Raw genomic sequence first — 72,089 nt, 5'->3', positions numbered from 1 at the left:
TTAAACTTTTCATCCATGGAACTATATTTATATATATCCTCCCATGTTTCTTGGCTTATTAAATAACACATATATTGAATATTCGACTCTGAAAAGGATCTCTTTAAGGTTGTATAGTTTTTATTTTTAACTAATTTATCTATCAATGGTGCATATTATCTATTGCGGGCATAAACAAAGAAGAATTTCAAGTTCAGGTTGAAGCTGTTCTGTTTGATGGTTCACCAGGTCTAGACTCATGATAGATACACTTGTGGGGAAAAGACTTTATGTCTACTGTAATATATTACGGAACCGAGAATAATTCCTGTCCGTTATGAAGTTATTGAAAGTTTGGGGGAAAAAAGGACTGTCCGCGTCCGTATCTGAGAGTGTCCGTTAAAGGGAGGGTTTTGTTCATAAGAGAACATATAAATTTGCCGGGACAAAAAACTCTGTCCGTATTATAGAGGTGTCCGTTATTGAGAGGTGTCCGTTAAGGGAGGTTTCACTGTAATACTTTTGGTAAAGTGAATAGTTTCAAATATCTACGATCAATATTAAGAGAGGGAAATCATATTCACGAAGAAATTAAATGTCGACTTAAAGCAGGGAATTCGTGTTACTATTCGGTACAAAATCTCTTGTTGTCGCGAATTCTGTCGAGGAATTTGAAGCTTAAAATATACAAAACGATTATTATGCCTGTCGTTCTGTATGGCTGCGAAACATGGTCACTTATTCTGAGGGAAGAACATAGACTGAAAGTATTTGAGAACAAGATCCTGAGACGAATATTCGGACCCAAGAGGAACGGGAATGGGGAATGGCGGAAACTTCATAACGAGGAACTACACAATTTATATGATCTACCCAACATTGTTAGGGTCGTCAAGTCTAGGAGGCTTAGGTGGGCGGGTCATCTAGCTAGAATGGAAGAAAGTAGAAATGCTTTCAAAGTCTTGACTGGAAGACCAATCGGAAAACGACCATTAGGAAGACCTAGGCGCAGATGGGAGGACAATATTTAGATGGATCTCGCAGAAATTGGAATACAAAGTAGAAACTGGATGCAGTTAGTTAAGAATATAAGTCAGTGGAGAGCTTTTGTGAACGCGGCATTGAACCTCCGGGTTCCATAGGCCATATAGTTAGTTAGTTTTTTTAAAGTGTTATAAAAACTTCATGTCTAGAATTCGGTCCAGATACGTCGAACAGTATGGCCTCTATTTGAATACATGAAAAAGCGTGACGAACCGACAGACGAACAGATGGACAGACATCAAAATTACTTTTTCGATATGTGGGGGCGTGAAACTTGAATTCATTGAAATCTCGAATTCGATTTTTATTACTATTACTACAATTTCTTCTTTCGTCGCTCGAACGTGAAAACGAATAGGAATACAACGACACGTAAGGTGATAATTTGTAATTCCCAAAATTTAACGAGTTAAGTTTAATGTGTTGCCGTGCTAGCAAAAAAGCTTATGCCTGTTTGTTATATCATTTTAATATCAGTTTTTCACGCTACTATATAATGTAGAAATATGGTATGATTATCGTTCATATTCATGCTATCTTTTGGAAATATTCGTGTTCCGCATACATAGATCTGTATAATTTAGCTTCGTTCAACGAAAACATTCCTTACACAGACTTATGATTTCATTTTGAAATCGTGTTTTTGTCGTCGTTAGAATTTAGTAAATATAAACATAACACTCAAATTAGTTTTTGACTTTTACGGAAAACCAAATTTCTGTAAAAAAAAAAAAAAAAAAAGCCCAAAAGAAAAAAACTGCGGCTGACTTAATCCCCACCCTCCTTGTGCAGTGCATAATAAAACGCAAGTGTTATATAAATTATCCCCTACTCTCATTCGTTGCCGCTAGCGCAAATTATAAATAAATTTTTTAAAAAAATCATTCCTATAAATCAAAAAGGCCATCTAATCAAAGTAAATAATTTAAAAAAAAATAAAAATTAAAAATAAAGTAATTGTTTTTAAGTACTCAGGTTGTTAAATATATAATTTGCTTGTAGCTTACTTATTGTATATTATTTGTTTAATCATAATACATAATACTCATAATTTTAATCTCACGTTAAATTCTTAGCCGTAATCGCTCGTAACTTTACAGTGTATTATAAAGATTTATAAATTATTTGTTTTAATTTTTTTTTATTCATTATCTTTACGGCAAGCACTTTTCTCATCCCCAATATCTTTTCAGCGGCCGGTGAAAACGGGAACTGCTTATATATTTTATAATGACCTTTCGTGGGTGCTAAGAGCCACAAAGCCAAAGTTTAAAGCAAATGGTTAAAAAAATGTCGTCTGTTAGCAATCCAAAATAAATCGTCCTATTCCCAATAAACCCACAAAGGTCGCTCATAATTTCTTGCAATTGTGGATATGGAAAAAAGAGAGAGAGGGAGAAAGTCAATACTCTAAAAAGAAAAAAAACACAAGCGCACACACACACACAGACAAACGATAATTTGACATCAGCTTTTTCCTTTCTTCCTTTTTTCACGACAACAAGCATCATTCGATGTAACGTCATGTCGATATAACAAGGGGTAAACTTGGGAAGACTGTCAAGGTCGCGTATGTTATTTTTCCTGTTCTTGACACACAAATCCGAAGTGAGTTGTCTGCTGTTCAAGAACGGGCAGGTAACATACAAGACCATAAACTGAAAACAATAACTGTTTCCAATAGTACACGTATTCTAATACTGAATAAACACGTCGATTAATGGATACTATCAATAAGTTATTTCCTTATTATACTGTTTCGGTTCTTATTAACATCAAAGTTATACGCTTCCAATAATGTTTTGTTTAAAAAAAATGGGATGGGATAGGATGGGATTCGATGTGGTGTCAGAATAATAAAATATCCACGAGTCCGCCACTCTATCCACCTAACCACAGAGGCTACGTTGTGTTTGTTCTTTTTTCTTAAGAAATAATCTTCATAACCATGGTGCGTATCGCTTCGAACCTTAACTTAAGAGTTTTTCTGTTTAATTCTATATTTTCGTACGACATCGTAGTTACAGAAGCTAATTTATATTTGGCAGGCAATCTACACACTAGGTTTTAACCAATAAATGCAACATTTTAGTTCAGTATCCAGTTCCTTGATCCATCTCCTCGACTTCCCTACTGAATTCCCTCCGCAATCGTGCTGTACTACTGAAAAAATCCCTAGAAATCATCGTTGCCAGTATACACAAAACCGAGCATAATTTTGTTTTTTGTTTATATTTTTATTATTTTATTATATTTTTTGGAAATATCTCCTTAGATTGATTGCTCTCTATTATCTCCACATACTAATAACTCAATTTTACCCATAAACGTAAGGAAAAAGGAATAAATACGGAAAATCGTGAGTTACAGTATACGCGCAATTTTTTTTGCGCATGGGAGTACCTCACAGTCATTTTCATTATTTCATTCTTCATTATATATTCATATGATGTGAGAAAAAGAAAATAATAATAAAAAACTGAAGTAAACAAAGATCCAAATACAGGAAAAGAAACAAGAATACACAACGCCTTGTCACTCACTCACTGTAGCTAGATTGAAGAAACCTATCAGCAAGCCTGCTCCGTCTTTACCGGCTGCGTGTGCATCCACGCATAAGAAAACATTGCCGCCGACAAAACCGGAGCCGGAGCCGGAGCCGACACCGACATGTCGGCGGCTAGTCCGGCTGCATTTGCCGGAGCCGGGAGTTCCACCGGCTTTTTTGCCGGGTCGGAATGCGTTTGTAAGCTACCATTTGATTACATTGCCGCCGATTCCATCGCCGGCATTGTCGGAACCGGATCCGGCATTGTCGGAGACGTGTGCGAACGCTGTAAGTATAGAAACATCATTTAATATAAGTGACTCTTCAGTGCATTGTAAACACAAGTGCATAAGTTTTTATTATCAAAACACTCGTGGCCTGCGTACAAAACTAAATAACATATATAAAAACATATTAAGTAATAATTAACATATAGCACTAAGCGAGATGTGGCCTACAAATACCCACACTGATTCCGAAATTGTAGACGAAAGATATTTAATATTTAGATCTGACCGTAATTTAATTCTGTCTGGCAAAAAATCTGGCGGCGGTGTACTTCTAGCTGTAGAAAAGAACCTCCGTACATACGAAATTCCTTCCCCAGAATTAGGTGTGGACTCTGTCATAACTAAGATCGCTATTAATAATTACATTTCATTAACCCTGTGCTTAGTATATTTTCCCCCTGCCACTAAAGCCTCAGTGTATTTATCATTCATCGATTTTCTATGTGCTATTGTAAACCCAAATGACAACCTTCTCTTAATAGGTGACTGGAACTTACCGGAAATACAAGGCTCGAGTTTTGAATTTGACACTGCTACTGGTACCTACAATGACCTCTGTAATATTATGTGCTACTTCAACTAGAATAGTATTAATAACATCATCAACTTCTACGGCAAGACACTAGACTTAGTGCTTCCTAATATCTCTAATGCCACTGTTTCTCACGAACAACCCCTCTTGGTTCCAGAAGACCCTCACCATCCTTCCCTCTTAATAGAATTTAGACAGGCGCAACAGCCCAAATCTTCAACTTCTGAAATAAAGCCGCGTTATAATTTTTCCAAAATATTTTTTTGACTTGTATTATGAACTTTCGCGTGCTGACTGGAAACGGGTAAATGATTGTGCTAATGTTGACCTAGCGGTAGAAGAGTTCTATAACATTTTATACTCAATCTTTGATAAATGTGTTCCATCAAAAAGATATTCTCGTAACTATTCCATATGGTTCACTAGAAAAATAATTAAACTTGTAAAAGTAAGAAATACCACCACAAAAAAATGGAAACGTGGGGGAGTTTTTTCAGAATATCATCAGGAAATATTTTGTAGTATTAGAGCTTGCCTTAATAGAGAAATCAACGAAGCTTATAAAAACTATGTACACGACTATGAACAAAATATACTAGAAAATCGAAAAGCTTTCTGGTCGTATGTAAAAAACAAAACCAGAAAATCAGATCATAACACTCTTCGATTTGGAAACAATATTTTAAAAGATAACTTAGAAATTGCAAATGCTTTTAAACAGCACTTTCAAAAAATCGTCAGCAACTCATCACCTACCTATGACATACAAAATACTTCAAATCTTGAAACTTCTGAAATAATTGACAACCTAAATGTTCACCCCATACATCTGACCGAAGTAGAAAATGCAATTAAAAATCTCAAGCCTAGAAGCTCCCCTGGCCCGAACGATGTACCTCCATATGGAATAAAAGGATGCGCTGAAATCCTAAAATATCCACTACTAGCTATATTTAATAAATCGCTATTGTCATCCCTGTTCCCATCTAAGTGGAAATTTTCGAATATTTTACCAATACCAAAAAGCTACTGCGACAACCATAACGTTCAAAATTATCGGCCCATTGCCTTAATATCTGCCCCAGCCAAGATATTTGAATCTATCGTTTATCAAAGAATTTTTAACCATATTCCTCCTTTAATATCCTCATATCAGCATGATTTTCTGCCAAAGAGATCTACAACAACTAATCTCGTTGAATTCATACACTTCATTGCGGAACAAATTGACAGTAAAAATCAAGTTGATTCAATATATACGGATTTCAGTAAAGCTTTTAGTACACTGGATCATGATATTTTATTGCACAAGCTTGTTTCATTCAATTTCACTCTCAAAGCAAGACAATTCCTAATGTCATACCTCTTTCATTTCAGACAACATATAATTTATAAAAAACATAACAACTGCAAGTTTCATTGTAACGTCAGGGGTCCCTCAGGGTTCAAACCTTGGTACATTATTATTCTTAATTTTTATAAATGATCTCCCAAACGAACTACCAAATTGTACTAAATTATTATTTGCTGATGATGTAAAACTCTATCGTAGAATTTCGCAGCCCTCTGATGCTCTTGCACTACAAGAAGAGCTAAGCGCACTAGATACTTGGTGTATATCGCACAAAATTATTAACATTACATCTTAACATTAAAAAATGTAACGTTATTACATTCACTAAGAAAACTAATAATCTAAAATTTAATTACAGTATAAGCAACACTCTTGTACAAAAAAGTGGACACTAACTGATTTAGGGGTCACTATTAGCTCCAACTTTTCCTTCAATAAGCATATCAATCGCATTGTTAGTGAAGCCTACAGAAACTGAAACCATTATGTTCGTCGTGGTTTGGACTAACTTTCAGTCTCATATCTTATTTTATTTTATTTTATTTTATTTTATTTTATTTTATTTTATTTTATTTCATTTTTATTTTTATTTCCCAACTATTCCACGACGATCATGGTTCATGCCCATGCCTGCATCTCCGTCATGCAGGAGTTGGGAATGCAGCAGACGTAGATGCAGACAACGTAAGAAATATTTACTATACTACGAGTGTGATGAAATCATGCATTGGATTTAATACAAGTGATAAACTCAAGACTTAGATAGTGAATATATAATGTCACTCAATAAACACAGATATTACATGCACACTGATAAAAAAAAATAAATGACTTGACAACCTTTTACTTAATATCGACGAAGTAGGTGGCTTGGCATATAAACTAAACAACTCACGTCATTCTTCGGCTAGCTATTAATGTTGTCCCATTGATGTCCTGGGTTGAATCCCAAACGCAGCTTCCTTGAACGATGCTCCAAGCCGGCGCTACAAATACAGTCTCTAGTCCATGGTCCCGAACGAATCGTGCTCTGGAGTCTTGCTTATTATGATGTTTATTGTAACGAACAATAAACTCGACTTATTCTTCACATCAAAAACATTTCGCAGATAAAACTGTTATACACTTGCATCCAAAAAACACTTTGGGAATAAACTGTTTGTCACATACTTAACTAATTAAGTACATGTGTTCGTTCCATGGAGGTATAACTCATACACTTAACAATAAGATACGCGCAATATACAATTTCTTGCAACATGGACGCTGCTCTCGAGTAGGTGCTGGCTGCCTCGCCTAGCACACAGCAACGAGGAGGTAATCCTCACAAGGGGTGTCGAAACACACTGAGGCTTTGTCCAGTTGGCTATTGTGTATGAGTTCTTCGGGGCTGGAGTCCCCCGGTTATGACGTATAATGCTGAATTCAAGCTCTTTGGCTGAAGAGATGCGGATGCTTCGAATTAACCAACCAGAAATGAAAGATGACAACATGTAGCTGTGATTGCAAGTTTCCCGTTTTCCGGACTCAGAGAAGCGTTCACAAAGGGAGTCGTTGTTCTCACAGCGTATGTCCATATATAGCCATGAAATCGGACTGAGGCTCACCAACACAAACGAAAAGACATACCAAAGCTATAAGAGAAGAGTTTCTAGAATGTGCGTAAATATACGAGGCTTGGTTAATAAAGTTCGAAATTAACCCTTTGGGGATCCTATGGTACAATTTTGAACCATACGCGTTTTTCATGGTACATTGCGTTTTTTCTCTTTTATTTGAGCTTTTTCGTCCGGTTTTTTTTTGTTTGTTTTCCAAGTCCAGATGCCTTGTAGAAGACATTACGTATGGTCCAGACGTAGGAGGCTATGACGTCATAAATCAAAAATTTATTTTCTCATTTTCTGAGCTTATGTTCAATATTTTTTGGCGGGCTTATTTTTCCACGTAGAAGATTGAAATTTTGCACAAACATTCAGTCTACCGAGTAGTATTTACCAGATTTTTTGTTCCGATGTCGGTGCTAAAACAGGGGAGAACCAGAGGGGCAAAGGGGTGAAAAAAGGGATATTTTTACCCCCAAAATCCCGTTTCTCGTCATTTTCCCGCCTCACATACATGATGGGGACATGTGAGTCATACTGTCTGAAAGGCAGTTTTATTCTGAAGAGAATGACGGTGGAATTATTATTCTATGGTAATTAGGGACGTCTTAGTGAATTTTTTTTTCAAAATATACTTCTGTATAGGGTAACATGGGGAAATTTCTGAATTTTTTTCTGGCGGGCTTATTTTTGCACCTAGAAGATTGAAATTGTGCACAAACATTCAGTCCACCGAGTAGTATTTAAGAGATTTTTTTTCAGATTTCTGCGTTAAAACAGGAGGGGTTCAGAGGGGCTAAAAGTTGAAAAAAGGGAAATTTAGCCAAAAAATCCCTTTTTCCTGCAATTTCCCGCCTTAGATACATGATGGAGACATGTAAATGGTACCGCCTGAAAGGCAGTTCTGTTCAGAAGAGAATATGGGCGACACATGACCCTAGGGTAATTAGGGATGTCTCAGGATTTTTTTTCCTGAGACCATAGTGTTTTGTGGTAATTTGGGGCATGGTGGGAAATTTTGATAAAATTTCTCCCTCCCTTACTATTCAAGATAAAAACTTGAAATTTGGCACACACATTCAGTATACCAAGTACTATTTCTCAGATTTTTTTAGATGGCTACGTTGACACAGGGGGTGTCCAGGGGGGCCAAAGTTCGAGAAAAAAAATTCTCTCCGAAACTTTCACTTTGACATTTTTTCCCGCTTCTGGTATATGGTATGAGCATGCAAGCGATACCATTTGAAAGCGAGCTTTATTCTGAAGAGAATGAGGTATGAACCATGAGCCTAGGATAAATAGTGTCGATACAGTAGCTGCTTGACTGAAAGTCTAAAAAATAGCCCAAAAAGTCAGGATCCGGAAAGGGTTAAGTCTATTTTTCTCAATGTCCTTTTTAAATCCAAAAATGAGCTTTAGGTCGGTGATAAAACCTCGGCTTCGTAATCAGACTTGGCTTTGACTTTTCAAATACTAATGTTCTTAAAACCCTGTTCAATAGTTACGTAAGATCCAAACTTGAGTACTCTTCAATCATATGGCATCCCAACAGTCAGTAAAACAAAGCACGTCTTGAAGCGATTCAATCTCGTTTTGTGTGGTACTTAACTTATAAGGAAACCGTACTATATCCAAAATTCGAAAAATATACCGACCTCCTTCGTAAGCACGATATCTCTTCTCTCGAAGATAGACGTACCACCCAACTTTTGATTTTCTTAATGAAATTATTGCAAAATAATATAGACTCTTAGTATTTACTATCCCAGTTAGAATTACATGTTCCAGGTAAACGCACGCGCCCTAGAAATATTACTTTTCATTTATCGACTGCTAGAACAAATACGCTATACATGTCACCTATTAGGAGAATGTGTTATATTTTTAACTCCTATGCTGAGAGTAATTCTGAACTTGACATATTTACTATAAATGACCGTTCTCTAAGAATTATTGTGCAATCTTATTGAAGATTCATTAATTAAAATGGTCATATCTATAAATGTGTATTTGTAATTATATAAGTGAATTCATGCATGCTCTAACTATATACAAACTGACTAGGTCACTATCATTAGATAATATACCTGTTGTGATCTATATGTAACCATAAATAAATAAATAAATAATAAAATTATTATTAACTAACTAACTAACTCTATGGCCTATGGAACCCGGAGGTTCAGTGCCGCGTTCACAAAAGCTCTCCACTGACTTCTATCCTTAGCTAATTGCAACCAGTTTCTACCTTGTATTCCTATCTCTGCGAGATCCATCTTAATATTGTCCTCCCATCTGCGCCTAGGTCTTCCTAATGGTCGTTTTCCTATGGGTCTACCAGTCAAGACTTTGAAAGCGTTTCTACTTTCTTCCATTCTAGCTACATGACCTGCCCACCTAGACTTGACGACCCTAACAATGTTGGGTAAACCGTATAAACTATGTAGTTCCTCGTTATGAAGCTTCCGCCATTCCCCATTCTCGTTCTTCTTGGGTCCGAATATTCTTCTCAGGATCCTGTTCTCAAATACTTTCAGTCTATGTTCTTCCCTCAGAGTAAGCGACCACGTTTCACAACCATACAGAACAATAGGCATGATTATCGTTTTATATATTTTAAGCTTCAAATTCCTCGACAGAATTCGCGACGACAAGAGATTTTCAACCGAATAGTAACACGAATTCCCTGCTTTTAGTCGAATTATTATTATTATTATTATTATTATTATTATTATTATTATTATTATTATTATTATTATTATTATTATTATTATTATTATTATTATTATTATTATTACCACAATGGAAAGAAAAAGTAACATAGTCGAAGGTATTCATAGGAACAGAAAAGACATAGAGTATGTTAGATGTTTCTTAGGTTTACACATGAACGCAATAATATTATTACGTTTTTGGATTTACAGATAGAATTATTATTTTATGACAACAAGAAATAGAATATAAAGATTTGTTAGCTGATAACAGTAATGCATTTTGTTTCGCCCTTCTTCTAAGTAGAAAGGTGATGTGACATCTTAAATAGGATCATTCTCGTGACTAGCTATCCCTATTGGCAATTTGTGCAAAGCTACGAACAATTCCTTGGAACTCATTTTTGGTCCATACTACAGCAGTAAGGACGTGCTTAGGCCTTATCTGTTCATCAATTCTTGTCCAAACACGTTACTTTCCAGACAGTTACGAAGGTTGATACAGATGACGTAATTTTGTTTTATTGGCGTTTCACCTGTAAAGGAAGTTGTCTCAACTCTTACACCCAGACGGGTTCGATCCCAGCCCCCGCCAAGTAAACTTTGTGGTGGACAAACACCGTGTGCGTGGGTTTTCTCGGGGTTCTCCCGTTTCCTCCCACTTTCTTCATTCCACCATTTCATTCATTAATCATCATCATCGTCTCCTTTAGCCTAGCCGGAATAACCGTGGGACGTAAAACTCAAAGATTTCATTTCTTACACCCAGTAAAATTGAATATTTTTCATGTTACCATACAACAGAAATATCAGTTTTATAGATTGTAAAAGTTTACTGAATCGCCACACACGGAATCGAACTCGTGTCCTCAACATTACGAGACTAACGCTTAAGCCACTACTTTAAGACATCACTGTTCTGGGAGAAGGAAAAAAATGGAGCTTTAGTGGTTTCAGTAATTACACACTTTTACGATTCCAGTGTAATAATGCTGAAACTTTCTGATTTCAGTCATGATAAAATAGTAAAATATTATGCAGAAAGAATAGTCCAGAGAAGTCAACTTTAAATAGACAACTCATATGTATGGAGGCGTTGCCATATGCTCTCGCTTCGGGCACTGATTTTTCACGGCACTGTGTTGGACAAATACTTATATTTATTGGAATCTGGAGTTACAGGGCACTGGATTATTTTTAAGTTAATTAATTTAACGAACCTTCCTCAATAACTTGTTTCCTTTTTTTACGCGTTTTACTCACTTTTACAGTTTTTCCACTAACTCTATAAGAACAGGGACAAAAACACAGAAACATGGAGGACAGTAAAAATCACAAGCACTATTCGCGCGTTCTTCCCTTGCCTGAAGTAAAACAATAAAGTATGGTGAACATGCAATTTCTGGTCTTCCATTTTGTATGTAGTGTCAAATCCAGATTTGGTGTAGGTCAGTGGGTCGTGGGTCAACAGCATGTGACACACTGCGACCTTCATCCACCGTGATCCTGTGCGACCCACAACCCACCGTGACCCAACACTCACTATGACGCACTCTGACCCACCGACCCTCTCTGCTCACTGCATTGTAGACAGCATCTTCTGACACGACAAAACGCCAATGAACCACAAAATTACTCCCGCAAAATATGTTAAATCGCCTATATGTGTGATTTGATTACATTAAGGTGAGTCTAAAAACACTAAAAAGTACAAGAAAAGTACCCCGTAGGAGGCTCCAACCACCAACCTTATGATTACTGGGCGGGTGTTGTTCCGACTTCGCCACGGAGGCGATGAAGGATACGTTGCTTGTAATGGATAAATCGTTGAGATCGTTTTTAATTTGGTCAATCAGAGTGCTCTTTCAACTGTATATATGAGATGATAACTGTTTGGGATTAAGATAAAATGAGTTCGCCATGTAATTTTATAACAAAATCACGCGTGTCTATTTACTTTATTTCATAGTTCTCCCATACTCACTTTCTAATGGTCGACGACAGTTGCCATCTAAATTCAAACAATTATCGCACCCAAGATTTTTCACTTCATGATGTTGAGGGAGAGGGAAACAAGCGAAGAGCCGACCTTTTCGTTTAGGGAAGGAACAGAAACGTAATACTTTTAGGAATTATTCATTGACTATCTAGGATGTTAAAAAGGAGGTAACAAGGCGACTTTCATTTAATTACTGAGTAATATAAAATAAAATGTGCGTCTGTTTGCGTTGTGTTTCGTTATGTTTTGAACTTTATTTATTTATTTTGACTAGTAGCGGTTTTCAAATGTTTGACGTGACGTAAGTGAATGCATGCGTACGAGGATGTAGTTGGCGACACTAGTATGAGAAAGAGACGTCTAGAAGATGGCGGCTGTACTGGTTAAGGGCATGCTTCACTTTGAGGAAGAGCATATGTGATTATCCTGTTGTGGAAATAATGATTAAGGGGAAAAAGAAGACAGTATCCTTTCTTTTGGAGGAGCATGCTGTCGTTTTCTGAGGTAAGTTGTATTCGAAATGTTGTAGGGACGCGGCTTTTTGTAGGGAAAGAAAATGGAACATGTGCTTTTTATATAACTACGTGTAACTGAAGTTTTAAGAACTACGATTTTTATCTGTTTCTATATTGGTGCTTTGACGTCTTTTATGCTACTTAATGAGTGATCCTTTTGTGTGGATTGAGTGTTGAATATTATATTTAAAAATCATCACTTGGCCGGTAAGCAGTTGTATGCTGCTGAGTAGCTTATTCTAAGCATTAACTTTTACAGTGCTTTATATTTCTTGATTAAAAAATAATATAACCCTTGTACTTATTGTGTGCGCGTTTAAGCTTGGTACTCCCTCTCTTATTTTTATTCCATTCTTGAAATTTGCCCTTGTACTTAAGGTGTTTTTCTAGGAATGTGTTTTTTATATGGTATGCGAAGAATAATAATGTACCCTTGTAAGTAGTGTATGAGTGTGTGTGGGGGATTTGAAACATATATCGCTTGTCACGTGCACGTGGATGCTTCTTGCTGTTGCACTACGTATAAAAATGATATTATTTGATGTAGAAGTGGTACTGGAACACATAAGAAACGCAGATCACGGAGTATTCACACTTTATGTTGGAGTGTGAATAGAACATGATCTGGGTTTCTTGTGTGTTCTATTATCACTTCCACGTGAAATAAAATAATTTTATACGTAGTGCAACAGTAAGAAGTATTCACGCGCACAGAAGATGAGAAGGTCGTCTTGTAAACTATTACTGAAAGGAGTGTCAACTGGATTAAAACAGTCTTCCGGGAAGGGAAAGAGGTTGATTGTCGCGCATATTGGTAGTGATACTGGGTTTGTCGAAGGGGTAGAGCTTTTGTTTGTGTCAAGGTCAACATCTGATTACCACGAAGAAGTGAATGGCGAAACATTTCATAAGTGGTTTGAGTCTGTGCTGCCAAAATTAGAACCGCACACTGTAATTTGTCTTGATAATGCACCGTGCCATTGTGTTCGAAGTGAAAAAATTCCCAACACATGCAGAAAGCCTGAAATATTCAACTGGTTACAAGATAAAGATGTGGAAGTTACGTCTGATATGCTGCGTGTAGAGTTACTGCAACAGGTGAAATCTATACAGCATATATATAACAAATATGTTGTTGACGAAATGGCAGCAAGCCTTGGTCATACAGTGCTGCGGTTACCCCCCCCTATCATTGCAACTTGAATCCAATAGAAATAATCTGGAGTCAAATAAAGCGTTACGTGGCTATGAACAATAGATCATTTTAAACTGGACGAGGTCAAAGGTGTTTTTGAAACAGCTATGCCTCGTGTTACCGAATCTGACTGTGCAGCCGCAGTTCATCACGTAATTGAAAAGGAAGAAAAGAGACTGTGGGAGGTTGATTGTTTGACAGACGAAATGAGTGAAAGATTGCTTATATCGTTAAACGATGATTCAGCCAGTGATGATTCCGACATTAGTGATGTGTGTTCACTCGAGGAGAAGTGCCAATTTGCACTTTTTTTTTTAGAGAATACGTAGAATAAATATATAAACTATTTATTTTTTGTATGATTTTAGTTGCTATTTGTAATTTCAAATGTTATAGGATATGAGAAAGCATATCGAGAAACAAAGCTTCAGGAAAGAAAGAAAAATATGTTTAACCTGTATTCGTGCATTTATTTAATGGTTTAAGTAATAGATAAAAAAAAGTAGATTTTTAATGTGAGTAAATATACTTGCTGTTACATACAGCCTATCGTTTAATCTTGAAGTTGATAATATTGACGTACTGTGTACATGTAATTTCAACTATAATTATAGTATAACAATATTAAAAATTTGTGCTCGATCATCTTTGGAATACAGCAGAACTATTATCGGCTATTTTGCCTAATGTGAGGGTGTTGTGTGTTTCAGTTAAAAAAAAAAAAATCATCGTTTTAACAGTGAAGGATTACATGCACGCGCAGAAACAGAAATATTGCGGGAAACGTAGGAAGCATTTTCTCCTGCACCAATCACTGAATACTCGTGCACGGAGTGATACAACTCGAGTTACGCGGTTTGTTTTTGAAGGGTGCAAAGGTATGTGAAAAAGCGAATAGTCTGAAAGAATAAAAGAAAAATAAAAAAGTAAAATAAAAAATAATTAAAGAAAAGAACAAAAGGAAATGGAATTTGACCCGGTGTGAAAATGTTCTGTGAGTAAGTCTTACACTCTACTCACTCACCCACGGAGACTTTATTGAATGGTCTTTCTACTTTATACCATACATTAAGCTATTCCTGCCATAACACGTCGCACAAATGTTAAATGCACTTTTAATAAACAATAATATTTAATAAGCAAATAATTAACACTTAAATGCATTGTGACATAATCAACAACAAATATGCAGTATTGGAAATTGTTAATGAGAAGAAGAAGACGAAGAAGACTTTATCTACGATCTGAATTCAATGAATTTATTTATTTAACAAACATGGAGATAGACAGAGGAAAAACTGCTCTGCTTCAAAAGTCTCCTTTGCACTTAAAACATATTATATTTCCATCTGAATATGCTGTAAACATCTAAAATTACATCTTGCAGTATTTATTAATTCCGTATGTGCTAAGCATGTGAATAAATGAATAGAGCTGAAACCAACACCTTTTTTCTACACTAAATTCACATAGTATCATATTACTTCTAAGCTTCATTCGTGACTAAGAACAATGGAAAGAAGAAAGGGAAATATATCCTTTCTGTAAATGTCAGGATGGTTACGAAGAGAAAAGAGATGCGAAGCGGAAAGAGGTAAGGGACGCGTGACAAGAAACCTCAAAAATATTTCAGAGGAAGGATGTGTGGAGATGTCATAAGCAATAGAGCTCTACTTACTAGAAGACTAAAAAATTCACATCTATAAGAAAGTAAATTCGGCGTTTCTTACAACTCGCAGTGTTAGTATTATGTTTAATATACATTAAACGTTTTGATAATTTTTATATTTTAATTGAAACTTACGGAGTTACTTCCTGGACTCAGTCGACACTAATTTTTACGTAAATTAAATAGATAAATCTTATATGTAGAACAGTAAGGTCCTTTTACTTTTGAGTTAGATCTTATTGAAACAAACTAAACAAACTGAAGTTTCGTAATTTGACAATTGTAGAAACAGTTTTGAAAATACTTATCAAATTTATTTTCAGGTGAGACGTCAGAACATTTAATGTTAAAGAATGATGCAATGTATGTCAACATATTATTATTCATTACTGAATACGAAAATCACTAACAAACTTGATACCTGAATTCTGAGAGGAGGCACCGTTGTCCAGGACTGATACCTGATGTATACCGAACACCAAAAGTGCCTTGCCAGCGTGTCTCTCTGAGAATGTGACCAAGACTTTCGTATAGGAAGGACACTTTGCTTAGGAATCTTTGTTATAATTTTAATTTTTGCTAGAGAAGTAACAAACAAGCTTTTATAGTTAAGGCTTAGATTCCAGCATCAGTGGAATCTCATCTCTGAATTTCTCGATTTCATTTTAACAAAAGAAACACTGACCAAAGCTTAAAACCCACTGTATTTTAAATTATAATATGTAACGGTTTCGGATATCTAACATATCCTTCTTCAGACACTCTGGATGCTGGAATCTAAGCCTTAACTATAAAAGCTTGTTTGTTACTTCTCTGGTAAAAATTAAAATTATAACAAGGATTCCTACGCAAAATGTCCTTCCTATACGAAAGTCTTGGTCATTTTCTGAGAGACACACTGGCAAGGCACTTTTGTTGTTCAGTATACATCAGGTATCGGTCCTGGACAACGGTACCTCCTCTCAGAATTCAAGTATTAAGTTTGTTAGTGATTTTCATATTCAGTAATGAATAATAATATGTTGCCATACATTGCATCATTGTTTAACATTAAATGTTCTGACATCTCACCTTAAAATAAATAATTGATATGTATTTTCAAAACTGTTTCTACAATTGTCAAATTACGTAACTTCAGTTTGTCTAGTTTGTTTCAATAAGATCTAAATCAAAAGTAGAAAGACCTTACCGCTCTACATATAAGATTTATCTATTTAATTTGCGTAAAAATTAGTGTCGACTGAGTCCAGGAAGTAATTCTGGAGAGTGTCTGAAGAAGGATATGTTAGATATCCGAAACAGTTACATATTATAATTTAAAATAAGTGGATTTTAAGCTTTGGTCAGTGTTTCTTTTGTTAAAATAATCAATCCAAAACCATGGATAGTCTTGCTCTCGATTTCATGTCTGATATATTAAGTTAAACAACATAATATATATCACTGGCAGAATAAATCAACGATGTTTTGTAAACCTCCTCTGGAACCTATTTGCAGAACATTCATCTCCAAAAATGAGGTAGATAGAAGAGACATAGAGATATAACGTCTTTAAGATCTGTTTCAATCACTAAACAACTATCGGTTTAAAAGTTCACAGAAGGAAATTGAGATCTAAGACGCTGAACTTTCAAAAACGTCGTAGAAGGGCGCAAATACGATTAACACTGCCAATATAAGAATGTAAATTATCCCTCTTTTCTTTCATTTACTACAATTATGTTAGCATCCTAATGTCTCCATACAAAAATACAAGGTAAAGGGAACGAAGAGGCAAACATCCATTCAAGACTAAATCAGTAAAACTTTTGTTTCCCTACTAGGATTTGTATCCAACAATTCACCACCAAGCATAATACAATTCCTTTACTATGATTCAAAAATTAATACTCCTGAAACCCGTTGAGCTGTCTTCTCAGATATAGATTTCAAGGTATGGAAACGACTGTTCGTTAAGCGTTGAGTTTTTCTAACATTGAATACTGCTTATTTCCACCGGTTATAGACATTAACCTTAAAATCTCATTACTAGGCTTCGGATTTTTAAGTCCCAAAAAATTCAAATTAGGATTTTAAAAAGTGCATTTTAGGATTTTATAGGTTTTTAAAAACACCGTTTAGGATTTTTAGCGTTATATTACTGAAAACGGAATATTACTACACTTTAAACACTTTGTTAGCTATTTCATACTTAAATGGTAACCTTAATTTAGTAAGCTTTATACTAACCAGTCTTCTGCGTAATAAAAATAATAAAACTCTTCTTACCTTGGACTTTTTTTTGATAGCTGAAATATAGTTTAACATATGTATGGGCTGTCGTACTATAGTAGTAGTAGTTTTTTTTTTTTTTTTTTTTGTAAGTTTTCTTATATTTGAAATTTTATACAGCACCACAAATATCACTTCACTTTTCTAACGATACACTGAGGAAATACGAATGTTCAAATATTGTTTTTCCGGCACTTTCATGTTTTCTATAGCGTAAAAAGTGGTCATTTCACTCTCTGTAATGGCACTGAACAACAAAAAATTTGGCAAGATTTTCTGTTGTGAACTTTTTCCTGTCGTCTGACAAAATTCTCTTGAATGCAGAAAAACTGCGTTCCACATAACACGATGTAAGAGGCGCATATTTCATACTGGCTAATTCTCGGGATTCCATAGCAAATTTTCTTGGACATTGTTTCCACGAAGAATTTGGCCCACTAGTTGTATGTGTGAAATCAGGACTGCGTTTCAAAACCGCCTCCAACTTGTCCGCAATTTTTGTTCCAACTTCCCCAGGTACTTTTTTCTCTTTCACTTCTTGAAGAATTTGAAGAGCTTCTGTTAGTGGAAGAGACTTCTCCAATTCAGTGATGGCTTGAGGCAGATGAGAAAAGTTGACTTTAATGTAACTTAGTTGTTGTACAGCAAACTGTGACTTCAGTGCTTTTTTCGCAGACGTGATTGAAGCGGCTTCAATCTCGTCGAGCGAATCGATGACCTGAACAATGCTTTCAAAATTATCTGCATAGTACAGTGCTGCTGAGAGCCACGTTCCCCAACGGGACACAACGGGCTGTGGTGGCAGTGGTGTGTTTGGAAGCATATCCTTGAAGGTAGCCACTCTGTTAGGAGCTTTCAAGAAAAACCTTCTTTACAGATGAAACTATGTCGTAGACGATTGGGTGTAATTCTCGAATGATTTCTGCTACACGATGGAGTCCGTGTGCTAAACAGGTGACGTGCAACATGCGAGGATGGAAAGCCTTCAAGCATTCACCCATTTTCAACATATACGCTGCACTGTCTGTAACCAACAATCTCAGTCTATTTTTTTCTTCATTTGGGCAAAGCAATTGTAAAGCTTCCTCAACAGCGATGGCCAACGTCGAATGGTTTGTTTTGGGCAGTTCCTTACATAGAATAACATGAGGAGTCCCGGCTCTTCACAGTCAAGTTTTCCCACGATAACACTTGCAATGTATCTGCCGCAGCTATCCGTTGTTTCATCCACACTTAGCCATAAGAGGTTGTCACCAATGTCCTCTCGAATTTCTTCAGTTGTCTTTTCGTATTGACTCGTGAGGAATTTGTATGTTTGTAGGGGAAGAGGAAAAATAGAGCAAACAAACCACAGAAGGCTGAACGTTTTTTGTTTGAGAAAGAAATTTCTACTAATCATGTTCCTATTGCGGTGTTTATGTCATATTAGAAAACCACGTATTTTGTGTGCTATGATATCATAATTGAAAGTATTGGTTTGTTTGATGTTATTGAACCATTCAATACCCAGGATTTTGACGGAATTAACTGCCGTGTAGTACGCACTGTATTGATGATGGTATTGTGGATTAATACAGAGGAGCTTTGTTTTTTGTTTATTTAATCTTGCTCCTGAAATGCTTTGATACGCGTCTAAAAGACTCTGAATATTTTCAAGGGTGGAAATACTGTTCACATAGAAGTGTACTTCATCTAAGTAACTCGCGACTAAAATAGAGGCGTGGTAAATCTTGATGCCATTGAGTTTGGTCTGCGTATATTAGAGGTGCGATTGAGAGACTAAATAGAATACTGGACATGGTGTCACGTTGAAGAATTCCAGTACACAAAGGGATAACGGAGATAAAACCACCATTAAGTTTCAATTTCGTAATTGTGCTTTGATACACTCCTTGAAGCATGGACAGAAAAGTGCCATTAAATCCAAATTTGTATAGGACTTTAAAGAGATAGTCGTGTGATACCCTGTCAAAAGCTTGTGCAAAATCAGTGGATAGAATGGCCACAGGAGTGGGGGCGGCAGTCACATGATAGGCTATAAAATCTCTAACGTTAGCTAAAGCTTCATAAAGTAACACATGGTGTCCATGACCGTATTGACAGGAACTAAGCAACTCTCCCATATAATGGTTCATACGAAGCGCTAGACATCGCGTTAAGATTATTAAATCGGCACATAAAAGACTGATCGGGCATTAATTATCAATAGACGTAGAGTTAGGCTTTTTAGGTATTAAAACAGTAATACCCGTAGAGAGAGATTCTCCTAAAGTAAAATTTTCTCGATATTCATTGAAGAGACCCGTGAGAAAGGGGGCAAGAATATCAATGAAACTAAGATAAAATTCTAAAGGAAGAAAGTCAATTCCAGTAGATTTGCCACGTTTTCCTAATCTAATGGAAGTCTCAACTTCATCGATGGTAAAGGGACTGTTTAGATGCTCGTGAGCATTAACATATAGGATTGAAGGGATATATTCTAAAAGAGATTTATCCACATTCGTTACCTGAGGTGCTGAGTACAGTTTTTTATACTGCTGAACAAATTGGGGAAGTACCTGCAAACCTTCATAAATTTGGCCATCCTTGCCCCTAATGGATGAAATCAACTTTTGTTTGCCTCTGTGTCGTTCTTTTTGAATTTGTACAATGCTAGCCTGTTCCATGTCATCAGCCGGGGCAATTTTGCTGCGAACAAAAAAACTCGCATTCGTTGTTTATGCAACGACAATAGATGGGCTTTGATTTCTTGTATTTGAGGCCTGACCAGGCGGCCTCACAATTGTTATTGCATGTATTCCTTGAGTAGGCGCGCGTAATAGTTGTATTGAGTATTATATGCTTGGTTCCTTTGGATACAATATTGCTTACTTATGGATCGAAATCTAGGTTTAACTCGCTTGTCCCAAAAATACATAAGTTTGTCCTGATAGCGTGATATTAATGGATACAACATTTTCCATTCCTCCCGAATTAAATGCTGATATTCAGGGTCCATAAGTATAGAAGTGTTAAAATACCAAAGAAGACTACTTCTCAAAAATTTTGACACTGGTAGGGTTATTGTCATAATAAGAGCATAGTGATCGCTAAAACAGACAGGTTCGAGAGTAACATCTCGTACTTGTGCGATTAGTGAGCGACTTACGTAAAGACGGTCCAAGCGACTGGATGATTTTGACGTTTGAAATGAGTGACCTGGGTCAGTGGGTCGAAAGTGACGCCACACATCAACTAGATTATATGTGTCTACTATTCGCCGGATTTCAGGAGAGAAATTAAAGTTGGGAGTCTGGTCAATAGGTTGTAAAACGGAATTATAATCTCCACCTAAAATACAAGGGTTGGCACCATTAAATAAGCCTATACATGATCAGTGTTGAATAAATCCTGTCTCTCTCGCTTTTTGTGAAACCCAGATGGCACGAAAATGTTGCATAATTTGATGCGTTCAAGCATTCTAACGGAGATTCGTTCATTTGGGTGATCATTAACGGCCTTAAACTCTAGATCATTACGGGGAGCGCGGTGGCTCAGTGGTTCACCTTCGGTGCTTGGAGTCCCTGATTCGATCCCAGCTCGCGCCGTGTGGACTTTGTGGTGGACAAACATCGTGCTCGTGGGTTTTCTCGGGGTTCTCCCGTTTCTTCCCACTTTCGTCATTTCACCATTTCACTCATCTCTCATCATAACCGTCTCCTTTAGCCTAACCGGGATAACCGTGGGACGTAAAACTTAAAGACTTCATTTCATTTTCTAGATCATTACGATAGATGATAGCTGTACCTAGCCCACTCTCCGTAAAACGAGAATAGCATGTATGATATGAAAGATAACTATACTCTTGAAGGGCTACTTCTTGAGCGAACAACACATCAATATCTCCTTTGTAGATAAAGTCTCTTAATGCTTCTTCTTCAACAGGAGATGTAAATCCATTTAAGTTAATGGTGGCAAAACTAAAACTATACATAAAGATAAACATAAACAAAAATAGAGTGTAGCGAAATGTTAAACACTGCATACATGGCTCAAATATAGACCACAATATAACAAGGAAGATAATCAAAAGTCGTCCCAAACGGGGGTACCAGCTTTCAACTTTTTTAAAGTGGCCCGGGTTCGGGCACCTGAAACTTGGGTAACATCGGAAGTACGGTCTCCCTTAGAATTTTTTGAAACTCCACTAACATTTGTCTTTAGTTTGGAAAGTTTACGTTTTTCGTATACATGGGCACTGAGATCAGATTCACTAGCAGAGTCACTGGTAAGGGGTAGTAAATTCCCGTCAAGAGTGATGTTTGAGTCTGCTACCAAGTGCACGTCAGATTGATGATCATGGTCCACGGGAGCAGCCGGAACAACTTTTAGATCCTGAACTGACGGTTGGTCACCTACCTGAGCAAGTTGTCCTTCCTGGATAATTTCCTGGACCTTGGGATCAGAATTACTTGAGGGTACTGTAGTAGGTTTCAAAGGAGCAAGAACTTCTGGGTCAGTAGAACGAACTTCTTCCATAGCTGGGTCGGGGCGAATGTCAGGATCGAGGGATGTTTCAACTGCTGGAACATCTGGACCAGGGCGAGCAGAAGTAAGCAGAGGAAATTCCGTGTAGTCATCAGTAAGCAAAGCAACTTTTTCGTGTGGAAGATTATGAGGTATACGGAGCGGTGGCGGTTGGAATCTTCTAACTTGCGGGTTAACTTTAAATTGCGGAACTTTTTTGTGGGGGCACTCTTGAACAAAATGGTTCTGTGAATTGCACAACTCGCAAGTTTGGATTTGTCCTGAGTAACCACAAAATAGCCTTAAACCACGCACTGTAATAAATGAAGGAACATTGTTTAACCTTCATTTTAATTAATTTACGTCCAGTACGGGTGACATACACATGGTTCGCAGAATACTGTTCGTCTATGATTGACTGTATTTCACCATAATGAGAAAAAACTCGAGTTAACTGTTGGTTACTAAGTTCCACGGGGCACAAAGATACTTTAACGACGGTAAAGCTGCTGTCAGCAAGATCAATAGGAAGTAAATGTTCCTTGTCACTATCGGTGTATTTGACTTCACCATTAGCTGAAGCGAGAATTCGTTCACACAGCATCTTGTTGACTAGTTTAATATACAGTTGTTTCCTTATGTAGTCTAGTTCAATACTATGTATTTGATCTATTGTTAATTTGAATGTGTTTCGTATCCATTCATGGATAAAAATTGAAGTAGGCTTTTGACTTACTTGATCAAAATTAATACGTAAGGTATTCTCACGCATACAACTCATGTTGAATTTTCCGTCGAAACACGACCACAAAAATCACTAACACAAACTTAAATATCTCACTGAGAATTAACACAGTACACAAACTAATTTCGCAACTTGTCCTGGTTACAACACAAACAGTCAGCGAGCGAGAGACGATGTTACTAGCAAGAAGTCTCACGAACGTATCCACTTTAAGACATCACTCTTCTGGGAGAAGGAAAAAATTGAACTGTAGTGAATTCAATAATTACACTTTTACGATTCCAGTGTAAAATGCTGAAACTTTCTGATTTCAGTCATGATAAAATAGTAAAGTATTATGCAGAAAGAATAGTCCAGAAAAGTCAACTTTAAATTGACAACTCATATGTACGGAGGCGCTGCCATATGCTCTCGCCTCGTGCACTGATTTTTTACGGCACTGTATTGGGCAGATACTTATATTGATTGGAATCTGGTGTTTGAGGGCACTGGATTATTGTTTTCAAGTTAATTAATTTAGGGAACCTTTCTCAGTACCTTGTTACCTATTTCTACGCGTTTTACGCATTTTTACAGTTTTTCCACTAACACTTTAAGAAGAGGGACAAAAACTCATAAACATTGAGGACAGTAAAAATCACAAACACTATTCGCGCGTTCTTCCCTTGCCTGAAGTAAAACAATAAAATATGGAGAATATGCAATTTTTGATCTTCTATCTTCTGTGTGTTGTAAAATATGTAAAACCAAACCAAACAAAGAACAATACTACTACACAAAACGCTCAACATGTTAGCTTTCATGACATAACTATTGCATGATCCGAATAACTCGAGTATATCCACAAACCATCATTTGTCATATATTACCGAAATACGTCATGATTTTCTGACAACGTGATATTTGAAATGTTGTTAATCTGCAAAGTTCATTGATCTCAGCACTTATTCACTTATTCTTTTATGATCATCACAACCTTTATAGTCCATGGGCCAATTTGGTGATAACTCCTCCCCTAGGGAACTTTTGCCACTATATTAGAAATGTTCCTTAGGGTTCTTAGAATCAAAAAATAGTTGTTTGTCAACATATAAGTGCAACACCTGTGTCCTAGGGCCCTTAAGCCTTTAGCACTCGTGTATATTTACAGACATCGATGGGATCTCTTTAAATGACAGACCGTTACTGCAACACTGGAATAAGTCATACCTCCATCGATTTGTAAGACGGTAGACTTTCAGTTTAGGTTATGAACGAGACATTTTTGTCTACAAAGGAAAACTAATTAAGGGATATTTAAGAAAATATCCCCTAAAAACGTCCCTTCTCGCGATTGTTTTAGTTATCATGTGACAACACTGCAAACTACATGAATAATAAGATGTATTTATATGTCCCATTTTATGTTAAACTTATATTGAAAATTTCATCTTGATCCATCAAATAACAGCAAAGGAAATTTGTTTTTTTATAGTTTTCACAGAGTTCATAATAATAGATTTTCATGAAAGTACGAGTATGACTTTATGTCAATGTTCTGACCGTCAGTACAACACTGGAACAAGTTATACCTCGATCGTTTTGGAAGAGTGTATGCTTTCAATTTACGTAACGAACGAGACATTTCTGCGTACAAAGGAAAAATAATTGATGGATATTTAAGAAATTTTCCCTAAAAAGTTCTTTCTCCGATTCTTTTAGTTTTTACGTGGCAACACTGCTAACTAGGTGAATAATAAAATGTACTTAGATGTTCTGTTTTATGTTAAACTTAAACTGAAAATTTCGTCTTGATCCATCAAACAGCAACAGAGGAGATATTATTTTATAGTCTTCACATGGTTTATAATAATGGATTTTAATGGAAAGATGAGTACGACTTTGTGTGAATGTATAGTTATTACGTGGCAACACTGCTAACTAGGTGAATAATAAAATGTATTTCTGTGTCCTATTCTACGTTCAACTCAAACTGAAACTTTCGTCTTGATCCATCAAATAGCAGCAGAGAAAATAAGTATTTTATAGTCTTCACAATTTTCATAATAATTGATGTTTACCGGAGTATGACTATGACTTTGTGTCAATGTTCCGTTTTATTTTTCTATAGAAAACAAGTTATACAAATTATTTTAGTTTATTTTCTCATTCGTTATATTATGACAGATTCCCAATACCGAGAAATCCCCCAGGAAGGTTTTATGATTTGTTCGTCCATGGTATAATAGAAATAATTTCAAAGCAATAATTTTACTGTTGTGCGGTTACATTGTGTTCCTTTGAAAATACTTGTTGTTCTGCTATTCTACAATGAATACACTTCCAAACATGTCTGCTGATATCTGAAGTTATCAAACAACTCTCGAAGTTATTGCGTAGGGCATGTATTCCTATTAGATGTGCACACAGATATTCGCACTTAATACAGTATGTAATATGTAGTTTTTTAATTGCCGTAATATTAAATAATTTGTTATATTCTTTGTGTTCTTGACTGTCTGTAAGTTGATAATAATAGCACATTCGCCCTGAAATCCACGTGTTCTCAGTTATTCTGGAAAAGAATGACAAACAAAAAGAAGCCAGTCAGACAGACGACAATTGCAACAAGAAAAAGGATTACTGTTGTGAAAAATCGAAAATTCTGTGTAATACACAACGCATAAAACGAAACTGAAACGACAAATTTCATAAAAAACAAACAAACAAACTTCCATAAGAACTTTCAGGCCAAAGTACTACGGCAAGAGACTGACACTGCAAAACAGCACCGCTTACCATCAAATTGCATCCAAATTCCTACAGAATACGACATAAACAAACACGGTCTATACCTGGTATTACCAAAGTTTCATAAAATTACCACGATTGCTAAGTCAGTCTGTTGAATCATGTGTTGCGGAAAATTGTACACTCTTAGTGGATAATTCATCATATTTGGAGCGTACTGCTATATGGCAGTATGTAGCAGACATCCTGCTTAGCGAGGAGCAGTGCGTATCTTGCCAGAAATATAGCTAAAATTGGGATCTCGATAAAAGGAAAAGAGTGTTTCATGGGAAGCTCTAGTGACATGTGTCACTATAACAGCTGAACGTGTAATTAAAGGAACACCTATTCGAAAGGAAGACGAATCACTACTGTTACACATTCAAGAAGCGGATTTCATAGCAGCAGAAATGAGGTACCACAACTTGTACCAGATCGTCGAACTGAAATTGTTCATGGAAGAAACATACCTAAAGATAAATTCATTGAGAGCACAGTCTGTGCACATATGTCAGTAAGTGTTTTAGTTATTGAAGCAGCTTTATTGTTACTACGAGCTTTTATTATTCACCAAGGACAAGCGTCACATCTTTCGTGGCTTACCACGGTAAAATTGCATATACCATGAGCTTAGACTTACATCATCTTCTTTTTTTAGTTTATATCTATCCTTTTAGCTGCTATAATATAGGCCTAAGTCTTCGAAAAACCCGTGTCTCGAAATTTTTAATGCAAGATGTTTGTTCAGCTGCTTCAGGTGTACCATGGTTGATGTCAAAGAAGGTGCTCCTAGGTATAACCGTCAGATATCTCACAAACAAAACAGAATTAATAACTCGACTCAACCATACGTGCCATTCATCTTCATATTCACAAATATTTAGATTGTAAAGAACAATGTATGACTGTGTCGCCGAAAGCGATGACCTCCAGCCATCAGTCATAAAAGATTTATCTGTGTTCTTCCCCTTTTGATGTGATAATTTCCGAGGATTTGCATATCACTTCCACTTAAAAAAGTAAATATAAACTACACGAGAGATTAAGTAAATCTGAACTTAGGTATATGCAAAATTTTTATATACAAAAAAGTTTTAACTTTTTCTTTCTAACCAATTTTCACACCTTTTTCTTAAAAAGCATCATCTCCAACAAAATTTCCGCCAGCTCAAGACAGGTCTAACAATTTAAAGCTTCCCTCACCTCCCGGAACAAAATCAAGGAATCGAGCATTCCCTGTAAAAGCCTTCACCCCTGTAAATAATTTACTTCCACAAGTAATTCTTTAAGTGTTGTAAAAATTTTCTTCAAGTTTCAATATCGTAGTATGTAGGATAGGTTGGTCGCTTTATAGTATGATTTAGTAAAGAAATAAAGAAAGGCTTATTTCGGTTCAGGACAGAAGGTCCAACTGTTTAAACCTGAGGGGGATGCATAATAAATGTAAAAGCAACAATGTTGTTGGTAATGCAGACATCCTGGGGGAAAAAACAGCATACACGTCGAACAAAATGACGAATTATTGTGTTTATTTGATATGACAGCATGTCATATGTTAATGGCAGGTGTATTAATGTATGTAAATATTTATATTAATGTGTTGTGTGGTAACAAACATTTCTATCACCAAGAAACAATGTAAATAAGTGTAAATCTCAGTTATAGCAACCCCTCATGCAGCTGAACCGACTAAAAGTAATCCCGCTAGGCGGCAGCACTCGTAAAGTAAACGTAAGGGGTTAACTCGAGTGCAATGTATGCACATTTTGTTTAAAAACCAATTTAATTATTTAATAGTGATATTTTTGTGTAATAACATATACTGAACGAAAGCTTCACATTTCCACTAAATAGTGCAAAGGTCGGATTACAAATAGTGTTAATCAGTTTCATGTAATTAACATGAAAACATGGCAAACTGTAAATTAAGGTCAAAAGGTACAATGACCTGTGGATGAAACCATCTGGTATCGCAATTCAACCCCGGCATAAGATTCGCGGTAGGTAAAAAGCAAGCCCAGACTTTTAACAAGAAGAGGGGTTTGTTAAAAGAGAATAGGCGGGAGGAATGTGGATAATTCGTGGCTTGTCATCGGAAGAGGAAGTACTCTCTACGCGTTCTTCGAGATTTCGTGTCTTGTCTTCGGCGAAGAAACGGTCTTCACGTGCGATTAGCATATTTAGTATGCATCGTTAGTTTTATTAACGAACTTTAAATGTTGGTGCTTTTTCGCTTATATCAGTGAGATGTGCTAGCAGCAATGATATAGATATTGCTAGGGACATGATATACTTGTCATGCTTTAGAATTCTCAGCGTTTGAACAATATAAACTTTCGTCGTTAATTCTGTAAAAGTTGATCATAGCAACTGTGTACATAGGTACAGAACAGTGATTTTCGTTACGTTTTGAAATGAGCAGAAAATTTCGAGCTTTGTCGCGGAAGTTATTTTCGAGTCAATGTCATCTTTCCTTTGCTATTAGGGTGATGAAATTTAATAGTCGCAACATAGCCACTTAACAGGCTGGATCGCGCTAGTTTAGGCGAAACGAGTGGGGTCTAGAACTGACTTCACTTCGGGCACCAGTCACTGGGAATTGTCAATTGTTCCCTGAGCTGACAAGTTGTAGACGAAGCAAGAGTGCAACAGAAAATGTATTGTTCCATTGGGAGGAGGAACAAGGCCCTCCATCGACCGACGTCCCACTAAATGGGAAGATAATGAGGCCAACATTAGAAGAAGACATGGGACCCATAGGAGACACCCAGGACTAGGACCAAGATATGCATCGTAACGTGCACGAACTCTCTTTATAAAAATAAATTAGGCCTAAAACTAATACAAACATTTCGGCAAAACAATCTGAAAATTCTAAATTTAAACGTATTTTTTTCTTTCTCGTTGTAAATTCAGCGTATAGTAAAATATAACACATGTGATTACACCGTATTAAATTTGTTCATCCAATGAATCTGTGCTCATCAATCTCCACAGGAAGTCCATTAAGGTATGTAAAAAGTGTGCCATTATTATGTATTCTTTTCAGCTATCCTGGAGTTGTCAGAGTTCGATACAATGCGGTTAACCCACTCCCATATGTTGTTGCGTGAGTGGGAGATAGTATTAACTCTTTATACCTAAAGTAAAACACGTAAACGTAAAACTTAAAGTCTTATCTTTGCTGGAAATCCTTAGGTAATTTAAATTCACTTTGTTCAACATAATTTATTTATCAGTAAAAATAAAGTTTGCTCTACCGACATTTAAATCAGCTTTACCGACTGTGCTAGTAAATTTGCATATAATTAAAAACATTTATTTTGCATTCAGTATTAACATTCATTAACATATTTAAATTTATTTAAATTTTCATTTTAATTACATATAATTAGCTTCTGCTCGTGCCCACCTTGCCTCTCTCCATTTACACCATCAATGTAGAGATCGCGATATTGGAGGTAGGCGAAGCTGCCGTTCCTTCTTGCCTTAATAATATGCTGATTTAGTTTTTTGCGATCCTCGCGAACTTTGAAAGAGAAATCCTCTTCAATATATATATATTTGTGCCTCGAAGTTTGTTTCTGTTTCTTAGGAGAGTCTCTTTGTTTTTGTCCGAGAAGAATTTGCAGACAATTGGCCTCGCATTGACATTTCTCTTCCTTCCGGCACGGTGCACACGTTGTAAGTCATCATCGCTTAATGAGATATTTAATCGATCGTTTATTGTGTCCCTGACTTTTTTCTCAGTTTCCTCCCAAATTTCATCATCTTTTTCCGAAATGCCAAAAAGTAGTAAGTTCTGTCGTCGCGATCGACCCTCAAGATCATCAAGTTTATATCCTAGGCACCTTGTATAATCTTGAAGATACCTTAATTCTCGCTTCACAAGTTCAAGATCACTTTCAGCACTACTTACCCTGTTCACTAGTGAGTTCATTGTTGCACTAATTTGCTTCACTTGTTTCACCAGTACCTCTTAGAGGTGACGAGGTTGTTCAAAATTTCTTTTATCTCGGCAATTTCCCTTTTCCACTTTTTTGAGATTGCGGACGAACGGGGTTGGGTTCGACCCCTCCTATGATTAATAATGCAAGTATCACTTAGTCGTAAGATAAGAACGCCCGTGATGCTTTCAATTTCGGAAAGTTTAAGATCGGAAGTTTTCTCGTGGCACTACAAAACAGGCCAATTCTAGATCTCCACTGCTCAGTTGAGATTCCCATTGCGCGGGTCACTGAACTTACGAGCCTCACGAAAATACGTCTGCACTCGACAACTGACAATTGTCTTATCATGTAGTTAGTCTGTATATACATTGTTGGTATTATCGTACAGTTAGTCATTATATACTATGTGCAGTTTATACTTTGTTAATATCAGGTATACACTCAAGATCAACTCATTTTAAGGAGTCAAGAAATGTAAGGCTGGATGCCACCAGCAATTTCGCCCCTTAGGGTCATTTTCAAGATCAAACATGCAATTATCGGAAAATTATCATTCTAAGTTATTTTAATTTATAAATAGTTAATGAAATGTCTGTGTAAACGTCAGCAGGGGCTCCCATTTACTCACGAACTGAGTATAGCTTCCAGTTGAAATGGGTTGAACGAGCAAATCCTTAGGGGTTCTTTTCCCTTCGGGAAAGGGATCCCCTTTCATTAATAGTTCAATATTTTCTCCGTTTATTCAGTCACTTGAAGAACCATGAGTTAGTAGATAGTAGGGCCATTTGGACCCAGATTTAATTTGTCCCTCCTTTTCGATCTACAGAGCCGATTTAATATGATAAAATCTGGATATTGTTTATTTCATGTATCATTAAATTGGGTGGTAGTGCTGATTAGCATGTATAGTAACATGTATTAATATGTGTTTTGTAGTTTATGTGAAATATAGCTTGTGTGTGAGTAATGTAGTATTTGATGATAGTAGTAGTAGTGAGTGATTGAAAAGCATAATATAATTAAGTATAGACAGTATATTGATTATTATTTAATTCTTCATCTCCGGTTCGTCATAATAAATGCCTTAAGTCATATCGAAAATTAATAGTTATTCCGTATTGTGATGTACAGAGTGCAAGAAGTATTTAAGAGTGCACGGATTGTTTATAAACTCCTAGCGCCACAGTGTCCGATTTCCGTATCATCCGCTGCTCGTATTTCGGTTACTCCAATGTCTTAGTGATTTAGGTTTGACTAAATTGACCCTTCTTTTACGATTAACAATAAGTAAATATTATTTCTGGTTCATATAAACGAATATCTAGTTACATTGATTCTAGATCTAACGTTCCTGAAAACCACAATGTTCTATGTAGTCTAGTAATTGAAATCTGAACGAAAATAAACTTTGCGGAGTTGTTTATGAAGAAGTTAGCCTATATAATGCTATTTTACCGTTGCCAGACTGCAATATCAATTTCTTTCCTATCCATTGCTAATGAGAATAAATGGCATTGTTGTTATCAGAATAAACGTGTTTTAAAAAAATATCGTTGATAATATTGCTTTTTGTTGAATATATATGAAACTCTTAAACTGTGAAGTGGAATATAGTTGAGTTCTATAGTAAGTAGTACCGGGTTCGTGTATGGATTAGTATGCGATTATTTACTGTAGTGGCGTATAAGTTGTGAGTATGGGATATGACTGCTTCGAACAGTCTTCGATATATTTAAAGTATAGGGTGTCCAATAGTGAATTTACGTCATAGAGTGTTATGAAGATAAATAAGATATATGTAGATATTAAAATATGTAGATATAGATATTAAAATGAATGTGAATAAATAACAGGACATCTCTAGATGTATATGCTTAATATATTTGTTGTCACAAGTGAAAGTATAGAGTGTTTATGTATAATAATAAATATTTCGAGTGCTGACCCTTACACTAGAACTTCGCACGAGCATGTTTGTGTGTGTGAGTAATTAACGGACTATAATCGCACTTTGTAGTTTGGTGCTAAATACACATTGAGAATCTAGTCTGACAGGTTGGATAGCATCATATAGCAAACAATTTGAGAAATTTTACAATTGATCACAGAATATAATAGCCGTCTGAAAATTGGTGCCGTTGAAATACATGCATTTGGTTTGACATTACCGTGCAATTTTATTATTTTTTTTTTTCACGTCGCCCATTCTCACTAAATTACCCTTGTTCGTAGAGGTGACGGAATGGATAGAGCCAAACAATTTCGTAAATAAATTACAGTAAACTCGGATACTTTCGTACCCAGATGTCTACCTTCTCTCCCCTTCAAATATTTTTTTATTTTCTTCCTTAGTTTTAAATTAGGTAGCATTGAAATTAATTGCCACCTCAAGACGTGGCGTTTTTGCGAATGTGCGAGCCACAGGTAAGATTTGCAAATAAATTACCAGTACAAGATTTTAATTTACTTATTTTTTTTTTTAATTTTAGCTAATCCCCAGTTAGGATTTCTCTATCTTATCGACTTTACTCTAGTTTCCCATACTGTCCTCGGAATTCTCAGCTTCTGAGGGGTCGGATAATTTTTATTTTATTTTAGAAATCCTAAATTAGAGAGACTACACCAAACTTCCGGCTGGACCAGCCGTAATCTGAGTGAATTGGTACCGGAAACGGTTAATAGTCTATCATTCCACAGGACTTATTCCTTGTGAGATGGTTGCCTAGAAGGCACGGACTGGTACTTAGGAACTCAGAGACCCCGTTAAGCTACGTAATTTAGAAAGCCGCTTTTCGGTATATATAAGCATATTTGGCTATGGATTGTTCTATGTCTTAATTCAACCACTTACCTTTGTAGTTTTAGTGTCCTAACTTATTTTCCTTTGGCGCACCGCTGTCTTTCTCCTTAAGCTATCTCTCTAATGTCTTTTTCAAGATTTTTAAATTTTTAACCTCCCCAAAGTTTTGAACTTTACAAATATTAACTGATTAACATATACCCTTGAACCTGACTTACCAATTGAGGCATCGTGAGACGTGATTCGTGGAGGTATTCATTGTAGTAAGGGACTGGCTTTCCATCACGGATTGATTTGCTGTAATAGCGAACAATGGTCCGGTCTACCATCAAATTTTTGCCTACGTTTCTTTCGTTATTATCCGTTTAATATCTTCCGCTGAACGATCGGCTATTTCTGCATTTAATTTCATTCAGCTTTATAAATGGTAATGTTGTAGTAGTTTGAGCCCAAAAGTAGAAGTAAAACTTTAGATTCGTATATATATATATATATATATATATATATATATATATATATATATATATATATATATATATATATATATATATATATATAATATAACCTCGTTAACACGAACTCGCTTAAGCCGAACACTCGGTTAGGACGAACAAAATTTCGGTCCCGGCATCGCTGAACGTTATCTTGTAGGAAGTTTTATCGGTTAACACGAATTTCGGTTAGCACGAATTACGAACTAATTTTTAGTCCCTTGAGTCAGTAAATGTTTTCATTTAACACGTACTTTCAATCCATAGTTTTTATCCAGATCATGTTTTTTATTTTAGATTTCACTCCAGATGAATTTTTGTCATACAGTATTTATACAGACGAAAATTGCCTTGTAAATAAGAGAAAAACTAGAAACGGGTATCTTTCCTCTCTTATGACGTGTTGATTCTGTCCTCTGTCAAGCGCTGAACATGCAGGTGCTTGGCAGACGAGGTGGTGACAGCTCGAGACAAAACGTCTTCTCTCCCCTGTAACTCCAAACTGGTGACAGCAGTCATAAATACCTTTCCGTTACTAGCGGTACCCAACCTGCTAGCGGAGTTGTCAATTTTATAACTTGACCTTGATTTTCTGCGTGGAAACTTTTTTTAAATCTTCGAAGATAGGATAATAAGCTTACTGTAGTGTTTTAACTTTTCAGAGGACGATACCGAGATCGAAACTAGTCTCGATCTCGATCTTAACTCGAATTTGAGACCGAGCCGTGCTTTTCGAAATCGAAATGAGACCGAAACTCTCAGTCTCGTCTCGATACAATTCTGTGGATGGTATCAAGACGGAGAGTAGTCTTGGTCTCGTCTCGAATTTGGAACCGAGACGAGACCGAGACTACTCAGTCACGTCTCGATACCGTATCTGAGTGTTCTCTATGACATACGTAATATACTGTAGTGGTATGTATAGTCTGTATACTGTAGTGTATGTATGGAGAAAATGTATTCGAATAATAAAATTTGGGTACCCGGTTAACGAATTTTTTAACATGAACTCCTGATTTTTCAGTCCCTTGGAATTCGTGCCAACCGGGGTTTACTGTATATATATATATATATACATCTGCTAATGATTATGACACCAAACACTATTCGAAGCTTTCTTGAACCCACGGGAAAACGTGAAGTATATTAATATTTATTTGCATATATCGTTATTGTAGACTGTTCCCATAATGCCCACCGACTTCGATTTTACAAAATTTGAGAAATAAATTTCACATTTTATTTTGTGGTCACTTTGAAGGCATTTTGTTATACTACCATTAAGAAACCCGTGTACATCATAGTACGAATCAATCATTATGGAACAATTTGATGTGTTAGACGCAGCAGTGGTACCAATCTTTGAAAGTTTCATTTACAACTTTTTTCTTTTTCTTTTTTAATTGATTTTGTGAGTAATAGTTCATTCAGTATAAAGGTACAAAAAGATTTTCTCTCTCTCTCTCTGTCTGTGTATGTGTGTGTTTCTAGTTTCAGGCGTAAACGAGTGGATACTACCAGGTATACTTTCGTGTGTACATATGCTAGTGTGTGTGTGTGGCAGGGGTATATGAAGTATTAATTGGGATCGCGTAGTGGAGCTTATCGATATTAGTACGTACATATGAGCGGCCGTTACTTTATACGATAACTTTGGGCGAATGCGAATTTTTTTAATTCTGCTTTTTGCAATAAATAAGTAGAGTGATTCCTCTTGAGGGGAGTTCCTTAATGGAGGTGATTCGCCAACTGAAAGTGGTAGAAATGGGTCATTTCCGATTTTAACGTTGATAACTATAGAGCTTACAAAATTTGGACGATTACTGTGTTTGGATTTCATCATAATCTTTGAGTCTACGTCTCACATAACCTCGATGCAGAAAAGGAATCCTAAACTTAAATAATTAACTAACTCGAAACCCATGAGAGTACAAAACTCAAGGTTTCGGCAGAAAACTAGCACAAAAATTTGGAATAGAAAAAGTATAAAGTATCCAGTTGGAGGGGGAGGGAAAGGATGGGAAGAGGGACATAAGACCATAAAACAAATTCTTGAAATGGCAGTCATTGATGATTATAGAGGTGGCTCTTGGGCCTAGAGCTTCGAAATTCCCTCTATGGCATTTCCCAAACGTGCACAGAGTTACTATAATTTTCACAGTACTATATTCAGCCATCGTTTATTCAATTCCCCCGCCCTTCAAAATCTGAATTGAACATTGCCTCCTATGGTGCTCAATACAAATTACATGTATTTTTGCAGTGCTGCTTTTCACGTCCATTTAGACAGCCCCCAACCATTGAAGACTCAATCAAAAATGGTCACAATCGTTTGTACATCGTTTGTACAGAAATGTGCAAGCGAAATTTTCGTTTGTACACAATTAGGGGCGCCGCCAGAACGAAAAAAAGTGGGGCCTGTTCAAATGGTAGCCCCCCCCCCAACCATGTCAAATTCAACAACAAATCGTCGCAATCGTTTGTACATCGTTTGTACAGAAATGTGCAGGCGAAAGTTTCATTTGTACACAGTTAGGGGCGCCGCCAGAAGGAAAAAAGTGGGAGCTGTCCAAATGGTAGCTCCCCACCATGTAAAATTAAATCACAAATCGTCGCAATCGTTTGTACATCGTTTGTACAGAAATGTGCAGGCTAAATTTTCGTTTGTACACATTTAGGGGCGCCACCAGGACGAAAACAAAATGGGGTGCGGTCCAAATGGTAGCCCACCACCTTGTCCAGTTCAATCACAAGTCATCGCAATCGTTTCTACATTGTGTGCTCAGAAATGTACAGGGCAAATTTTAGTATGTTCACAATTAGGGGCGCCGCTAGAACGTAAACAAAGTCTACGTCTAAGTGGTAGCCCCCACTATGTCCAACTCAATCACAAATTGTCATAATCGTTTGTACATCGTTTGTACAGATATGTACGAGCAAAAGTTTTGTTTGTACACAATTAGGGGCGCCGCCAGAACGAAAAGAAAGTGGGAGAGCTGTCTAAATGGAAGCCCCCCACCACGTCCAATTCAATCACAAATTGTCGCAATCGTATGTACAGAAATGTGCAGGGGAAAGTTTTGTTTGTACACAATTAGGGGCGCCGCCAGAACGAAAACAAAGTTGGGGAGTTCTCTAAATGGTAGACCCCACGATGTCCAATTCAATCACAAATTGTAGCAATCATTTGTACATCGTTTGTACAGAATTGTGCAGGGCAAAGTTTCGTTTGTACACAATTAGGGGCGCCGCCAGAACGTAAACAAAGTGGGGGATGTGTACGTGGTAGCCCCCACCATGTCCAATTCAATTACAAATTGTCGTAATCGTTTGTACATTGTTTGTACAGAAATGTGCAGGACAAATTTTGGTTTGTACACAATTAAGGGCGCCGCCAGAACGAAAACAATGTGGGGGACGGTCTAAGTGGTAGAAACATTTAAAAAACAGTGCCACATACTATGGATATTTTTCTAACAAGACTTTGTACACACTATTGTGTCGATTGGCATGTTCACACTATCGTGTGATTCACTACATTCATCTTATTCTAACGATGATGGAATTATTTTTTTTGTTTTTATTTTATATTTTTTCTTACAATCATTATTGCTGAATTAGTTTATCAATCCTCGACTCTTATTATTAAATTTATTCATTTTTTCTTACGTGAGCTGAATCCTTAGGAGAAAAATGCACTTTTTTCTTTCTAACTTGCGCAGAAACCGTTATTCTCATCTCGTACAGGAAATTGATAAGTGGAAGATATAACAAATTCACAAAATAGACTGTTAAAGGGAAAATTATAACACAGTATCTTGTTGTATTTGAAACTCTTCATGAAACTCATTTTGCACAATCTATAGAATGCATGGTAAAGTATTTTGTTGCATTCAGCATTCTGATTTACGAGTAGGTTTGCTAAATGGCCGGTATTTCACCGGCCTGGCCGGGAATATTGGTGTGATTTTGATTAAGGCCGGTGATAGGTACAAACTTCTTATTAGCTCCCTTCTGACCCGTATTTTGGAATCTGCAATCCAGAATATAACATTGAACATCGAAATTTTTCAACAGTGCCTTTACAAACACATATTTCCGTTGTATTATACATTTATCGATATTTTTCTAATCTATGGCAGTTTTTTTTTATTTATTTAACATAAGAAATTTGATAACACTTAGATTCTATTGTAAAAGAATTTTATACATTTATTGAGAGTAGAAAATGACTTTATAAAGCAATTTCCTTTGTTTGAAGTGTACGTTTATAGAGTAAATTTCATTTTATGAATCAATAATTGTTACGTAAAGATTAATATCCAGTATTACTCATCTGTTTTGATAATTTTAAAGAAGTGGCAATTGCTGGTAAGTACAATAACGATCAATACAGTCTTCAGTTTCTCATTTGTAGAGAGAATTTTGAGGGTGTACCGGTAATTTTGTTTTCCTGAGTTGGCTACCTATTTACGAGATTTTGTTTCAACTCTGCTTCGTAGTGGTTCCGTACTGACACTCCGCATGCAAATAAGTATATAAGGCTACGATACGTCCCGGTTTCTTAAAATTTGTCCCGGTGTGCAGAAATTTTCCTTCTTGTTGTGTTTTTTTTATTAATTACATACCAAAAGTTCTGAAAAGATAATAACATCGACTTACTTCTTTTGCTTTCGATTCCGACAATACTATAGGAACAATTTTATTCTAATCTTTATTATTATTCCAATCGCTGCTTCCCTGGATATAACATGCAATTTTTAAATCCTACTAACTGGGACTCTTATCACCAAAAGTAAGAATGTATACCCCAAGGTGGCAACAAATTCTTGTAACGTTGTAGACCAGCCCCGAAAACTTTGTTGTTTCTGATTCAGAAAAAAAATTATGCAAATTGTTTTCTTTTAGTTCGCATTTTAGGTTAACAAAAATAAATCAGTCCATTGAAATATGGAAACAACTTCATAAATCTGGATTTTTTCTTTATAGACATGTAGAGCATGTGAGGTGGTATGTGAAATAATACTGAAAATATAATTTTTGCGTAAATATTGTATGTTCACTGATTGCGTTTATATTGTATAACAGCTTCTAGCTTCTACAATAAATTTTAGCACTGTTGATTAACTATGGACTATATTAATACATTATTTTAAGTTGTGTAATTAGTGCGATGCCGTAGTAAAATTCGAAAGATAAAATTAATATAAAATTCAATATTTACTACTAATTTGTAAGATGTCCCGTTCTTTGTGTTTTCAAAAAATATGGTAGCCTTAAAGTATGCTAAACCATACAAAATAAATTGTACTGTAAATTTTACCCCTCTGATAGTGCTCTCAAACGGGTCGGGTTACGGGTCGGGTCGGATCGGGTCAGCTCAGGTCGGGTTGTCACATTCTTCACTTATTTTGAAATACTATAAGGAGCTTTGTTGTAGAATTCAATTCGAAGTTGGTGAATGAATGATAATCGTGACTCATTGTAGCTGAAATAGTAATAAAATTTTAATTTAACCGTATATTAACTAATTTGCATGGTAATTGTAATTAATATTACGACTGACGTTTTTCCTTTCTGCGTTTTTATGTCAAGTTAAATGTCACATTAAGTGAAATTGAAAGGAAATATCTAGTTAACGTCTCACGTTATGCACCAACGCTAAGAGAGACAGTGATGATGAGAAATAATTGAAGTGGTTGAATGAAGAAAGTGGGAGGAAATGGGAGAACACCGAGAAAAACCGTGCACACGGTGTTTGTCCACCAGAAAACTTACTTGGTACAAGCTGGAATCAATACCCATGGACCTTCGGTCAAACATCTGCCTTTGGGCAGGACACATTATATTATTATTATTATTATTATTATTATTATTATTATTATTATTATTATTATTATTATTATTATTATTATTATTACTTTAAGAGTGACCAAGAAAGTTCCCCGCCTTTTCACCAACACCTTCGAACATTGATATGTAACCTAAGACGTACCTGAAATATCAAAAATAGTCTCCATCAGCATCGACGATCTTCTGCCAACGTTCTGGAAGGGTATGGATTCCATCGCAGTCGAACTTGGTGGGATGTGAAGTGAAGAAGGTATCAAGGGCATATTGAACCTCTACTAGTGATTTGAACTGGCGTTCTCTAAGGTGATTGTCCAGGGAATGGAACAGGTGATAATCGGACGGCACAATGTCCGTGGAGTATGGCGGATCCAATAGTGTTTCGCATCCAAAGCGTGGAATGGTGTCCTGGGTCATCTTAGCCACGTGGGGCTTAGCGTTGTCTTGTAACAGGAGGACCCCTTTGCTATTCAGTAGTGCTGCATCCAGAAATGACAGTACACAGTTGCATTGATGCTCTGACCAGCTGCTAGCAGTTCCCGATGGACGATGATGCGAGCAGTCCACAAAATGCACAGGAGAACCTTATTCTGGTGTAGTGCTGGCTTGGGCTGTTTTTGAACCGGTTCATGGGATGCTAACCAAAGATGACGGCGCCGTGGAGCTTCGTACAGGACCCACTTCCCATTACATGTCAACACCCCATGCTCTTTCCTCAAACGAGACACCAAAGAAACACGGGTGTCTGCTCGCGTTGCTTTCTGGCCCCAAGTCAAATCATGTAGGACCCATCAACCCACCTTGCAGTGCTTCCCAAGTTGATTGTGGTGGTGCCGAATGGTTTCTCGCACCACACTGAACCACTCTCTCACTACTCTCTCTTCTACAACACTGAATTGTAGTACCAGTTCCTTACACGTCTGTCTTCGCCTCAATTGCTGCTTGAAGATCTTTATTTTCAACATCTGTTTGTCTTCCGGCACGTGGTGCGTCTTCGAGTGTTTCGTCACCGCCCTTAATCCGTCCTACCGCTGCACTCTCCGCGTAGTCCCGACACCCTCTTCAAAGACCTTTCATATCTTACGCCCGCAGAGCAGCGTTTTACCACAATTTGAACTCGTACAGCAAACAAGCCCTTCTGACGCTCTGTGAAAGTCCCATGTTCACTCTGTCCTTACGCACGTTCACGGTGTATCTGAACAGCCACAACCAGGTAATATGTTGGATATACTTACTAGTGTTGCTCACGAGACCAGGTTTGGGGCATTCTCGTCTCGAAAATGTGTCGTGAAGGTAGTCTCGTCTCGAAAAGCACATCCCAGACAGCATGCTTGCTTGCCGCAAGCTTGCCTGTCGCTTTTATTTGATTTTATTTCGCTCTCGCTTATACACAAAAGCTTATTTTTGTTTAGCGCAAGCTATAGTACAGACAACCCAAGCTTCGCTTGCGAGACGTTTTTCTTGAATTGAAGTAAAAAGCCAGCGCGCGTTCGACTTTCATTTGTTCTCAAACACCACGTGACGCTGACCTCTTAATGTTTGGCGCCTTGCTTGGTAGTGTTCGCGTTGTTAGCGTCTTTTTTGTATTCACGTTGATTAAAGGGAAAATAGTAGTCGTTCATTTTATATTTGTTAATCGCAATTTGGCACCTTCAGTATTTGAAGATAAATTATTAAGAAGGAGGAGTTGCAAATAGAAGGAGGTAAGTCAGAATTTTTCCTTAGTAAAATATGAACTTCCTCATTTTATGCTTGCCATTTTATGTTGTCTGAATTTCAATTGCCGGTGTATGTTACTGTCGTACATTAGTACAATAATATAAATGCAACATAAATATATCTATATTTAATGGCAAATATATATATATATATATATATATATATATATATATATATATATATATAGTGCACTAGATGCACCACACAAATAATATTCATTCTTTGATATACAGTGACTCACATTAATATTCGGACACCATAGATATTACACATAATTTGCTTGCTATACATGTAAAAAAATAATAAATGGGAAACCAACGGAAAACAAGCAAAAAGGCAATGGTTTAGTCGAACAAATATGTTATCAGTTAATTAAATTATGCAAATTAAGTCCACTTCATGAGCACGCAATTGTAATAAACTGTATTTTGGACGCCACTTTAATATTCGGACAGTTGTTTTAACGTTTGTTTATCGATAGCGAGCGAGACAGTGGAAGAGTTCCAGTTGCAGTTTAAGTTGTCCCGAGACAGGACATGTGTATCTACTTAGTTTACGAGTGATTAGTGTGACCGAGAGAAAGCATAAAAGGAAAATGGGGCACAAGGGACCAAGTACAACGTTTAAGCAAAGACAGTTAGTAATTTTTCACCGTGCGAAAGGTCTATCGTACAAGGAAATTGCAGATCTACTCAATATTTGTAAAAGCACCATTTTGACATTGTACAAAGATTTAATAGAGATTTTGAATCGAGTCAGTGCCTCAAAAGGGCCGACCTGTGAAACTGAATGATGGAGAGAAAAGCAAATTGATTCAGAAAGTGAAGCAAATTCCGGAATAGGTGCGCTGAAATGAACAGTAGAGCTGTATGAAGACACAGGGAAGACGGTGCATCCTGAAACTGTGCGGCAAGTGTTGTGAAGTGAAGGGTTTAATGGGAAAATAGCTAGAAAAAAGCCTTTTATTAGTAAAATTAACAAAGATAAAAGAGTTAAGTTCGTTAAAGTTCATATTGAGAAGCCCCCAACTTGGTGGAATGGCGTGTTATTCACGGACGAATCACAATTCAATCTCCATGAGTCCGATGCCAAGATAATTGTGTGGCAGAAGCCAAATACAAAGTTAGATCCTGCAAATCTTCAACTTAAGGTAAAGCATGGAGGAGGAAGTGTGATGGTATGGGGGTGTATTTTTGCATCGAGAGTGCGAGAATTGGTGTTTGTTGAAGGGATTATGAGAAAGAAGGTTTATTTGAATATTCTCCGGCAAAATCTCCACCAAAGTGCTGAAAAATTAGGAATTATGGGTATGTTTAAATTTTACCAGGATAATGACCCGAAGTGTAAAGCACATGTGGTGCGCAAATGGTTGCTGTATAATTGTCCGAAAGTGCTTGAAACACCACCGCAGAGTCTCGACCTTATCCCTAGAGAGCATATCTGGGATGAGCTACAGCATAAGGTCAAACGGGTACAAGTAACGTCACGAGACGATTGGAAAAGGGTTCTCCGTGCAGCATGGGATGACATATCGCCCCATTCTACCAACAAACTTGTTGGAAACATGTCCAACCCTTTACAGGAAGTCAGGAAACGTCGTGGGTCTCTCACTAAGTACTAGCGAAGCGTTTGTGAGCAAGCAACAACACACACAAAACATCTATGTATTAGGTGTCCGAATATTAAAGTGGCGTTGCAAATACACAGTGTCATCAGTATCTGTAAGTTCTTTCTGCTTCTTTCGTTCAAGACACCATATTTGTACTTCTTTTCTTTCTATAAGTATATGAATATCTAAATACCTAATTTTTTCACTCACACGGCTCTCATTTATTTCATAATCCTTCCTACTTTTAACAAAATGCAAGTGTCCGAATATTAATGTGAGTCACTGTATATGAATTTATACAAATGCAAACTCACACTTTAATTAAAATTTGTTTGTTCAAATGCTTTATTTACCTTAACTATGAGTGTGTACACATGGCAAGGAAGGATTGATTAAATTGGAAGTATACTTATCTCCAAAGTCTGGGCTATATTTTTGGTTCAATGAATCTGTTAATAAAATTTATCGTACATATTAAGAATAATGGGGTCTACAGTAATCTTATAAATAAAACATGTCTTGTATTTTTGGCTTACAATTTGCTTGTTAAAAATAAATAAATCCCTGAGACATTCTGCAGGCTTAATTTTCCTGTACATGTCCAATTATTTGCGTACAGATTGATAAGATGCGTGGAAGCTGATGTACCAGAAAAAGTATTGTTCTGCGAAGAACACACACTAAGCTGTGATAAATGGCCAGTGCAAGCAAACATTGCATCATTTCACGTCAGGACATAGCATAACTGGTGGGCCCGCATGGGAGTATCCATAAAGAGAGGCGCGTTAGCAACATGGGTGCGCGTAAATGGATTAAATTTCGATACACCCGTGGATCACTTTATACGTTCATCTTAACGCATAGCAACAAGGGGAACTGGGTTTGAAGTATTTTGTAACAATGTGTCATTGCATACGACACATACTGTGCAAATGTGTTAACACGTGCGAAAATCTCTTGCCTACATTCACACTTTATGGGTGCATACTGGAATGCATCAAATTCAACTTTTAGCACAAAATCATATCTTACAGCCTTAGCAAGTATTTGTGACTCGCGGAAACTGGGTGCTATCCTATTGTACATAGTCATAAATTTATGGAAGAAATATGTTTTAATTTGAAGAGAGCATTTCGTTAGTAATCGGAAAAAGGAAGTACCTTACCCTTGACCAATATTTCATTTGAAAACATTACTGAAATGTCCACTTGTGTTGGTTAATTACAAAGTACAGGAGGGACTCTCTGGAAAACGCTATACTTCCCTCACCTGACTCATAAAATGGAATCCTCCAAAAGAGATTTGTTAAATGGTTGTTAATATTTCGTGAAGGTAATAGTGCGTCCTTAAAGCAGAATAGTACGTGAATGGGTGACGGGTAGTGAAATTCCCCCTTCAGAAAGTCTTGTTATGGAAGTAAGGGTGCATTTGATGCCCATAAATGTTATTTCATCAATGTAATGGCAGAGCGATTTGAAGAGTGACCATAAAGTATGGTAGTATGTGAATGGTTGAGGAAGTGATGTAACTTCCCCGTTATAAATGACTGTAAAATATTAAGAAAGCGTTTTCTTGTGAGAGCAGAAAACAATATACCGGTATGTATATTTAAAAAATCCTTACGCAATAGGATACTACGGGAAACTACACTATCCTCTTTTATGGATGTGCACGTATGTTTGGCATAGGTCGGCTTTCGGGGATCTAAATTTTTTTGGTAGAACTTATTACTATTTTCTTAAACATGCCTAATTTTTGTTAAGTTAGTTTAGCTTTCGCCAAAAATACTACTAAATCAAATGTTTTATACAATATTGCCGAGCAAACGAAGGCTTGTTAGAGGCCCGCAGGACACGTTGTTTTCGTCCATTATAACTAATTGCGTATACTTCCTGCAATATAAATTTATTTACGTTGTCTGCTAAGTTCGCAGTCAAAGAGAAATGCTAGGCCCTTATGCTTCAGAAGTACTACTTTCAGTAAGGTATTTCTGAGGAAATACTGACTGTACAGGCAAGGGTGTCCATGTTGTGGTTTCCAAGGAGGGGGGGAGGGGCAAGTATAACCAACGTTTCAAATATAGTTTCAAATTTTGCCGTAACTAATGTAAAAATTCTATTGGGTTTTCGATATTCCCAAGTACAATTTCCTCTTAGAGGGGGCGAGCGCCCCACCTTGCCCCCCTGATGGGCGCCCTTGTGTACAGGTAAGGTACTTACTTTTCTTTTGATCACTACTGCCTTAATAATGGCAGAGGACCGTTATGCGACATGGGTTTCCAACTCTGTCTGTGTTCTCCTATGTGATTTCATGTTTGATTAGCGAAAATTTTATTGATGTATTTCTCAAGAAATATCGAACTCATAGGTTCAGTGTCCAGATATTTGGGTTCCTTATGAAGTGAGCTTTCCAAATTATATTACATATTTTGTTCCGTAAATTTTACAAATTCATGCACCCATAAATGTGAATGCAGCAACACTTGTGGTAGGTGGTTATTACAACCTAGAATTGCATTCAATTTTTGTCTGGGCAAGATTTGTATAAGGCAGGCGCGTTGGCAAAGGTGAGTATCCGTATAATCGAAAAATTGTTTGTTTCAACATTCAATACTAGTAGATCCACAGATCAGGGGCCTTATGCAGAGTCGTTTTGGCGTCTGATTAGCGTCATACTAAAGGCCTGGCTGCTGCAGGAAATATATGTTGGTCGAACTCTTTAGTATGGCACTAATCTCGCGTCAAAACGACTCTGCATAAGGCTTCAGGTGTCTCACGTGAATTAAAATGTAAGCGCCGTTGCCATTGCCTGTCCATGTAAATGCTTCCCGACATCTACCACCGTCTTCATTTTCTGGTCTTCCATTATCTGATTGAGCCAATTCTTTCGTTAGTATAAAGAACAAATGCTAAACGTTTGAATTTGCAATGCTGTTTTCATTTAATCAAACGTCATTGATTAGAATCAATCGTCTATATGTTATATAAATTTATACGAAAACTTATCGTATATTTAATTTATAAAAACAAAGGCACTACGTATTGGCGACCGAGAATATTTCGGTGCCCCGTTGAACTTCTTTAAATGTGGTTTCAACAGTCAAATAATGCTGTACGAACTATTATTTCATACTTCAGAAACATTATCGCTTGAGTGCTATTTTTAAAAGTTTGTCTTATGGCTATGCTCCAAGACTAAATGAAACTCTGGTGATAACACTTTTCGCTAGCACGTGAGCCTAGGTATACGGGATTCCGGGTTCCATTCCCCGCAGGAAAGCCTTAAAAATTTGAACGATTATGGTTGTTTGGATTCCACTTTAAACTATAGATCTTTGTCCTATTGCTGATGAAAAGGAACGCTCAACTTCAATAACCAAACGGCGATTGTAATGAAGGGAATAGAGGATTAAGAAATGAAAATAATATGTGAGCATAGGAAATTACTGAAAAATGCAAGTAGATCATGATTCTTCAGCGTGATTGTTCATTACACGATACCCGCGTGACGAGAGTTATGATTGGACCAGGGACCTGACGCACCACAGATGAGCGCTCTACCACTGAGCTATAGTGTCTTCCGGAATATTTAAGTTTATTCGGACTATGCATTTCTTTTATGTTTGCTGCTCTTGCCATTATTGAACAAAAACTTCACAGCTGTTATAGTTTTTACCTCTTCAGTGATCATAATTCAGCATAGGAATAGCTTTCATTGCAAAATATTCAAGTTATGTCCACTTTTGTTAATGATTATCACCAGCATAATAAAAGATGTACACCTTGTTCAAAAAGGGTGAGCTGATTCTTTGTGGTTGTTTTGAACTGAAAATTCTCTTAAGTTCAACTTTGGGCTTCTTCAGACACAGTGATTCCAACTCGGAGCGAACCTTCTTATTTGACAAAAAGTTGTGCAGATGTGTTTTTCTTCTTTTAAGTGTAATAAGTAGGGACAGAAGTAGATGACCTAAAATATATAGATATATGACATAAAAAATATGGAAAAATGACCTAAAAATTGTGAAAAATGACTATTAGATTTGTAAAAGAAAACGCCAAATATACCAAACGATGGGCATCATGTCTACGATTTTTTAAAAAATGAAGTTTCTCCCGTTCAAATACATAAGTTTGATTTTAAATGAAACGTGATCCTCTTTGTGGTCTTTACTAAAGTTTATTTTTAACTATTCAGCCGTTTTTCTATGTTACGGTTACGAGAGGACAATGTGTTCCTTCGTTTCTGAAAATTCCCGCGTGGATTTTCTCAGGGTTCTGCCATTTCTTTCATTTAAGCATATCATCCATCCATACACCTAGCAAGTGAACGTCCCGGGACGCGAAAAAATCAATAAGAAATAGGGGAACGCTGATCACTATCTTGCTGAGGTGGTGTATGCCATAGCCCCCTACTTCGAGCACTGACGACGAGCAAAGTAATATATAGTATAGAATAAAATCTTAAAACAGTTGAGAGTATTAAAACTTTGTTCTTTTTTAATTTTACAGGTGAAGATGTTGGCTACAATTGGAGGGCTTGATGTGAAATCTCTTGTAATCAACATTTTGAGAAGACTGATTGCTGACTCTTTTGCGGTGCAATTTTCCTTTTCTGGGAGAGTATCTTCCAGCAATACTGTTAAAAGGCCCTTCTCTTGTACAATTCTGTGCAAGACAATATATGGTAAATATTTTCTCATTGAGGTTTCATGTAGTCGAGTAGTTTGTCTTTGTTGTATGCGATTCTGGACTCATTTCTGGTGAAATGTATTTTTCGGTATTAGCCCAACATCATGAGGTAGTTAGATAGCTATCTGAATTAAGGGGTAGCGGCTTGACGTCCAGAAAACCACAAAGAATGGAGCTAGGAGTATATGCACTAACAACGTATAACCACTTGAGCATGTTCTTTGGCCTAGCGTCCATCCGTTCAAATGCTATGAATTTACTTTCTTCAAATTTATTGTTTTTATCGTGTTAGTGTAGTTTGTTATATTATATTCGCAAAACATAATAAAGACGTGAAGTTTTAATCCAAAATAGTTTATTCACAAAACATAATGGAGACGTGTAGTTTCCATCCTAAGTAGAGTTTATTATATTCACAAAACAATGAAAATGTGTAGTTTCTATACCAGATAGAGTTTATTATATTCACGAAACTTAATGTAGACATGCAGTTTCCATCCCAAATAGACTTTCTCTGATTAATACATTTCATACAGTTGTAATATTGTACTGTTGTAGTATTTTTAATTTCTCTAGAATTACATTGGAAATGCGGTTCCTGCAATTGTAATTTTATCGGATTATGTTTTTTATGAGTATATAGAGGAAAACAACTTAAGCCGACCTTCCTAACTTTTAAATAAAATTGCTCTTCCTAAAAGAATTCTAAGATGCATCAATAAACTCAAGTAAGTTGAATCCAAAATATAGGAGAACCTGAACATACTTGAATTGTTAGGAATAACTTTATATTAAAAGGCGCTGAAATTAAAGGACTTTGGATGCTTTTGGAGTGTTTGTATTACTGAGTAAATATATCATAAAGTTATGCAGTATATGCACTGTAAATGTGAAGAAACGCTTAAGATCGTAGCCAATAACCTTTGAAGCTCGTATATACCTTTTGCAGTTTCTTGCCTGTTCCGGTTCTCCCAAACTATATCAAATACAATTTTATATTTGCTGTCGTCTACCGATATTAGCTTCTTGTATCCGTGTTGGGTTTATTTATTTATTTTTTCTTATCCACTGACAAGCAATATGGCTCGAGAGATCACTGCTTTAATGGATCGCAGTGTAGTAAGTTTTGCAAGTAGATATTACATCGGTTTATAGTATCAAACTTGATAGTAGATGATCGATTTTCACATATTTCTGTGTAAAACACTAGGTTACACATCTAGAATGATGCTATCTTTGTGATTAACAAACATTTAATTCACAATAACTTAAGGAAATGATCAGATTCATATTAGGGAACATTTTCATACCTTTGTGCATCCAATATAACAATGTTTCCATCGGAGTTTTAATGCATTGTTTACCTTCAGTGCTGAGAAGCAACGTTGGTTTACCTCTTATATTTTGTAGTTTGGTGAAACCAGAAGATCCATTTCATTTATTTATTTATTTTTTCATACATGGATTAAATTTCGTTCAGGGGGAGCGGTGGTTTAGCGATAGAGCGTTCACCTACGATGCTTGGGGTCCCTGCTTCGATCCCAGCTCGCGCCGTGTGGACTTCGTGATGGACAAACATCGTGCTCGTGGGTTTTATCGGGGCTCTTCTGTTTTCTCCCACTTTCTTCATTCCACCACTTCATTCATTTCTCACCACCGTCTCCTTTAGCTTAACCGGCATAAACGTTGGACGTAAAACTTAAAGATTTCATTTATAAATTTCGTTCACCAAACCACAGAATGTTAAGAGGTAAAACAACGTTGCTTTTCAGCACTGAAGAAGGTACAAGTTATGGATTGAAACTTTGCGATAGAAACATAGCTATATTGGATACGTAAAGGTAGAAATTTTATGATTTTTTTAATGTATTTCTCACTTGAACTATGTCTTCATTTATTATTAGTTATGCCACTCAGTTTTTAATGAAATAGTCAATTTTCTTCTTTTATCTCTGCTGCTTTAAATAACGTATTAGAAAGAGTTATTATTGCAGAGAAATATACAAGTTATTTGGAATATTTTTCAGATTTAGCAGCTAGTGGAAAGTTGTTTACTTACACATTCACTGTAGAATATGTTGTTTTATGAATAATCTTTAAAAATGTTGCCTCATTTTTGTTATATCTTGCTGAAAAAAAATATTCATTTATTTATTTTACAGCTGCAGTCAAAAAGATCTAAGGTAAGGAAACCAAAAGCAAGATTAAGGAGTTAATTTGCCACTGGCTCCAGCAGGCAAAATATCGGTCACAGAGAAGGTGAGTTTCTTTCTTTTTTCGGGAAATTTAGTTTTTCAGAAAGAAAGAAAGCAATTTCCTTTTAGTACCACACCTGCAGAATGTTTGGGAATCTTGTATAAAATAAAAATATGTTCTTTCTGGAAGTTTTATACATTTTCCTGCGTGTGATTGATTAAATGGTATTGTGAATTTAAGCACTGAGAGAATTGGGGCCAACCTTTGTTTTCGAAAAAAATTAAAAGGACGAAAGATTATTTTAGCTTTTACAAGATTCTATTATTGCTTCCTTGTCACTTCACCAACCCAGATTTAGGGTTTTAAAGTCTAAGCTGTAGAGCATTAGACAATACCACTATAAACTGTCTTGTGTGTTGTCTGCTTATGATTAATTAGATGCTCATAAGTAACACAGAGCCCTACTGGTGAAGAGATAAAATCATGTCACATAGGTGTCTTATTGTATCATGAATTGTAACTTTGTAATTTTACGTGTTAGCTAGTATAGAATGATGATTTATGAAAAAGTTTTTTTTTTTTTTTTCCACCAGGAAGGATCATGCAGGTTCAAGAATTTAGTAATTCAAAGTCAATGTTATTGCAAATACATTATGATTGTATATTAAGTGTTAGATAGAATCATCTTATAACTGTAGATTGTTATCTTTGATAATAAGATATTAGAGGTTTAATAAGATCAAGATCGTTTGAGCTAAGCTTCCTTCTCGACAATAATACATTTTTAATAAAATAAAATCTTACCAAAATAATTACTTTGAATAGAAGTGTTGTTCCGTTTCGACAATATATCATTATTTATGTCAAGATAATGTATAATGAAGGTATGATATATTGCATAAACAGTAACAACATTATTATTAAAAGTGGTTGCTTTTGTAAATAGTCTTATAAAAAAGTAGTTCCAAATCTATAATGAGCGGCATTTAAAATCAGTTTTAATTCTATCCATATTAATTTCTCTTTAAGAGTGATGGATTTTACTGGTAATAATTGTATATGAAACTAAAACCATTGTTATCACTACATAAGGAATTTTTTTTCGAACAACGTCTTACAATACTTAAGTGAAATACATTTTTGCTTCTGAAGTATTGATTTATTTTTTCCTGTAAGGTAGTAGTCTAGCAAGGAAAGGACTTTGTCATGATCGCCAAATGGATATCTGCATGTGTATTTCGAAAGAAACTAAATTTAGAAGCTCAACAATGAAACCTCAGATGCAAGGGTACCCTAATATATTTTTAACGCGCAAATCTGTTTTGATTTTGTATTGTGTTAAAGAGTCATTCCATGTCACAGCAACATGCCGAAAAATTGAATTGCCTGAAACTTTGTACACATAAATACTGTTTCTATATTCTATTAATATTTCTAAAGCGGTTTTTATACGGTTATATTTGAAAGATTTCCTTAATTTTCAAAGAAAACAACATATCTGTTGTGCGGAAATTCACGAAGGGTATTATTACGGTTTTTGACCAATCAGAAACTAGGTACTGCAAACTGATTCATATTCAATACAGAATCAGATTTCTTAGTTTCAAAGCTTTAAAATGATGTATCAAAACTTGTATTTTACAACTCTTGTTTGACAGGATATAATATTTTTTGTTTACACGTGTACCGCTCTCTCCAGAGAGAAAGAAAAAAGTTAAATTGGCCGAAAACCCGAAAAAACAAAACGTAACCATATATAAAATAGTTTTAGTAATCTTAGTAGAATCTATGTAGAAACAAGTATTTTTAAGTACAAAGTTCCAGGCAGTTCAATTTTTTAACATGTTGCTGTGACATGAAATGACTTAATTGCATACAATACAAAATCAATACAAATCTACGCAATAAAAACATATTAGGGCACATTTGCACCTGGGGTTTGATTTTTTGAGCTTCTAATTTTAGTATCTGTTGAGAAACACGTAGACATCCATTTGCCGATCATGACTTAGTCCTTTCCTTGTAAGTTAGATGAGTAATAAAGTAATTCAGCTGTCGAGATTCAAAGAACAGATAATGTGATTTAATTTGTCCTTAGTTACACGTAAGTTTTTTTCTCTCCCTACCCCGCCCCCTTTTGGGAGTTTTCCAATGTGCTTACCTCCGATATGTGGATCCCTGGTTAGATTTCAGCTTCCGCCAAGTAGGCTTCGGGGTGGACAAACACTGTGTGCCTGGGTTTTTTCGAGTTTCCTCCGTTTCCTCTCACTTTCATTCCACCATTTCACTCATTATCACCACCGTCTCTAACCTACAGGACATAACCTTGGGACGTAATATTGAATATTTCCTTTAATTTTTTCTTTCCTTTTTTGTAGTTACAGATTAAAAATTTAAATAGATGATATAGAGAACATTTTTGGATCTTTTGTTAACTTGCACGAGGCAAATATCGTGACGATTCATTGACATTGCAATTCAATTAATTTCATTATTAAAATAAATCAGGAATTTTGGGATTACAGACTTTTGCAAACACCAAAAATTTCGTCTAAACCATTATATTGAATAGTGACTAATTTGGCAACAATCTGTACGGTAGTAAACCACAAAGTTTGAATTTACTTCCGTTGCTCACACTCTATTTACTTACTTTATTTAGGACTTGCTTTGTTTCCAGCTTAGTTTAAATTGCATCTGTACACAAATCACATTATTCATAAACAACGGTAAATATAGGGTAAGTCATCTGTTACGATAGATACGACCTAGTAGGTCGTCTATTGCGAGAGAGCCTGATTTTGGAAATTAAATATCTTTACTAATGCTTTTAGGATGTAAATCTTGAAGCAAGAAAAGTACACTACTCAGTTAATGCATTAAATTCGCATCTGTATTTTCCAGGGAGTTCAAGAAAGCCGCCTCGATGGACCGAGAAAATGGTGATTGAAGCAGCAGGATGTTATATTTTTTAATTTATAACTGTATTTTATTGATTTGTACATGATCTATGTTAAAAGAAAACCATTACGATTTTTTAAAATTTAACATTACAATGTAAACTTCTGAAGAATTTACCAAAGATTATGAAGATTATACATAGAAGATTTTTACCAAATAAAATTGATTTATTCAAAGCTAACCAATTTCTCTTTTTATTTCCTCCTCAGTATTACTTAGCATAGTCAATAGATTCTGCTATCAGTGGATGAGTTATAGGAAATTGTTCGAATACGGTAGAGGTAAATATCATGCACTATCGGTAGATATACCATATTGGCCCGAATATAAGCTACATCTTAAAATTTGAAATGGAAAAAGAAAAAAAAATCTGTGTATAAACCAAATGAAGAAAATAAATTAAACGCAATAGTAAAATCAGAATATTATCAATAATGCCGACTGTTTTGACAGTGCTATTGTTGGATAATATTGCGGTATTTATAATGCGGCTAGTTTCAACAGTTCCATTGTTCATTATTATTATTTCAAAATAGAAAATCAACCTTTTTTAACAGCATACGATATGACGAAAGTTTATAATTGTACGGTTGCAATATAAGACGCATCCAAACTTTCACAACTGGAATTTGGATAAAATGTGCAGCTTATACCCTGGCCAATACGGATAGTGGTAAATACACGAGGATGAGCTGAGAGGCAGTGAGTTTGCGTCTGAAGATCTCACAGGAGTATGATGTGTGTTTCTCATCGTTTCTCTGCCTTTATTGTTCCACTTTCGGTTTTTTATCTTGGCCTCTCACACAACTCTACAACTGAAATTCACTGCATCATTTTAGTTCAGTTTTAAATAAAGGTAAATGTAGAATGACGGTAACATAGGTGAACCAAAATCATCTTGATCGGAATCAGTCCTATTAAAAATGCTCCGACATCATTATTCATGTTCAAATAGTTCTGAATTATGTTCTTCGGTTTTGTATAACAATTTCAGACGATCTTCGAGCGTTCGTAGTAGTTCACTGGTAGTGCTTCCTGTGATGTGTGGGATCTCTGGTTCGTTCTACCTCGCACCAAATTTGCTTTGTGGAGCACAAGTTAAACCACAAATAACATTTCAATTTCATTTTGACGTCTTGTACAACGAAGATACTACCCATCGAGTTACGTTGCGTATTAGGATAGTTTCTTCATATGTATTTTCACAATACTTTCGGGTGTTCGTTTTCCAGATAGCCTCTTCTGGAACAATATCAGGTAAGGGATCGTTATACCAGTATTTTATTTCAGGTCAATTAGTTACGACTGTTGTATCTGAAGATATATATTTGTTTCATAATTATGTGGACTATAATAAGAAACAAGACGGTCATATGTTGCTTATACTTTAAACAACTCGTACTTTTATTGGTAAGCTTACTACTTGTCAGATAACCCTCGTATAACAACTTATATAGTAGAATTAACATGGATGTTAAGGTTCTAGTCCATCAGTTTTCATTTGTTCTGATGGTGCACAATGACACTTTTTGAAAGGAGAAAAGGTCTGCAATAATAGACAACTACAGAAGTAAATGTGGAAATTAGCCAAAGGTAGGGGCGTACGCAGGAATTTATTTCGGAGAAGGTTCAGATCTTTTCGGGGGGAATCAAGTTCAACATGAAGTCCAATTATATTAGGATTAGTAAACTTACACCTGAATTTATGCTAAATTTATAGAACAGTGACTTAGGAGGATCAGGACCCCTAGGATTCACACCTGCGTACGCCCCTGGCCAAAAGTACCCGAAATGTAGCCAAAGACAACCCTAACTAAACCAAAGGCAAGCTAAACGAAGCGAAAGACAGTTCTAACCCAACCAAAAGCAAGCCTAATACAACTATAGTTAAACCAACGCCAAGCTTAGCTTAGCCAAAGACAAGCCTACACTAGCCAACTGCAAGCTTACCTTAGCCAAAGACAAGCCTACATTAGCCAACGACAAGCTGACCTTAGCCAAAGGCAAGTTTGCTAGCCAAAGACAAGTCTACATTAGCCACAGGCAAGCTTACGTTAGCTAAATACAAGCCTATCTTAGTCAAAGGCAAGCCTAAATTAGCTAAAGACAAGCAAAGTGCAAAGTCAAACTACGCTACTTACACCTGTTATTAAGTTTTCAGTAGATCTAAATTCACTTGCGCAAGCTTGCATATCGCTTGTTTGGCGTGTCTTTCGCTTGCAGTTAGCTTAATCAGGCTTGCGGTTGATGAGTTTCGCTAATACTTGGCTTGCGTTTGAGATAATTTAGCTTGTGTTTCAGTTGTGAAGGCAAGCTTGCAGCAAGCCTTGCCCTGATGTAACTTACTAGCTTGCCCCAAGCTTGTAGCAAGCTAATTGGCTTGCATAATATAGCTTGCTGCAAGCTAAATTGACCTGCAACAGCAAGTTTGGGCAAACTTGCAGCAAGTTTAAATTGCTGTCTGGGATATGTTTCTATTGAAAGAGCTCTGTCTCTTCTCGTACCCCTTCATGAAAATGCTGTCTCGTCTCGTCTTCGCCTTATCTCCATTCGCATTCAACTCACGGTGTGAGGTCCAATTGAACACAGACCTCCACAAAAAGAGACAGAACTTTCTTGGTCACCTTCAGATTATTATTATTGTTATTATTATTATTATTATTAATAATAATAATAATAATAATAATAATAATATTACTGCGGTAGTGATTTGACTTTCTCGGCACTAAATTACTCGCTGATTTTATATAACATTGCGAATATCTTCTAGATAAATTAATCAAGAAAAAATTAAAAGGTAATTCCTTACAGAATGATATTTCAGTGCAATTAGTTCCTTATAATTCTATCAGACAGGAACGCTGTGTTTAAATAGAAAAATCGGAATGTTAACGTAATTAAATTTTTGTTTATTACACAGGAAAAAATATTAAAAGAAATTCTACATATTCCTTACTAAAAAATCATGTTATATTCAGAACTTCAAATTTTATTTTGACTTTCGAACTTGATTGCTTAAATTTTAACCTTACAAATTTGGATGTGGAGGAAAATAGAGAAGGTTAGCAGGGTAGAGAGGAAAACGAATTGGGAAATGCTGCAAACATGCAAGAGACGAGAGCAATATTGGAAGCGAAAAAGGATACGATATAAGGAGCGAAAAAATGGACGGATCACAAGTTTCGATCTTGCTAAGGGATTGCATTCTGAGACATGTAATAAAGGGGGTGATATCAGGAAAGCGAGAGTGTGTAAGAAGGTTGCAATTGATAGATTGTAATAAGGAGAGTGAGTAGTAGAAAATGGATCGATCTGGAACAGACCTGAGCCACTTTTGATCAACTCACAAGCCCCTGGGAAAATGACCACCATGCACCGTGAGACCACGGTCTTTTACGACCTCCATTTTAGGGGTGTATTCATTCCCTTTTATGAGCAAATTTTTCAACCCCTATTTTAACATAGGAGATAACACATAAGAGTACATAACACAACAAGGGTGTATTCGTTCTCTTTTATGAGCATATTTTCCAACCCCTATTTCAACATGCCAGAGACTACGAAACATGGCGGACATAGCACAAGGGGTGTATTCATTTTCTTCACCTCTAATTGAACATAGCAGAAATTACACTGAGAGTACGTAACACACAACATCCTCCATTTTAAGGGTGGACTCGTTTTCCAACCCCTATTTTAAGACAATGAATACCTATGTAACATAGCGATTGGATACGCTCTTTGAACCGATTTGGATAAAACTAGGCATATGGGGGTTTTCGATCATGCTGAGTACGAATATCATACCATTTTAGGGGTGAATTCGTTTTCAACCCCTATTTTAACATAACAGAAATGACATAAGAATACGTAACATAGCAGTGGGCCTATTTTTCCACCCTTATTTGAGCATAGTCCATTTTTAGGGTGAACTCGTTTTCAACCCCTATTTCAACATGACATAGACTACGAAACATAGCAGAGGTGAACACACAGCAGATACATAAGACTTGTTCCACCCTATTTGAATCCATGGTCTTTTAGGGGGGTGAACTCGTTCCCTTTTCCAACCTCTATTTTAACATAACAGAGAATACACTGAGACTATGAACACACAGCACAACAGATAAGACATAGCTACGGAGGGAGGGTGTACTCGTTCTCATTTTTCAACCATTATTTGAACATAACAGATAATACATTCGAACCTTATAGCAAAGATTCTTTTAAGGAGTGAACTTGTTCTAACCTATATTTGAACATAGCAGAGATGATTATTTAAAGAATGCGAAACTTCCGTGTTTTGTTATCAGTTACATAATAACTTCCGCCATATGTAGATAATTCTCATTACGTCATTCATCCGGATTTGAAAAAACATTGACCTAGTTTTCTCTTTAACAGACAATAACTTGTCGTCATTCAACGATAGGAATCCCTGAACGTAATGTAATCAATCACAAAGGTATAAAAAAAAAGAGGGGAATCCCCCAGAGGATGACTCATACTATTGCGCAACATGACGTAATACTGTCAGACAGGTATAAAAGACTGACCGACATGTTTTTTTGTAATCACTTCATGTTTACCGTGTGAAGCGTAAAGTTCAGATATTTTTTGTGTGTGTGCGTTTATATTATTAGTGTGGTTTATTAATAGTGTGGTTTTGTTTTCTTTTGTAAGTAAGACATTTTATAATAATACTATTAATATTATATTATAAAAACTCAGTTCAAAATTATTATAGTAACTTTGAAGAGTTAGTTTTTTAAAAAAAATGGCAACAAAAAAGGTTAAATCAAATATTATCAATTCTGATACTCTATTTAATAATAATTTAAAAAAATTTATTTTAAAATGTGATACTGATTTAAATGAGGATAGTGGATGTTTTTTAAAGAATAAAAGAAAAGACTGTTTAGATATATTACAACAAGAACAAACTAAGACATCGTTTAAAGTAAATTTTTCTTTGGCTACAACTTTTGTAAAACCAGTAGATTTAGAAACATGTAGATTCTTTGTAAATAGTGGTAACGAAATTATTTTGCCGAGTACAGATTTGAATGCTATAATTGAAAAACTATTTAATAAAATTTTAGTTGAACAAGAAAATAGGGCAATTAAGAAATCAGGGTGGTCTTTATGTTCTGAACCAAACCATCACTTAGAAATTAAAATCAGTAAATATGATCCGCTTTCCGCTTCTTCTTTTATAAAATTACCTCAATGGATTTTATCCAAAAAGAAATGTGTTTTAAATATTCAAAATAATGATAATAGATGTTTTATGTACTGCATTCTAGCTGCATTGCATCCCGCAAAAGAACATCCAAATCGTGTGAATAATTACATACAATATAGTAATACTTTATTACCATTATTTGAAAAAACCAATATACAATTTCCCGTCGAAGTAGAACACATAAGCAAATTTGAACATATGTATAATTCCGTATTTCCTAACAAACAAATTTCCATTAATATATATGGCATTAACTATGATCATGAAACTATTTTCCCATTACATATAAGCGAAAATGCAGGTGTATTTAAACATATTGATTTACTGTATTGTGAAGAAAATTGCAACAATCATTATTGTCTTATAAAAAATATCAATGCGTTATTGAAGAGTCATAAAGAGAAAACTTATGTAAAATTGCCTCAATGGATTTTATCCACAAAATGTGTTTTAAATATTCAAAATAACGATAATAGAAGTTTTATGTATAGTATTCTAGCTGCATTGCATCCCGCAAAAGAACATCCAAATCGTGTGAATAATTACATACAATATAGTAATACTTTATTACCATTATTTGAAAAAACCAATATACAATTTCCCGTCGAAGTAGAACACATAAGCAAATTTGAACATATGTATAATTCCGTATTTCCTAAAGAACAAATTTCTATTAATATATATGGCATTAACTATGATCATGAAACTATTTTCCCATTACATATAAGCGAAAATGCAGGTGTATTTAAACATATTGATTTATTATATTTAAACTCTCATTATTGTCTAATAAAAAATATCAATGCGTTATTGAAGAGTCATATAAAATTGCCTCAATGGATTTTATCCACAAAATGTGTTTTAAATATTCAAAATAACGATAACAGAAGTTTTATGCATAGTATTCTAGCTATATTGCATCCCACAAAAGATAATCCACATCGTGTGAATAATTACATACAATATAGTAATACTTTATTACCGTTATTTGAAAAATTTCCAGTCGAAATAGCACACATAAGCAAATTTGAACATATGTATAATTCCGTATTTCCTAAAGAACAAATTTCCATTAATATATATGGCATTAACTATGATCATGAAACTATTTTCCCATTACATATAAGCGAAAACACAGCTGTAGGTAAACATATTGATTTATTATATTTAAACTCTCATTATTGTTTAATTACAAATTTAAATGGTTTAGTCAGACATCAGTTAGGTACTCATCAAACATTTATTTGTAGACGATGTTTAATATCTTTTTATAACAAATCAAAATTAGATGAACATGACAAATTATGTAAAGAACACACTCCAACCAAAATTAACATGCCGAAACAAGGAGAAGTTTTAAAATTTCGAAAATTGAAATTGTTATTACAGAATGATGTGATAATAATTGCAGATATGGAAAGTTTATTAAAACCTATAAATAAACAAAGTGGATCTCATACAGTACAAATTCACCAACATATACCATGCAGTTTTGGTTATATTGTATGTTGGAGTAACAACTATATGAAATCAGATTTAGTTATTTATCGGGGAGAAAATGTATCGATGAAGTTTATGTCTGCTATGGAGAATGAATTAAGAAAAATCATAAACATATTAGATCAAGAAAAACCATTAATACCATTAACTAGTTCTCAGTTACAGGAGTTTAACCTATCCACTGAATGCTCAGTTTGTGATAGTAAATATACGAGTGACAATAGAAAAGTTAAACATCATAACCATTTAACTGGTCAATTTATTGCCACGGTGTGCAACAAGTGTAATTTACAAATTAAGCGTCAAAGTAATTTTATCCCTGTCTTCTTCCATAATTTGTCTGGGTATGATGCACATTTATTTGTGAAAGAATTAGGTTGCACCCCGGGAAATATTTTTGTAATTGCTGAAAGCACTGAGAAATACATAACATTCTCTAAGCACTTTAATTTTAATGGTAGACCTATCGAGTTACGTTTTGTAGACTTATTTAAATTCCTACCGTATAGTCTCGAAAATTTGGTGTCAAAATTAAAACCTGAGCAATTTGTCTACACAAAGCAATATTTTTCCGATGAAAAGTTTCCTTTAATTCTCCGTAAGGGAATTTATTTTTATGAATACATAACAAATTTAGATACATTTAAAGAAACTGAATTTCCTGGAAGAGAGGCGTTTAGTAGCAAATTGAATGGAACACAAATTTCCGAGACTGATTATCAATATGCAAAACTGATTTGGCGTGTGTTTAAATGTGAAAATTTAGGGGACTACCACGATCTATATTTAAAATGTGATGTACTTCTCACAGCAGATGTGTTGGAGAATTTTAGAAAGACATGTTTAAATGCTTTTTGTATTGATCCGATTAATTGTTTTACTGCACCTGGGTTGGCATGGCAAGCCATGTTATATAGAACAAAAATTGAACTTGAACTTTTATCAGATATCAATATGTATATGTTTGTAGAAAAATCGATTCGCGGAGGTATTACTCAAGCTGTGTTAAGGTATGCCAAAGCTAATAATCCTTACGTACATGATTTTGATGCGGAAAAAGAAAAATCTTATTTACTGTATATTGACATGAATAATCTGTACGGACTATCAATGATTGACTATTTACCATATGGTGGTTTTCGGTGGGAGGATAAAATTGACAACTGGCAAGACAAACATAAAATTATCAATTGGCCCACGGATAGTGAATGGGGATTTTTTCTAGAAGTGGATTTAGAGTATCCAACTGATTTACACGAATACCATTCTGATTTTCCGTGTGCTCCAACTAATGAAGTTCCACCGAATGGTAAATATTCAAAATTACTATTGACACTTAAACCGAAATCGAATTATATCTTGCATTATAGAGTATTACAATTTTATCTAAAACAAGGTTTAATATTGGTAAAAGTACATAAAATATTATGGTTTCGTCAATCTAAATGGCTTGCATCTTATATTCAAGAAAATACTCAACGCCGTGCAAATGCTACAATTGAATTTGAAAAAGATTTCTATAAGTTATTAAATAATTCGGTATACGGAAAGACAATGGAGAATGTACGAAAACGAATTGATATAAAATTAATTAACAATGAAAAAAAGTGTAAAAAATTAGTAGCGCAAAATCAGTTTGAAAATTGGGTAAAATTGGCTGATAATTTGGCATTGTTTCATATGGTAAAAAAATCGGTAACCCTTAATAAACCAATTTACGTAGGAGCGACAGTTTTAGAATTATCAAAATTAGCAATGTATGAATTCCATTATAATATAATGAAACCGCGATATGGAGATAAAATTAGAATTGCATATATGGATACTGACTCTTTCATTTACCAAATTAAAACTAACAATATTTATAACGATATAAAAGATATGAATGAGTATTTTGACACCTCAAATTATCCTGAAAATAATTCTTTATATAGCACAAGAAATAAACACGTTTTGGGTAAAATGAAAGACGAATTAGGTGGAGTTCCTATGATTGAATATGTTGGGTTACGAGCAAAAAATTATGCTATAAAAACTGGTGAAAATAAAGAATTGAAAAAATGTAAAGGGATCAAGAAAAATATAGTTAAAGAACAAATTACGTTTGACGATTATAAATCATGTATATTTAAAAACGAAACGATCTATAAAACACAATTTGAAATTAAAAGTAAATACCATAATTTAACAACAAATCAGGTAAGAAAATTAGCATTAGATCCGTATGATGACAAAAGAAAAATTTTAAATTGTAATATACACACTGTTCCTTGGGGGTATTATAATAATAAAGATGTAAAATGTACGATTTGTATATTGTAAATACGATATAAATTTTTTTTTGGATATATTAGTATTAAGAAAATGTCACAATCAGTTCGAGAACAAATAGTTGCAGAATTACATAAAAGTGCAAGACGAAACTATCCTCGAATACCCGTTATAACGAAAGGGATTCATGATTTATGGCAAGCTGATTTAGTTGAAATGAACAGTGGAAAATTGAAAGGTCTAGCAAAAATTAATCGAAATTTCAAATATTTATTAACTGTGATAGATACATTCTCTAAATATGCTTGGGCTATTCCTGTGAAAAATAAAACTGGGAAAGAAATTACACAAGCATTTATAACAGTGCTGAGAGAAGCAAACAAAAGCCCTAAATTTTTACAAACTGACAGGGGTCGAGAATTTTATAACTCAGAGTTTCAGAAGGCGATGAACCAAAATAACATTAAACATTATTCCACGTACAGTGATGTGAAAGCAAGTATTATTGAAAGATTTAATAGATCGTTACGTAATTTAATGTGGAGAAAATTTACACTGCAGGGAAATTATAAATGGATTGGCATTCTGCCGGAATTACTACATAAATATAATAATACTATTCATTCCACTATTAAAATGAAACCTATCGACGCTATTAAAAAAGAAAATGAAAAACATCTATTGACAAACATCTATTGCAAAAAGTTTTCTGTGATAAAAAGAAAAAGTAAATTTAAGATAGGTGAATATGTAAGAATTAGTAAACTTAAGCGTCCTGGTTTTGATAGAGGTTTTACACGCAATTGGAGTACAGAAATTTTTCGAATTGCTAAAGTTTTCTTCACTAATCCTCCGACATATCACTTAGTAGACTCAAATAATAAACCTATTGAAGGAAGATTTTACGGACACGAATTACAATTAACGAAATTTCCAAACACATATTTAATTGAAAAAGTGTTGCGAAAGAAAAATAATAAGGCCTATGTGAAATGGTTAGGTCTGCCAAAAAGTGAAAATTCTTGGATCGATTTAAAACATACTATATTGTAAAAAAAAGAGAAGTCAAGAATTTATAGGTGAAGCATGTCGTCACAAGTATTTCTTGTAGATTTTATAATTTCAAAAGGTGAATTTTATATTTTAAATTCTAGCAACACTGTAAATTTTCGTTGCTTAGTTAAATTGTCATCATCATCATCATCATCACGAGGTCTATCAGTATCACAAGTAAAAAGTATATTAAACCAAATTTGTTCTTCCACAAACGCTGTTTTTTATGTAAAGGAGAAAAGAAAGCAAAATATTTAAAAACGCTATTTAAAATAAATTCAATATATCTGTAATAGAGATGGAATGGAAAATTCCTTTTACATGTATGGTAGCAGGTCCCACAGGTTGTGGAAAATCATATTTTGTTAAAACATTTCTTGACCATTATAGCAAGTTATTTAAAAATATTTTATGGTGTTATGGTGAATGGCAACCATTGTATGATACTATTTCAAACTGTACGTTTAAAGAAGGTTTACCTCAAAATAATGAATTTCAAGCACACGAGGGTCCACATCTTGTCATTATAGATGATTTAATGCGTGAGTGTGACCATCGGATTGTAGATATATTTACTAAGGGTAGTCATCATAGAAATATAAGTGTAATATTTATCACACAGAATATTTTCCATCAACAAAAAGGAATGCGGGATATTTCGTTAAATTGTCATTATATTGTTTGTTTTAAAAATCCTAGAGACCAAGCTCAAATTAATTATCTCGCACGACAATTGTATCCAGGTAATACAAAATTTATTCAAGAAGCATATCAAGATGCAACTCGAATTGCTCATGGTTATTTACTCTTTGATTTAAAACAAAATACTCCTGATGAGCAGCGAGTTCGAACAAATATCTTTCCAACAGATTCTTTTAATTATGTTTATGTACCTGTAAAAAAATAATAATTGTAATATGGTTTATATTCTAACAACTATTTGTGCTTTAATAGCCGTAAAAAATGATTAGTAAGGAAAATGCACATATGTTAAAACTTTTAGCAAAGTCAAAACCGAAAGCACGTAAGGCAATTTTACAAAATGCAGATCCTGATTTAATTCGCTCTATTTGTGAATGTTCCTATAACGTATTACAGGGAAATGTTCCATTAAATAAAACAGAGATAAATAAGCTAAAAAAATATAAAAAGGAACTGAGATATTTGGTGAAAAAAGGTCCGTCATTAAAACAGAAGAAAAAACGAATAATTATACAAAAAGGTGGTTTTCTTACTGCTTTGCTTGCACCTATTATTGGAGGTATACTATCTAGTTTAATTAAATAATTATGCAAAACGCACAAAAACTTATTTTAATCACACCAGAAAAATTACATCATTATCAAACGATATTTAATCTTGATGATGAAATGAAAGAAATTTTAAATAATAAAAGTTTAAATGTAGAAGATAAATGGACAAAATATAGAGAAGTCTTACAAAAATATTTAAATATAATTCAAAAACCGGCAGCAGTTACAACAACAGCAACTACCACTACTACTACAGAGGAAGAACAAGGGGACGAGGATGAGGAGGATGATGATGAAATAATATCTACTCTCCCTGAAATTTGTAAACGTAAAGCGAGACCTTTATTACGTAAATTGAAACAAAATCCAAATATTCAATGGGACGATAATGGAAATGTGAATATTAATAATAAATTAATTCCAGGTGCAAATATAGTGGATTTGATATCCGATTTTGTTAGATGTCGTAAGAAAAATATTTCAGTTGCTGGCTGGAAACCTTTTGCTACATTATTAGCAAAAGCCAATATACCTTTAGAGTACATTGGTAATCCTCAACGAATAGATTATATTAGAAAACTAACAGAAGAAGACGAAGAAGACGAAGAAGAAGATGGTCCTCCACCCCGTAAACGCAAATGGTGTACTTATAAGCAATAATAATAATAATATTCTATTGTTATCTATTGATATTTTTAAGTATATAGAAAGAAAGAAAGAAAGATGAATGAGCCCTATCTCAATTACTACATACACCAAGCAGGAAGTGATTATAACGTGTATAGAGGTGCACCATATCAAGAAGGTTATGGCATTGGTAGTTTTCTAGGAGGTTTATTTCGTACTGTATTTCCTTTATTAAAACAAGGTGCAAAAACTGTTGGTAAAGAATTGATACGTACAGGAATTAATGTAGCAGGAGATGTACTAGATAATAATAGACCTATTGAAGAGTCTTTACAAGATCGATGGCAAGAAGCCAAAACAAATTTAAAAAACAAAGCTCAAAATAAATTAAATCAGGTGTTGGAAGGATCTGGAAGAAGAAAAAGAAAGAAAGTTCATTTTAGTGGTGCTGGTGTGAAACGGATAAAAAGATCCAAAGATATTTTTGATTGATTGACTATGGAGCAAAGTGATAGTTTTTATCTCACACTTCCTAGCAATAGTTCTATGAAATATTTTCCTCAAAATACTCTTGCTTGTTATACTACTAAATTATATCAACCTATTGTACTGGAGAAAGGAGTGTGGGAAACAGCTGTTGTTGAAGTGCATTATACAAGTTCATTTCAGAATGTTTCCAAATATACAAATAATATTTATTATCGTCTCATGAATACAGAAAGCTGGAACATAACTAAAATCTTACCAGGACACTATTATAATGTTGATGATATTCTATCTCAAATTAATCATAAAAGTGATATATTAAATTTACAATTAAAAGTCAAAGCATCAGTGAAACGAATTGAGGTTAATAGAGTAATAAAAGATCAAGAGAAGCATATAGAAGTACGCCTATCTCCTGAACTAGCCCGAATACTAGGTTTTGATCATATTCAACAAGAAGATATTGCAGTTGTTCATCATGCTCGTTATCCACCTGATTTACAAAAAGCGCTACCTACACTTATGTATATTTACAGTGATATTGTAGAACCACAAATGGTGGGTGACACCGTAGCTCCATTGTTACGTATTATAAATACAAATATTACAGAGCATGGTGTTAATAATGTACATATTTTTGATAATCCTCATTATGTCACTGTGCAACGTAAACAATTTGATCAAATTATTATAGATTTAAGAGATAGTACAGGTAATCCACTTCCTTTCCAATATGGCAGTGTATGTGTAAAATTACATTTTCGTAGACGTAATACGGTATTGTAAATTTTACCATGTGTGAATATAATAGTAAGAAAAGAGAGAAAAAAAATGCAGTGTGAGTGTATGAAATCAGAATTAGATTTATTTGCTGGTTTACCCACTCAAACCAGTATTATAGGTAATAAAATAGTTCCATATAAACCTGTGGCTTCATTAGCTGATAATGCACCAATAGAATTTGTAGTCCCCGGTCATGGGGATGACTATATTGACTTACCGCACACAATGTTATATGTTAAAGGTAAAATTACTAAATCAGATGGTTCTAATTTAACTTCTGCCGATAAGAAAATCGGCCCTGTAAATGATTTTCTCAATGCAATGTTCAGTGAATTGCAAGTATATTTAAATAATCAACTTATTTCCTACTCTTCACATACATATCCATATCGATCGTATATTGAAAAACTACTAAATTATAATGCTGAAGCTAAATCAACGCATCTTCAAACATCAATGTGGTTTAAAGATACTGCAGGGCATATGGACAGTGTGGCTGATGCTAATGTAGGATTTAAACAACGTTTTCTTCTCACTGCTTTAAGTCAGTCATTTGAATTATTGGGTTATATTCATGCTGATATTTTCAATCAGGAGAAATTTTTACTGAATGGTGTACAATTGCGTATTAAACTAATTCCAGCTAAACCTACATTTTGTCTAATGGGCGACGCAGATGCTGATGGAAAAGTTGTAATTACAGATGCAACATTGCTTGTGAAAAAGGTTGATGTATCACCGGCCGTTAAAATAGCACAAAATAAAGTATTACAAAATCCTAAATTTAGAGTAAAATATCCTATAACAAAAGTGCAAGTGAAGACTGAAACTCTGCCACAAGGAATTATGGATAGTACACTTCCAGATCTATTTTCAGGCCTAGTGCCTAAACGTATTATTATTGGTTTTGTTACTAATACTGCTTTTAATGGTAATTATTAAACAAATCCATTCAATTTTCAACATTTTAGTATGTCATTTTTTACATTGTATGTTGATGGAAATCCAGTCCCCTTCAAACCATTACAAACGGATTTTGATAATAATCTATATGTACAAGCATATTCTACGTTATTTACAGGTTCAGGTATTTATTATTCTAATCAAGGTAATGATATTTCACGTGCTGAATATCCTAATGGTTATACTCTACTGGTGTTTGATTTAACTCCTGATTCAAGCGCAAGTGCTGCATTTCATACTAGTCCACAACGGCAAGGAAGTGTACGTTTAGAGGTTCATTTTAAAGAAGCACTGCCATCTCCTGTAACAACAATTATTTATGGTGAATTCTCTTCAGAATTAGAAATTGATTTTCAGAGAAAAATATATATTAATTAAAGAAAGAAAATGTTAAATACAATTGAGCTTTATGAAGCATTACAACAAAATTTGCCTAAAGATCATTTTATTGGTGTGTATGCTGCTGATGAGTTACCTTTGTTTATTCATACATTTCCAGCCGCTATAATTATAAACACTGATTCTAGTGATAAGCCTGGTGAACATTGGGTTGCTGTTTATATATCTAATATGTGTGTGGGAGAGTATTTCGATAGCTATGGTATACCTCCCTATATACAACATCATATAAGGTTTTTAAAACGAAACTGTCTGTATTATACATGGAATAATAGACGTATTCAAGGTGATTTATCTCAATTTTGTGGACATTACTGTTTCCTATATTTAGCATGTCGTGCATCTGGTTATTCGATGCAGGATTTTTTAAACAAATTCTCACTCACTACTATTGATGCTAATGATATTATGCTTCATTCATTTATGAGAGTATGATGATGTTATTTTTTTAAACTCCGCCATTGCCGGTCCCAAGCCCTGGATGAGAAAGGAGGAGGGTTGGGGGTCTTGCTACCCCCGTAAAAGAAAATATGCTCATAAAAGAGAACGAATACACCCTTGTTGTGTTATGTACTCTTATGTGTTATCTAATCTTCACTATGTTTCGTAGTCACTGTCATGTTAAAATAGGGGTTGGAAAATAATCCATGTTCTTTTATTAACTGTGCTATGTATTACCTGTTCTGTTGTGTGTTCATAATCTCAGTGTCATTTCTGTTATGTTAAAATAGGGGTTGAAAATAAGCCATGTTCTTTTATTAGCTGTGCTATGTATTATCTGCTCTGATGTGTGTTACGTACTCTTATGTGTTATCTTCTCTTTTATGCGTTCGTAATCTTATGTGTTATCTCCTATGTTAAAATAAGGGTTGAAAAAAGGGAATGAGTTCACCCCTAAAATGGAGGTCGTAAAAGAGAATGAATACACCCCTTCAATGTTTCATATTCTTATCTGATATCTGTTCTGCTGTGTGTTACGTAGTGTTATGTGTTATCTGTTCTTCTATGTGTTCGTAATTAACATAGGAGTTGAAAAATATGCTCATAAAAGGGAACGAGTTCACCCCCTAAAATGTGCTCGTAAAAGAGAATGAATACACCCCCTTAAAAGTGCTCGTAAAAGGGAATGAATACACCCCTAAAATGGAGGTCGTAAAAGACCGTGGGCTCACGGTGCATGGTGGTCATTTTCTCAGTGGCTTGTGAGTTGGCTGAAACTGGCTCAGGTCTGATCCAGATCGATCCATTTTCTACTACTAGAGTGGTATATTATGTTGGGTTGCGAGGAAGATATTAGCGGGAAATCGCAAAAATGGAAACTTCTTACCTAGTTCACGGAAACTGGCCCGTCATTAATAGCAGAACACTGAGGAGGAGGAGGAGGAGGAGGATAATTATACTACAAATAAAAAAGCCGAAACAATGGTTTATGCATACGAATTGGCCAGCATTTTTTTTCTGGTGGCAGCTATGTAAGGTTCTATTTCTCTCAATCTGGTTAGATTGTAAGGTCAGGTTATTCGGGTCGGTTCTCGGGTTAGGTCACTTCGGGTCGGGTCACTCGGGTCAACTCGGGTAGAATTGTTGGGTCGGGTCAGCTCGGGTCGGATTGTCGGATCGGGTTATTCGGGTTGGGTTGTCGGGTCGGGTCAATCGGGTCGGATCACAGGTCGGGTCATTGGGTCTTGTCAGTCAATTCGGGTCACGGGTCGGGTCGGGTCGGTCTTCAATACATAATTTCCACGAAAATTACAATATCACGGTTTATACCTCATTGGACTTCCAATAAAACATATTTTCAATGATGTGTACACCATGTCGCCATTTTTGTATGAGGGAATTTCTAGAGGGATTTTGTGGGAATTTAACGGAGTGTAGATTCCTGTGTGTATGTGTGTGTGATACCTTACAGGATACAAGATGCCGAGGAAATGTGTAAAACAACTGGACAATTTCTGTTATGTATGTGGGGAGCTGACATTTAAATTGCAACGTCGATGTTTTACTCCACTTGTGAGGAAGTGTTACCAGTTATATTTTGGTTGCTGTGTAGGAGACCAAGATAAGAATTTCGCTCCTCACTACATTTGTTGTACTTGCGTGAAACGTCTGACTGGGTGGCAAATGGTGAACGAAACATGAACTTCGCAGTACCGATGATCTGGAGGGAAACAAGAGATCATTCAACAGGCTGCTACTTTTGTATGACACAGATGAAAGAAATAACCAGTAAATCTAACCACACAGTACAGTACCCTAATTTGCCATAAGCAATTAGGCCAGTTCCACACAGTACAGAATTACCTGTACCAGTACCTCCTCCTCATCTTACGGTAAATGAGGATTACGTACGTGAAGCAACTACTGAATTTCCAAATGAGGATGATGATCCTACTTATGTAGGAAGCACATCTACATTGGATCCCCATCTGATAACTCAGGGTGAACTAAATGACCTCGTACGGGATTTAAAACTCTCCAAAATACAGACAGAGCTTTTTGCTTTTAGACTTAAAGGCTGGAATCTTCTCCATCGTGACACTAAAGTGTGTATTTTTCGAAACCTTCATACAGAGTTTCAAAAGTATTATTCTCAAGAAAATGATTTAGTGTATTGTAATAATGTCTCTGTTGTGACGGATACACTTGGAAATGCACATATAAGTACAGAGTGGAAATTGTTTATTGACTCTTCCAAAACTAGTTTTAAGGCTGTCCTTTTGCACAATGGCAACAAATTTCCTTCAGTGCCTTTGGCTTATGCAACTAATATGAAGGAAACCTATGAAAATATCGAAATAGTGTTAAAAAGAATTCAGTATGTGAAATACAAGTGGACCGTTTGCTACGATTTAAAAGTCATTTCTTTGTTAATGGGTTTGCAGCTTGGTTATACGAAATATTGTTGTTTCCTCTGCGAATGGGACAGCAGGAACAAATCGGAACATTGCATCAAAAAGGAATGGCCAACGCATGTATTAACTCCTGGACAGAAGAATGCTGTTTATTCCTCACTGTTGAGCCCTGATAAGATAATTCTACCTCCTCTTCACATAAAGTTGGGGCTCTTCATAAACTTTGTTAAGGCAATGGACAAAAGTAATGCAGGATTTTGTTACCTCAAGGAAAAATTTCCTCGGGTGAGTGACGCTAGGAACTTTTGTAGACCCCCAAATAAGATGTCTGATTCGTGACCAAAAATTTGAGGATCTCTTAACTCTGCTTGAGAAAGCAGCTTGGTGTACATTTAAATGTTTAACAGAGATTCTTTTAGGAAACAAGAAAGCCCCAAATTATCGTGTAATTGTGAGTGATTTCCTGCAATCATTCAAAGAAATGGGTTGCAACATGTCCCTTAAAGTTCACTTTCTAGACTCCCACCTGCATTTCTTTCCTGAAAACCTTGGTGCTGTTAGTGATGAGTATGGGGAACATTTTCATCAGGATATTTCCTCCATGGAGAAGAGATACCAGTGACAGTGGAGTTCAAAATGCTAGCTGATTATTGTTGGACACTTAAAAGAGATGTTCCAGAAGCCAAACACAGAAGAAAGTCGACAACTAGAACATATTAGTTGAGGTAAGTAAGTGTTCATTTATTAAGAAGATACCTTCTTTTATATTATTTATTAGTAGATATAAAATGGTGACACGGTGTATACATCATTGAAAATATATTTTATTTCAAATCCAATGAGATATAAACCGTGCTTATATTGTAATTTTCGTGGAAGTTATATGTGATTTTATCTGCACTAATGAATATGGTAAAATCAACAATACACATAGCATATTTTTATATAAATATGTTTATTTCTCTAGAAAGAATAATGCTATTCTTATGAAACTTAGAGGGCTTACAAAGTATAAATCAAGCTAACATACAATGTAATTTGTGCGTTTATATACATAAGGTAAGCGAGCTACACGTATGAAAATGGTAAAAAAAAGGGGGGAAATTTGCCAAAAATCCCTCTGTGACGGGAAAACTGAGGGTAATGGAGAGAAACTGATTGCAGATTGAAATTCTATGTGAAAAGGTCTATTAGAATCAGGTATTTTCTTCCGTGTGCCAAAGAAAAAGAATTTTTTGTCGACTAATGTAATAGTTACTATTTTCAATCTCAGCATCCGTTATTCAAACCGGTTAACGTCGATCGCTAAACAGCAAAAACGATAATACGTAGCTGTAGCCCCACTGCCTTTCTTACTTTCTAGGTTAACTATCAGAAAATGTTAAAATATGATACACTGGTTTAATATTTGAAATGAGAATTCGAGATATCTCTAACAACTTTCATATCTCTAACTTTGAGCAATCCCGAGATATATACATAATTACAATAATGACAATCCCCATCCCTTTTCTTCAATTCTAGGTCAAATATTAAAAATACTCACAACCGTATATTATTTAGTAGAAACGAAAATTTTACCTGCACATTTTTACACAAACGAAGTATGAACGATCGCGACAAATTGTGGTTCAATCGAACATAGTGGGGCTAGCACCTAGACAGCTCCCCTTTCTTTTCGTTCTGTCGACGCACCTGATAGCGTAGAAACAAAACTTCCGTCTGCGCATTACAGTGCTAACGATGTACAAACGATTGAGATAATTTTCTTTTGAATCAGACGTGGGGAGGTGCTACCAATTAGGCAGCCTATACTTTGTTATCGTTTTGGCGCACCCCTAATTGTGTACAAACGAAAATTTTGAATGCAAATTTCTGTACAAAGACGTACAAACAAGTGGGACAATTTGTGGTTGAATTGGACATGGTGGGAGGGCTACCATTTAGACAGTCCCCCACTAGGAATGCGCACGAGTCGAGACATGTTTCGAATCTCGACTCGAATTCGAGTCGAGACACACTTTGTAAAATTCGAAACTAGTCGAGACAAACGTATTTCTCGACTCGAATTTTCGAGTCGAGACTGGAGTCGAGTCGAGACAGCTGTTAAAAATCTCGACTCGAATCGAATGTCTCGAAAGTCTTTCTATAATTTTTAATATTATTTTGAAGAAAGTACTCAGAGACACTCAGCACGAGAATTTCGGAAACTGCAGGACTTGTCAGGTGTTCGAGGAGTGCTGTGGTGATTGTCTTCAGCAAGTGGCGAAACCAAAGGGAAAAGACGTCCAAATGTCGAGGGGTTGAGCGCCCCCCATCTCATTACATATGTCGGACGCCGTAGGCTGGGCAGACTGGTAAAACAGAACAGGCAGCGAACTGCGTCGGAACTAACATCAGAGTTTAATGCTGGGCAAAGTAGTGTGTGGCTGAACTAGTGCTGTAATTTTTTTTTTTTTTAAAAACGTTTTTTCGACTTTCCGGAAAATTTGAAAAAAAAATTAAAATGTTTGTATTAGGTTAATTTTACTAGTAATGATATCTCTTTTTTTCAAACACGTGAAAAATGTAAGTTCAAAAATTTCAATATTGCGAATATTAAAAAATAGCACTCGAAAATAAAACTATTCCAATTATTATCTATATATTAAAATACTAGATT

The 72,089-nt window shown here is 35.4% G+C and overlaps 1 long non-coding RNA gene across 2 annotated transcripts; it reads left to right on the top strand.

The window, feature by feature from the left end:
* Positions 1-12,407: 12,407 nt before the first annotated feature.
* Positions 12,408-52,163, top strand: LOC145665739 (uncharacterized). Of its 2 annotated transcripts, none has more exons than XR_014127626.1 (4): positions 12,408-12,562; positions 46,656-46,830; positions 48,998-49,094; positions 51,936-52,163. It is a non-coding gene; the product is annotated as an uncharacterized LOC145665739 (long non-coding RNA). The 2 variants fall into 2 exon arrangements; XR_014127627.1 differs by lacking the exon at positions 12,408-12,562 and adding an exon at positions 40,328-40,522.
* The last annotated feature ends 19,926 nt before the right edge of the window (positions 52,164-72,089 follow it).

The sequence above is a fragment of the Thermobia domestica genome, chromosome 12 (genome assembly GCF_964235325.1).
Source record: "Thermobia domestica chromosome 12, izTheDome1.hap1.1, whole genome shotgun sequence".
NCBI lineage: Eukaryota > Metazoa > Arthropoda > Insecta > Zygentoma > Lepismatidae > Thermobia > Thermobia domestica.
Note: the sequence above shows the minus strand (reverse complement) of the source record. Positions and strands in the feature narration are given on the sequence as shown.